Source organism: Manis pentadactyla, chromosome 15 (assembly GCF_030020395.1).
Source record: "Manis pentadactyla isolate mManPen7 chromosome 15, mManPen7.hap1, whole genome shotgun sequence".
NCBI lineage: Eukaryota > Metazoa > Chordata > Mammalia > Pholidota > Manidae > Manis > Manis pentadactyla.
In genome coordinates this window covers 32,688,274-32,749,221 of record NC_080033.1, presented here as the reverse complement: position 1 = coordinate 32,749,221, position 60,948 = coordinate 32,688,274, and the positions used below count along the sequence as shown (strand labels likewise).

The window sequence follows — 60,948 nt, the reverse complement described above, 5'->3', positions numbered from 1 at the left end:
GTGTGTTGTACTACTTATTTAACTTAAGGCTTCTTGGCCTAGCCTCATGGAGCTCCACACTGTGGCTCAGCATTCAGGATAGACTAGAGGGAAACCCTAAACAGATTTCTTGAACTCTTTTCCTGATCAGCTCTTTCTCCTGGTCCTCCTTTCTCAAAATTCCAGCCACCTCTGTTTCTTCAACTTAGTGAGATGCCAGGCTCTGTTTGAATCCCCCTCCCCTGCTCTACACTCTGGAAGCTCTCTTCAGGCAGAAAGCCAGGGTGATCACAAGGATCACAGTCCTGTAACATCTGTTGTTTGAGAACTATTGTTTCCTATATTTTGTGTAGTTTTCTAGTTGTTTATAGTGAGAAGTAAATTTAGTCCCAATTACTCATCATAGTGAGACAGGAACCACAGATGTAGTCAGAATAGAGTGAAAGCCTCCAGAGGGGGCAGGGCAGAATATTTGCAGTCAGAGCAATGTAACTACATGCAAGGAAAACCCCCACCCGCCCCCGACTAAAACTCTCTGTTAAACATTGAGCTCTAGAATCATTCTTCAGGGACATCAGTTAATGTTCCCCAGATAAAGTGAAAGGGCAAGCTCCCAGATTCTATTTCAGCCAATTGGGACCCAGATCCTACCTCAGCCAATCAGGACCTGGATCCTATTTCACCCAATCAGAGCTTGGTCTCTCTCCTCTCCAGTCAGCAAAGAGCTCACCCACCACCCTTAGACCCTGCCAATTGACCAGAGCCATGACCTATCACCCCACCAACTACCCCTAGATCCAGCCAATCAGCCAGAGCCACAACCATCACCCCACCAACTGCCCTAGAACCCCATAAAACCTTTGTGGTATTGAAACTCGCTCTCTTTCTCTGGCATCTTGCCACTGCGTTGGTGTAGATGAGAGATTGAGCTCGAGCTAGCTTGAATAAAGGCTCTTTGCTTTTGCATCGGTGTTGGCTCCTTGGTGGTCTTCTGGGATTCGCGACTTTGGGCACAACATTTGGGGGCTCATCTGGGATCCCAGAGACCCCCAGGACTCCCGACCTGGAGGGCCCTGTGCCAGCTGGTGAGTGCTCTCAGTTATCTGTCTGTCTTTGTCCGTCTGTTTCTCACTGTCTTTGTTCGCGCACAAGCCTGAAGCCTGTATAAGCCTGTAGGAGCTCCAATCTGTATCAGGGTCGGCATTGACTTAGGCGGACGCACTGGCAGGTCGTCGACCGGGGGTCTTGGGAGATGTCCCTTGCCCCCATCTGGAGGATGAGGTCCTCATCTGTGAGGAAAGTCAGCTGCCGCTGCAGTCCAACAGGCCCTCAACTTACTTTCAGTTTTGCCTCCGCGGTCGCGGCAGATTCTTCTCTGTAGGCGCCTGTTTGCTGTTTGTCATGTTTGTCTTCATCTTATTGATAGAAGAAATGGGACAGATGCAGATGACCCCCTTGTCTCTCATGACAGACCATTTTTCTCAGAAGTTAGGGAGAGAGCTCACACTCTGAGCACGGACGTCAGGGAAAATTTCGTGTTTTCTGCACCTCCAAGTGGCCGTCCTTTAACGTTGGCTGGCTGCCAGAGGGAACATTTAATCCAACCACTCTTACAACCTCAGTGTGGAAGTCCAGAAGGGTCGGTGGCAGACTTTTTGTTCTAGCGAGTAGCCAGTTTTCAATGTCGGATGGCTGCCAGAGGGAACCTTATCATTATGTCTCAGTCTGTATGTTTGTGTGTCTAAGTGTGTAAATGAAAATATCTTTCTACCTCTGGATGGTATTAATGAAATTGATTTAAAGACAAGCGCTTGTGAAAATTGGGCATTCTAAAACTTCCAGAAAATCTGATTAAAAAATTGTTAAGCATTAATGCTAATTTGGGTTTGCCTGAGGCGGGCATGTCCTTGTAGATATCAGCTGCCTAAGTTTACCTAAGGTCATTTAAGTTGATGTTATCTGCTAAATCTTTTAAGAATAAAATGCTTAAAGGCTTGGCTTTGTCTGATATTCAGTAAAGGTCTTGTAAGTAATCTAGCATAGTTGTTAGGAATGAGTGAACTAAATGAGTGTGGCAAGTGAACACCTCTTTAATTGTGTGTTATAGTGTGTATACCTACCTGCAGCCTGAGAATCTTTGTAGTAACCTAAAATCTTAAAGTTTTGCTAAGTTGATATACTTCATGTTTAGTGAGAGATTGTGCTGTAAAGCTCATAGTTACAGAAATTATAAAATGTTCATAAATTTGCCAATCTAAATGCTAGTGTAACAGTTTACAATAGCCTGCTTCTCAGTGTTTACTAGAAATTAAGGTACCTAATGGTTTTAAGTTCTAATTAAAACTACTTAAAGTAATAAGGAAAACATTTTTGCATGCTAAAGAACGTGTCTTTTGATAAAAGAAAGCAACTTTATTGTAAAGTACAGCTGTTTATTTAGAAAGAGAAATCTAAATATAAGAAGAAATTTGTAGAAAGCTTTTGAAGAATTTAATATAGTCATGCTATATAAAATTAAAGCAAATGAATCTCGGTATCAAGTACACAGCAAAATTAGAATTTTGTTTTCAGTTAAAAAGACAAAGTTTTCTTAAACTGTTAGTCTGCTCTTAATGTTGAAAGATTGCAAAAGGCTTTCTAATTGTTTTATCAAAGAAGTTTCTCATGCTTAAAGTCTCAATGAGTTGTCTGAGTATTTAAGAAAATGACATCTTAATATTAAAAAGACTAAAAGCTAAAGTTTGCTAACAACTGTGTAACCTTCTTTATTTGCCTTTGAGGTTTTTTGTTGTCATTCTGGTTAAATGGATAAGTATTGCTTCATGGCAACCTATAATCCTATTTAAGCAAGTGCCAAAAAAAAAATCAAATTCAAAAAGGTACTTTTACTTCTAGTTAATTCTGATATCTTCCAGAGGGACCCTGGAACATGTCAGAGGAATTCTTTTTTTTCTCATTGGAGAAAGTATTTGACTAATTTGGCTTATTTATCTGATATATATATATATATATATTTACCAGGAAAGCACTGTCAAAGAGAATGTTGCTAAACTTTGTTACTGAATGTTTTTTTGTCACAGAAATATCCGAATTTCCTTAAGTCAACTGCCTTGCAGTAATCTCTCATCAGATCTTTAACCATTGTCATTTGTAAGTCTTTTGTCATTTATAGCCACTGTTTTATTACTCCTAAGCTAGTAAAGAACTATATTTCAGCAGAACAAGTATTGCTTACATAGGATTAAGTAAACTAAGAGAGATGATCTTGTAGCTTTTTGTTTCAAATGTTGCTCATAAAGTGTTTAAAGCTTTTTTTCTCTTAAGCTGACAACAGTTTCATGAATGACAATACCTTTATAAGCAGAATTGAAACATTTATCTTTCTCTCTACCTGACCCCTCAAGAATTTAAAAGCTTTCAGTATTTTTATGTTTCATGGCAGTATGTTTTTATTTGCATAAGTTCAATAAGAACCTGCATTCCTTGTAAGAGGACCATTTAAAAACACTGGTTATACTACCAAGGCTTTGACTGGAATGTCATACCTGAGAGACACGTGCATAAACTCAGATATGGACAGCTTTAAGGAACTAAGGTTGACTTTATAAAGCTAACAAAGCCCCTTAGAAGAACTGGCCTGGTACCTTGCTTACAGAGTTCCCAGCAGCCTTACCAGATGAGTAAGGAAGGTCACTTCCTGGCAGGTGCAGGAACCTCAAGAAGAGAGGAATTCACCCAAATCTACAGATACTGCAGGCAAAACCTGATGGCAAGTCTGGCTTGGCTGTCTGGCCTCAAGAGGCCTTTAAAAGTTCAATCTGAAGTTCCTTACAAAAAGTTCCAGCAAAGCACGTTTAAAAGAGCCTATGTAATCAATTGCTCTTCTTGCTGCACTTATGCGAATAATCAAGCCAACTCTTAATTGTTTTCTTAATCTGGCTAATTCTAATAAAAATAAAGGTGATTTTAGAGAAAAGTGTTGTTTCAATAATGCTGTCTTATCTATACTAAATCCTAATATCCAGAATTCTAGTTTCCCCATAATACCTGACTATGATCCTCAATTAGAGTCTTCATATTTCTAGTTCTCATATTCAGCCATGCATTCTTAATCTCGTCAAGTTTGTCCTTCCAGAATAGAAAATCCAACTCCAGATGTTGCTACTTAACCTAATAACACAATTTGTTTTATCTTGCCTAGAAGCCACAAAACTGCAAATAGTAATAGAAATGAAACCCAGAATAGAAGCGCCAACCTTTCAAAGCCCTCTCAACTGACCAGTGATAGAGTGCTAGCTGCACCCTTTACTGCGCCCCCTTCTCAGCACGAAGCAGCCAGAGTGGTCATTGCCCCTTTTCCCTAGCAGCAGCTAGAGTCTCTATCTGTAGAGGGGAGAATGAGACAGCGACCATAGGCTTAGACAGAATAAAGTGAGAGCCTCTGAAGAAAGCAAGGCAGGATATTTGCAATCAGAGCAATGAAACTACATGCTGGAACCCACCCCCCTACTAAAACTATGTTGAACATTAAGCTCTAGAATCATTCTTCAGTGACATCAGTTAATGTTCCCCAGATAAAGAAGAGTAGCACATGTTTTATTATGCTAACCATTTGTAATTGTGTATAAGATTCACTTTAGCATACTAAAAGGCCCAGGCCTATGTGCTATCTTCCCTCCTTCAGATCTGACTAGGTAATTTTGCAAGCTGAGCAATTGACTTAGCATGCAGACCCAGCTGTAGACAGCATAGTAAAAAGCAGGTTTCTTTAGCAAATATACAATATCTCAGCCCACCTTAGAGGCTGGGCACGCAGTCTTTTGATGTGTGCCCGAACCAAGGTGCCAGTGTCCCAGAGAGAAATCAAGGCAAGAAATTATCTTTAATATTCAAGGACCCCTTTCATCCTACTCCTTTTACTAACCCTTGGGCCCTGTATCATCAACAGGCTGGTTCAGATTCTCAGAGACCACGTGGGGGCCATCCAACTGACAGCCCTCTGTGCTCAATACAAGCCCCTAGTAATCTTGTTACCTTTAGACCATGTATCCTCAATAAACTGATAACTTTTCCAGCTAATGGTGCTAAGAAAATATTATCAGCCTTTATCTCCTTACAACTGCAAAACCTGATTAGACCCATGATTGGGTCTCTTCTTAGGATCCAGAGAAAGGGGGGAATGAAAGGGCAAGCTCCCAGATTCTATTTCAGCCAATTGAGACCCGGATCCTACCTCAGCCAATCAGGACCTGGATCCTATTTCACCCAATCGGAGCTTGGTCTCTCTCCTCTCCAGTCAGCAAAGAGCTCACCCACCACCCTTAGACCCTGCCAATTGACCAGAGCCACGACCTATCACCCCACCAACTACCCCTAGATCCAGCCAATCAGCCAGAGCCATGACCATCACCCCACCAACTGCCCTAGAACCCCATAAAACCTTTGTGGTATTGAAACTCGCTCTCTTTCTCTGGCATCTTGCCACTGCATTGGTGTAGACGAGAGATTGAGCTTGAGCTAGCTTGAATAAAGGCTCTTTGCTTTTGCATTGGTGTTGACTCCTTGGTGGTCTTCTGGGATTGGCGACTTTGGGCACAACAAAAGAAGAGTAGCACATGTTTTAATATGCTAATCATTTGTAACCATGTGTAAGATTCACTTTAGCATGCTAAAAGGCCCAGGCCTATGTGCTGTCTTTCCTCCTTCAGATCTGATGAGGTGATTTTGCAAACTGAGCAACTAACTTAGCATGCGGACCCAACTGTAGATGACATGGTAAAAGGCAGGAAGAATTCCATCTTAAAGATAAAATTGCATTTTAACACCCAGGAAGTTCAAGAGGCAAGATTCTTTAGCAAGTAGACAATACCTTGGCCCACCTTGGGGGCTGGGCAGGCAGCCTTTTGATGTGCTCCCAGACCAAGGCGCCAGTGTCCCAGAGAGAAATCAAGGCAGGAAATTCCTTACAGTTAAGTTAATTTTTAATATTCAGGGATCACTTAACAAGTCCCCACCCCTAAGTTTTTTCATGTTCTCGAAAAATTCTCAACTGCCTATAAAACCCCCTAGACAACGCACCATTATGGACTCTCTTGTCCCCTCCTGGCGTGAGCCGGGAGCTCTGTCTTTTCACTTTATCTCTAAATAAAAGCCTGTACCTCGCTCTCCTACCTTGACTGTTTGTGAAGCTCATTCTTCGGCTCCGCAAACAAGAACCCCGGCATCAATAGCTGGAAGCAGATGTACTGACCTGTATTCTTAGAGTCAGCTAATATAAGCATAACCACTGGGCTGTGCAGGATGGGGGTGTCCAAGGGTTGCAGTGAGAAGGTGGGTGGGCAGCACTAGCTCTTGTCTACACTGTACCTTCTTAAGAATTTTCAATTTTATCCTGGACTGGTTCCCTAGACTACATATGTCCAGACATATGGAGAATTAAATGCCTGACCTGCTCTCTGCAGGGTTTTGAAGATGAGTTATGGGTATCAATTTTACTGTTATGTTAGACAAATACAACTAAATAAATAATAAAAATTAAAAATGTATGTATAAATATATTTATGCTTATCTACATATATCAAGCAAAATATATTTCAGCCATATGGTCAAAGTGAAAACTAAAAGAGTCCTGAACTGGAAGCCCAGCAGACTTTGATTAGAATCCAGATGTCCGCATTTATTAATCCCTCTGACTCTGGGTGACTCTCGAGAACCCACTGAACAAATTTACTGTAGGCAAACATCTCATAGTAAAGTTGGGAAAGGAAAAAGAAATGAGGCAGAGGTTAGGGAGCAAATGAAATCACTTTTGTAAATTGGAGAGCACTGTGCAAGTATTGGTTGTTCCTATCACTTTTATATAATCTGTGTGGGTAGGAGGCAGATGAAGATGATGCCGGGGTTCTTGTTTGCGGAGTTGAAGAATGAGCTTCACAAACAGTCAAGGTAGGAGAGTGAGGTACAGGCTTTTATTTAGAGATAAAGTGAAAGGACAGAGCTCCCGGCTCACGCCAGGAGGGGACAAGAGAGTCCATAATGGTGCGTTGTCTAGGGGGTTTTATAGGCAGTTGAGAATTTTTCGAGAACATGAAAAAACTTAGGGGTGGGGACTTGTTAAGTGATCCCTGAATATTAAAAATTAACTTAACTGTAAGGAATTTCCTGCCTTGATTTCTCTCTGGGACACTGGCGCCTTGGTCTGGGAGCACATCAAAAGGCTGCCTGCCCAGCCCCCAAGGTGGGCCAAGGTATTGTCTACTTGCTAAAGAATCTTGCCTCTTGAACTTCCTGGGTGTTAAAATGCAATTTTATCTTTAAGATGGAATTCTTCCTGCCTTTTACCATGTCATCTACAGTTGGGTCCGCATGCTAAGTTAGTTGCTCAGTTTGCAAAATCACCTCATCAGATCTGAAGGAGGAAAGACAGCACATAGGCCTGGGCCTTTTAGCATGCTAAAGTGAATCTTACATATGGTTACAAATGATTAGCATAATAAAACATGTGCTACTCTCCTTTATCTGGGGAACATTAACTGATGTCACTGAAGAATGATTCTAGAGCTCAATGTTTAACACAGAGTTTTAGTCGGTGGGGGAGGGGTTTCCTTGCATGTAGTTACATTGCTCTGACTGCAAATATTCTGCTCTGCCCCCTCCAGAGGCTCTCACCCTATTCTGACTACATCTATGGTCCCGGTCTCACACCCAAATGCCAAAGCCCCTTTGCAATGCATTTTTCCACATAGCATTCAGAATGCTTCTGCAGGAGCAGTGAAATCACCTCTTCTTCCTTGAAGCTTATCAGTAGCAATCTATTATGCATTGAATAAAATCCAAACTTTCTATGGAGGATGGCCCTTGAGGCCTTGTTACTTCAGCAGCTTCACCTTCTGCTGAAGTCTCAAAGACTCTTTTCTGTTTCTAGAACACACCAAACTCTCTCCTGCCTCAGGGCTTCTAGAATTAGGGCTCTCCTCTTTTTGATCACTTCACTCTCCAACTTGGCATGCCCTCCTTTCTCCCAAACCCCTTGCCACCTCCAACCAGTGCCTGCTGCTGTCTCATCCTGATTTAGCCCAACATTCTCTCCTCAGTGAGGTCTGCCCATAGCTTCGGATGCCAAGAGGGGCCCCATCTTGCACCTGGGATTCTCTTTCCTTGATGGTGATTAGTCCAGGCTCTGACTTGAATAGGTCTCTCCCTCAGGCAGTGAGCTCACGCAGGCAAGAGTGAGGCTGGTTTGTTCCCTTTTCAGCCCCAAAGTCCTGCACAGGGCCTGGAAGCTCAAGAGGAAACTTGAAGAAAGGACTCTCCAATGTTTTACCAAGTGCTGCAGACTTATTTTCTTTTGAATGCTTAAGCTGCCCTCTGGTGGAAAATGTAAGATGAAATTTAAGCCTGGCTTTTGTTCTTTGTTTTGTATTTGTTAATGGGAGCCCCAGACTCTCAAATCAGAGTAGCAGAGATCATCTCTTATCTCCCTTCAGTAGAGTGGGCATCATGAGCTACCTGCCTACCCTGGACACACATAGTGCTCCCTACAAGAGCAGACTCCAGTGGGACTCCTTCCAAGATCTGGGGCTCTCCTGACTTTTCTCTGATGTTCAGAATTTGTGCTGTCTGTCCTGGTCCATGTCTGCTTTCAGAGACTCATATGGATGGGCAGTCACGTTCTACAGCGGCATAGTGGGACTATCCTGAGACTGCCTCCAAGGGGGTCAGAGTCCTTAGCTGTATGATGAATCTCTACCTTAGAGATTGTTTCTGTCTTTGGAGAAGCTAGTGAGCTGGTTTGGGGGCAGAGAGACCCAAACACAGGCAGCCTTCACTGACCCTGACTTAGTAATAGCATCAAATGATGAATCAGTGGTTCTGGGAGGCCTCTGGGAAGCAGCTGCAGAAATGACCCAGACCCCTAGCCACTTGACTCTAAATATGAGCCTTTGGCTAGTGGCATTGTAATAGTACATTTGCTAAAAAGCAAAATTCAACTGAGTGAACTTTAAAGATTTTGTTGGCTTTATTCAGTGATTCATGCATTGGGCAGCATCTAGCAGATAGGAGCTCTGAAGAGATAAGTAAAATGGGAGACTTTTATAGTCAGAAGGAGATGGGGTCAAGGAAAGAGTACCTTATCATTTTGGGGGGATGGAAGAGGCCTATCAGGTGGATTACATCACTAGTGCTGACCAGGAAATTCTGGACTTACTGGTTTAAGATTACATTCTTGGAGAGGTTGAAACTGCAGTTAGGTCAGGTATTATATTGTCTTGGTTCGGTGATATGGATTTGGCACAAGTAACGCCATTTTGGGTTTTTTGTCTCTCTCTTTTTAAAAACACATTATATATGAAAGGAGCAGTATTAATTTAGTTTGTACCTTTACTAAGTGAAGTTTAGCAGTAGGTGCCAGCAATACAAAGATGAGTGTGACAAGGTACTTGCCTTCAAAGAACCCAGAGCCTCTGATGAAATGTTGAAAGTACACTAGGTCTCTGAAGTTGCAAGTGGTCTACAGATATGTTTTATTTGGCTGGCATAGCATTTAGAATTTTGAAATTTAGTTGCCATCCTTCCACTATGGAATATTTATAAAAATCTGGGTTTCTGGCTTCTCTTGGAAAACTGGTGTGGTAACACTGGGTCCATACTCACTGCTTCCCATGGGGCTTGCACCAGAGCCTACTTCTCTTTGAACCATTTTGTCATTTACATTTCAGACCCCTGTCCTAGGAGCAGCAAGAGGGGAGCATTGATTCTGGAAGCAGGTGAGACAGTGGGTGAAATCTTGTCAGATAGAGTAACTTTCCAGATGTCATCTTGAAAGCCTGAGTGGGAGATGGGGGTGGCCACAAGGGGCTGTGGAAGTGAGGGTGGGATGAGAGGAGAGGTATATAAGCTAGAGGACAGGCTACACTTGGGTTCGGCTAGCAGCACAGTGAATATGAATTGTGGGCAAGAATTCCAGGTCAAGTTTTCCAGCAAGAAGATGAGAACCCACCTGGCCTCAGAAGAGAAATCAGTTCTGAAGGCCTGTGTATCAGACATGAACTGGACACCTTGTTGAAACACAGATTTCAGTCAGCACATCTGCAGTTGGGAAGAGAGTCTGCATTTCTAACAAGCTCCTGGTCCCTGAAAAACCTGGACTGGATTGCTGACAAAAGAAACAAGTGGCACTCAGAGCTCTTGGAATGTTGAGGTTTTATTTTTATACCAGTGGGCTCGGAGGGGAGTAATCTCCCAAGGTCTGAGCCCCAAACAAAGGCAAGGAAAGTAATATATCTTTCTGTTTCCTTACCTGCAACGTTTCTACATGCACAGCAAGCAAGCAAGCAAACAAGCAAGGGGGAGTAAGTTTAGGGAGTGAGTGCCTGGCAGAGTGGGAAGTGAAGGGGAGGAGGAAAATGGGAATTTCTGCTGTCTTTGCTAACTAGAGAAGCAGAAGGGAGCCACCTGGACTAGACTGGTGTCCTTGTAAATTTTTCCCTATCAGTGAGACAGGAGGGATCATGGTAGACAGAGTAGAACAAGGGCCTCGGAAGCAGGATGTCTGTGCCAGACAAGGAGAGACAAGTTGTGCTGACACATGTACTTTCTTTTACCGACACATTTATCACTAAGTATTTAACTTTTAGATACCCTTAAGATGATAGGATAACCCGAGTTGTGCCTCAACTAGGAGCCAATAAAAAATAAACACTTCAGCCAACTATTGTATATAACCCCCAGATGCTATGTAAGCTTGGACTCTCTTGTCTCGATAAATGTGTCAGTAAAAGTTTCCAGTTTTATTGTATTATCTTTTAAAAATATTTTGGGAAGTTTTTTGGAGAGGGCAGTTTTGAACCTCTGTGTAGAGAGAGTATAAAGTTAAGAAAGTGAAGATATGAAAAACCCCAGGAATAATGGGTGCCACCCCACCTTAGGACAGATAGAAGGTCTGTGATGGTTCACAGATGGAGGAACTGAAAAGGAAGAAGGAAAAAAACCCTTTCCTTAGGATAAGGGGAAGGGGAGCAGGTAAAACAAATTCCCAAGACCTGTGTGCTCCTTAAAGGTCTCTGCTCAGATTAAAACTCTAAAAGCTTTTGATATGATCCAAGCAATGAATAGCATTGACATATGTTTGAAAATGAACACAGTATAATAAATTATTTGTCATTAATGGCCTTTGCAGCAGCATAGGTATTTTATCTCTGACTTTGTGGCCTCCTGTTCCTTTCTAAGATTTTCCAGAAGCACTGGTGTGGGTAATATCTTGATGGTTGATAAAATATTTGGTACTTGAACAAGAAGAGAGCCATGTTGTCTCTGGTGCTGAGAGAGATGGGTCAGGAGAAATCCTGCCACTTGTGGGGTTTGTGGCTGTGAGGGTTAAAGTGACAATTATGAGAAAGTTTGCTTAGTCCTCAAGGCTGGATGTTTCAATTTTATTGTTTTGTGTTTTCACCTCGTGGTGCTCAATATATATTTGCTCAGTGAGCATATAAGGTCAGAGGCTCTACACACAAGTCAAAGAATCTGGAACAGCTAGCTGAATTAAGTGCAGCTTTCCACAGTCGCCCCTCCCAGCTGCATTTCCTTTCAGCTGTAAGGCATTTGCCTTTAACCCAAGGCAGGAAGTGGAAATTTTTCCCTGGGTTAAGCCTACACAGCCTAACTGTTATGACTAGGTTCTTGGTCTGGTGTGGAATTCATTCAGCAGGTGTTCTGGCAGTCTCTGCTATTGCTGGCCCGTCTCAGCCTTGACTGGTCATGACCTGGCTGAAACGTTAAAGGGCGGCTGCTCTGTAATCCTGACTGTGTGGGGCTAAATCGGGCAAGTTACTTAACTCTTTGCTGACTCCATTTCCTCATCTGTAAAATGGGAATCATATCTTGTCTCACAGTGTTAACTGGGTGAAAGAAAGTGTGGCATCTCTATCTCCATATTGTATCTATCTCCTTCATGTCCTAACCTTTGGGTTAAATAGTTTCTGCTTGGCCCTGCATGTAGACATGTTAATCATCAGAGGAATTTTGCTTACAACTCATTTTTGCAGTTACTCCTTTTACCCAAAACTTATCTCCTCACCAAGGAGATAGGTAAATAGGTATAAAATAAAAACAATTGCCTTGTCAAAGATTTATAGGAACATTGTGAACAGACTTATGTCTATAAGTCAACTAACCGAACAAGGACCCTCACTGGTGCCCAGATGTCTGTAGCTGTCTGTCACCTCCTACCCTCAGCTCTCTCCTGCTCCCCCTTCTGCTTCCTTCATCCCTAGAAGAAAAGCTCGAAATCAATCCTGAGTTAGAATAGTTCTTAAGGACACTAGTCCACCACCTTCTCTGTTTGCTGGTTTTTTTGAATAAAGTTGCTTTTCCTTGCCCCAGCATCTTGTCTCTTGACTTATTGGCTTGAGCTTGGATTTGATAACAATAGAATGTTTTTTGAAGGTTGAATAAGATAATGCAGGTGTGTAATGTACAACATGATGACTATGGCTAACACTGCTCTAAGATATGTAGGAAAGTTAAGAGTAAATCCTGGGAGTTCTCATCACAAGAAGAAAAAATATTTTTTCCTTTCATCTTTTCTTTTTTTGTATCTGTAGGAGAAGATGGATGTTAACTGAAACTATTACCTATATTGTGTAGTCACTTCACAATATATGTAAATCAAGCCATCATGCTGTATGCCTTAAACTCATACAGTTATGACATCAATTATTTTTCAATGAAACTGGAAAAAAATGATATTGCAGGTAAAGCATGCAGGAGGGTATTTCGCACACAGTACACAATAAATGTTAGCTGATATTATTGGGGATTATAGCTGTCCTATTAATAAATATGGGTAAAACATACTTTCACTTACTAAATTTAATTTGACATTCTTTGAAAATATCGCGGGCGCCTGTGTATAGTAGTAATTGAAAACGAGAGAGAGAGAACGAAGGAAGGGGGAGAGATTGAGGCTGAATGTTAGTGGGGAAAGGTGAGGAGCCACAGGCCAATATACCATTACAACTGAAGATGATCTGATAGGGGATTTGCCCAAGGTAATTACCACTAGCAATGGCAGAAACAGTCTGAATACTGTTTTTCGATTCTCAATCCAGTGCCTTTTCCACTATACTCCATTTTCGGGCAAGGCTTATTGGTTTTTCAAAAATCATTCCAAATCATGTCCCAATTCAACTTTGTCCAAGTTCGTTCCAGTGAACAAGTTTCAAGGACAACGGCGGTCCGTTTGGCGCGCGTAGGCGGAGGCTGGAGAGGGCGGGGCTCGTGGGGAAACACCCAGGGGCCCCGCAAACTTTCCTTTAATTGGCCCAAGAGCCTCATTGCAGTATCCAGTCAGAAGCGCCTGCGTCATTGCATTACTGGACTCGGCGGGGCCCGCGTAAATTTGAAATGGCTGACGGGTCGCCGGCTGGTGGCTGGCTGGGGTGCGAGGCGATGGCGCCGGAGCCCAAGCGCACCAGCTGGGCTGTCGAGGATGAGCTGGCGTCCCTAGAGAAAGGTGAGCACCCGCCACGCCGGGCCGAGGAACCGCCTGCAGCCGCAGACCTTGTCCGCGCGGGCTTCGGGATCCGGGACCCTTCGAGGGCGCCTGGGTCTTAGGCCTTCCGGACCCTGCTGGGCAGCGGGGGTGGCGGAGCAAGGCCCCTAACTCGCTCTTAGGATGTCCAGGTCTGGAGGTGCCTCGGGCAACTCCCCTTCTGCCCGCCTGGGCTGGGACTGGCCTCAGCTTCCTCCAGACTGGAGGGAGTTGGTTGGGACCCTGGATGTCTGGAGGGGGTGGGGGGTGGATTCCGCGGTCTTTTTTTTTCTTTTTAAAAATTGTGCTAAAATACACATAACATAAAATTTAACATCTTAACCTTCTTAAGTGTGCAGGTTAGTGGTTATATTCACAATGTTGTGCAGCCATCACCAGCATCCATCCCTATAATTCTTTTCATCTTGTACACTGAGACTCCATACCTATTAAACACTAACTGTCCATTCTTCTTTCTACTTTGTGTCTTTATGATTTTAACTATTATTAAATACCTCACATCAGTGGGATCATACTGCATTTGTCTTTTTGTGACTCGTTTATTTCACTTAGCGTAATGTCCTTAAGGTTCATCCCTATTGCAGCTTATTACAGAATTTCCTTCCTTAAGGCTGAATAACATTGCATTGTATATATATATACCACATTTTGTTTTTTCATTCATCCATTCATCGATAGGCACTTGGGTTGCTTCCATGTTTCAGCTGTTGTGAATAATGCTGCTATGAATGTAAGTGTGCATTTGTCTTTTGGAAACCCTGCTTTCAATTCTTTTGGGTCTATACTCAGAAGTGGGATTGCTGGGTCATATGGCAATTCTAGTTTTGAGTTGTTGAGGGATCACCATACAGTTTTCCACAGTGGCTGTACCATTTTATATGACCCCTGACAATGCACAAGTGTTCCTGCTTCTCCGCATCCTCACCAATACTTGCTTTCTTGATAGTTTTTCCTGTTTTTTTGATATTAGCCATCCTAATGGATGTGAAGGCATTATTTCTTTAACAAACATTTGTGTATAGTATGTGATGGGTACTGTTGTAAGTGATCAACAAATTATTTAGGTATCTTAATGCAGTTGAAGTAGGCATACTATTTTCCTCTTATCTTTGTAGGTGAGGAAGCTGAGGCAAAGAGGGATTGTCACATAGCTCATAAGGTATTGGTGTCCTCTGAGACTCATTGTGCATTGTGCTTATGAACAGCAGATCTTTGAGTACATGCTGGCCCTCCATGGGTTCAAGTAATTTTGGCAGCCTTAAGAGGAGCAAAGAAATCGAGGGAGCAAAATATATGAGGTGGGGGAGACAAAGACTGCCGCTAATGGCAGCCTCAGATATCCTCCATGAAGCCACCTTTGGAAAGTAAATGCCACCCTCAGTATTGTTTATTTAGCAGAGTCTGTCCACTAAGAACATTATATCACACAGGATTAGATATGCCGCTGGCCGAATCCCGCCTTATGAAACATAATTACATACAGCCCAAATCTAATGTGATTAGCCTTTTCTAATCTTTCCCTTAGACATAGTCATTGAAATTAGTGAGGAGGAACCTAGTAGCTTTAGTGAAGTAAAACTTATGCATTATTAAGAATTCCATCCCTGTTTATTGAGGGGCCATTGAAAGACTGATATTTTAGAAAATAAAAGCAGGCTTCAAGTCATTTGAGAGAGAGTAGAGGAAATCAGTTTTTTATTTTAATGCAGCTTTACGGTATTGTTTTGGAGGAGAAAATGACTAAGATAGATGAACATTATGTTTTGCTAGCTATAGTAAGAATACACAGCTGCGTCCTTTGAAAGAGGTAACTTGGGAGATTTCCACTGAATTAAAAAATAACCCTCTTCCTCTACCTCCCTGAAAATACAGAACTACAGAAACCTAACCTATGAGATTTTAGGCCCTTATTGTTTTGAAGTAGAATTTGGGTTTTGTGATATTTTAAAGTTTGGGAAACTGGTTTCTTCTGACAATGACAGAGGTAGGTAAAGCATCATACCCAATCCCTGTTTATATTTTGTTTGGAATTTCTAAGCAAGGATATACAAATAGAAGCAGTTTATAAGTACCAGCAGCATCTGGGATGGTTTAGCCTGCTTATTTTTGTTGTTCTTTTAGTTTTGTTCCAAGATGAAGATTCCTGCAGTGACTGTAGCAATCAGGATACGCCAGGTTCTAGTTTACAAAGTTTTGTGCCAGAAGGAAAAACTCATTTCCCAGAAATGTTCCAAACAAGTCAACTTTTGTTCTATGAACGATTCAAAGCCTACCAGGATTACATTTTAGGTGAGTAGGTTCTCTTTTTTGCTTCTTTAATCTTTTAAGTTGACGAGTCGATTGTCTGTCTCCATCCCTCAGACTGCCAGTTGTTGGTTCTGAGAGAGTGCATTTAAGTGGATCTATTAACTTCTCTCTGCTTTATGCAGTCTCAATTCTGACTGTGTTTAATTTGTTTGTAGCGGACTGCAAGGCCTCTGAGGTAAGAGAATTCACAGCTGAGTTCTTGGAGAAGGTCCTTGAACCATCTGGATGGCGGGCAGTCTGGCACACTAATGTGTTCAAGGTGCTGGTTGAGGTAAATTTAATTCTGTTGTTAAGACATTTGTCTCTAGCTAAAAGCACTTTTCTTTAGACTGTTACAGCCAAAGTGCTTATTTTTAATTAAAGTTTATGAGCTGATTGAAAATAGCATGTTTTTTACATCTAATTGTCATGGTGTATGAAGTGTTCTGTAAATTTTAAGGGCAGCTAAGGAGGACCTACCAGGGGATAGAGGTGGTTTAAGTTTCTGTGTTCTTTGATAAGAGGAAATGGATTATAAACCTATGAAGTGCAGTAGGTATTTGAGACCATTTAAAAAGTAAAGAGGCCTAATTATGAAGTCAGCAGAGTTTCATTTAATTTTTTACCTTCCTAGTTGTAGCCTATTAAGTATCTTAAACCAAACAGGCATTTACAAACTGGCCTATTTTTTTGCCTAACAAATTTGTAGGTATGTGGTTTATCTCTTGGTAATGTGTCCCATTGCAGAAAGTAAAAACAATCTTATTTTTCAACTGAGTAGGCCTTTCCATTAAATTTGCACTCTAATTACAGCTGTGAATTTTTCTCAGTGTTTGTTAACTGGACCACAAAAAAACCCTGTTAAACTAAAATGTTAAACCAGGGAGTGTGACAAGCATGGCTGCAGCCCCTTTAGAAAGTGACATCACGTACTGTAGTGATTATGTGTGAGGCAGTGGTTGCAGCTGTTCCTTGAGATTTTTAAATTTTGGATTGTGCTTATATCTCTGGCTGCGGTTCAGGCTTATTCATTTGGTTATGAGAGTGTCATTATCATCCGTGTCCTCCCTCCTTCTGTCAATTCTCTAAAAGTAGTCAAAGGCATTGTTTTAAAGGAAGAATATGCTATTTCTCTGTTTAAAACCTCTAATGCAGTACCTTTACCAAAGGCCTGGTGTTGGCTTCATGACTTCTTATGGTGCTGGAGAAGACATAAAATCCAATCTCCTCTGATCCCCCTCATGTCCTGGTCTCCCTGACCCTCTCATCTCACCTCCTGCTGCCCCCCACAACCTGACACGCCATCTATTCCTTCCTTTGTTTCCAGCAAGAAATGCTGTCTTTCTGCTTCCCCAGCTGCCAGTCCTGTCTCTGCCACAAGGCCCTTTGCACCTTCCTGCGTTTCATGTGGCCGCTTCCTTTTTGCCCTTTCCATTACGGCCCAAATTTACCTCCCCTGACCATCCCAGCAAAACGCAACCACTTCCCCTGCTAGTTATCCTCTGTCATGTATTTGTCACCATTTTGTTTATCTGTCTCTCTGATTACAGTGTAAGCTCCGTGTGGTTAAGAGCCAGTCCATTCTTGCTCATCTTTTATGTTGTGGAAGAAGGCTCCCTGCTCCCATTTTATGTTTTAAAAACATCAGGCTATAGGTAGTGTTTTATACGTGTGTCTTAATTTTTATTTTTGTGTGTGAAGTCATATTATTTTAAATTTCAGGTCACAGATGTGGACTTTGCAGCCCTGAAGGCAGTGGTAAGGCTTGCTGACCCGTACCTCTGTGAATCTCAAGTGAGCACTTTTACCTTGGAGTGTATGAGAGAGCTCCTCAGTCTGAAGGAACATCGATTGCCTCTGCAGGAGCTGTGGGTGGTGTTTGATCATTCTGGAGTATTTGACCAGACAGCACTTGCAATTGAGCATGTCAGGTAGGAACAGAGTTGATAAAAATGAACTCATGGCCAGAAACTCTGGATGAAATGCTGTAATTCTGGTCTGTATTATCCCAGATTTAAAACTCAATCTGTAAACTTGGTGATTGCAGTATTATAAAACATTCAAAGACAGGGGAATCTTTTTTAAATGAAAAATATTCTAAAAATTATTTAAAGGTTTTCAGTTTGAGATCATTTTAGACTTACAGAAAAGATGAAAAAAAAAGTACAAAGAATTCCTGTATAGCTTTGACTCAGTGTCTCCAAATGTTACCAAAAGATTGGGGACTCTTAATTTAGTTTGTGTATATTTAGAAACTGTCTTAAAAGTTTTGGATGCTAAGGCTATGGTTAATATACTTGAACATAAAACAAAAGGAAAGAAAGTAGTATACCATGGCCTGTGCACTGATAAGACTGACACATTGTTTTCAAGGATGTGTCTGACCAAAGATGACATTTTTTCGGGCCACTTCCAGGACGCTTAAGAAATGTATTCTTGCCTTTCAACCTTTTCTGGCATGGTTGATTTCCACTTGCACAAGTGTACTCCTTGTCACTTTAGTGAGAAGGAAAACCCATAACTGGATTAATAGGTATGTTTTTTCAGTTTTTCAGATAAATCTTTTGTCAGATAGTTCCTGATACAAAGAGTTCTTTTGCATCTTCTGGGTATAAGTATATTCACTAAGAAATGCTTATTTTTGGCTATTTAAAAATAGAATTATATTCTTTCAGGAACTGGAAGATTGGATAATATAATAGTCATGTTAGTAATATTGCTTGGTGTTTTGTAGTTTAAAAAATACAATCCAGTTTCTGTACTATTAGTGAGTTAACCTGGTTTTGCCCAGCTTAATTTGAATACAAAGAAGCAGAGTGTCTTGGGCCCTTCTTACATCTTTTGGAAAATTTCTTTTTTTTTTTAGATAATTATTTTTTATTGAAGGGTAGTTGACGCACAGTATTACATTACATTAGTTTCGAGTGTACAACACAGTGATAAAACATTTATATACATAATTCTAGGTTCCAGCTATCACCCTACCAAGCTGTTACAATATCTTGACTATATTCCTTATGCTATACATTACATCCCGGTTACTTATTTATTTTACCATTGGAAGTCTGTCCTTTTTTTTTTTTTTTTTTGTGAGGGCATCTCTCATATTTATTGATCAAATGGTTGTTAACAACAATAAAATTCTGTATAGGGGAGTCAATGATCAATGCACAATCATTAATCCACCCCAAGCCTAATTTTCGTCAGTCTCCAATCTTCTGAGGCATAACAAACAAGTTCTTACATGGAGAACAAATTCTTACATAATGAATAAGTTACATAGTGAACAGTACAAGGGCAGTCATCACAGAAGCTTTCGGTTTTGTTCATGCATTATGAACTATACACAATCAGTTCAAATATGAATATTCATTTGATTTTTAAACCTGATTTATATGTGGATACCACATTTCTCTCTTTATTATTATTATTTTTAATAAAATGCTGAAGTGGTAGGTAGATACAAGATAAAGGTAGAAAACATAGTTTAGTGCTGTAAGAGAGCAAATGTAGATGATCAGGTGTGTGCCTGTAGACTATGTGTTAATGCAAGCTAGACAAGGGCAATAGAACATCCACGTATGCAGAAGATTTCTCTCAGAACGGGGGATGAGGTTCTAAGCCTCACCTCTGTTGATCGGAAAATTTCTAATTATATGCAAGAACATTTAACCCTAGATGTTCAATATTAGGCCAAGCAATATAAATCTAAAGAACTGGCTTCTGTCCAGAACCAAAATAGCTCCCTTATGTTTCTCTCACTTAAAAATTCTGTCATTTGAAGCATTTGAAGGTAAAGGGATCACTGATGAATTTAGGAAATTAGGAATTGTGGATATAAAAGTTGTTAGGAAAGACAAGTATCTGGAATTAGTAATGGTACTGTTTGAAGGAGAGCGTGGCTAAATTTATTCTTCATTTCGAGGGCTCAGGCTCTGGTCAGTGCCCAGGAAAGGTCAAATTATGAGGGTTTCATTTGTTTATTTAGTCAATAAATATTTGAGTGCTGGGTCCTGAGTTGAGGGTGCGATTTGACTGGTACATGAAACAGGCACAGTCACCATCACCAGGGAGCAGTCAGTGTAAAGGTGGGAGAGGACCCTGATGAAGGAATCACAGTGAGAGATGCACGTGGTTGGAAATGGCAGCGAGTGCTGGGAGCAGTTACAGAGTGTTCTAAGGACTAGGCCAGGTTGCTGTTACATGGTTTGTTCCTGAGGAAATGGCAGTTGGACTTGGGCAACTTTGTCCTTCAGAGGACTGGCTAGGTGGAAGGGATTTGGGGGCAGGGATTGCAGGGAACAGCTTCAGGAGCTCAGTGAGTTTAAGGAGCTGAAAGGCCAGTGTGGCTGGAACACAGACAGTAATGGGAGAGACTTAGGAAACCAGTGGAGAGCTTGTTGGGCAGAAGATGCAGGGCTTTGTCAGCCAAGCAATCATTTTTGTCTGTAAGAGCAGTGGGAAGCCACTGAAGGGTTTTTATTCAAGGTTGAATATAATGAACTTGTGTTTTAAAAGTTTCATTCTGGCTGCTGTTTGGAAAGTGAATGAGGGGATGGAATAGTGAGACCAGGTAAGAGGTGGGAGAGTAGACGAGAGCAGGGTGTGGAGAGCACAGGTGGGGGCCTACTGAGGGAGTCGGATGGCTAGGTCCTGTGGGCAGCGTGGCTATCGCGGATGAGGAGGTGTGAACGGATATGGGAGGAGTCAAGTTTGACTCCCAAGTTTCTGTCTTGAGAGAATAAAGATGGGAGGAGGTACACGTGTGAATTATATGTGAATGCCCTGTATGGTACTGGTGAAGATGATAGTGGAGCTGAGTCATGAAGCTTACCAGGTGGGGAAGGTAGAAGGCACTTTCGGCAGCCTGATGGGCATATCACATGGTGGTTTGAAAGAGCTTGAGAAACTGGGAGTTTGTGTGCAGGGGTCTGAGCCAAGAGAGAAGTTCTAGAGGCCGCATAATATCACTTTAGGAATTTGGACTTTATTCAAAGGGCAGCAAGGAGCTAGCAGAGGTTTTTCTTTTGATTGAGTGAAGACATGCTGAGGTTAACTTTTTTTTTTCTTTTTAAAGGTAGAATTTAGAGGGTGAAGATTCTAACATCCAGTATAGAAGAGTTAAGACATGGCTGCATTTCACTGCTCCTTTTCATAGCATGACTTCTTGACAGATAGAGTCAGAGCCTGTACTTCTGGAGGTCCAGTAACACCTCTGTCTCTACAGCACCACTGAAACTGTGCTTAAGGTCACTGGAGTCCTCTGTTCTTATATCCAGTCATCACTTCTCTAATCTCATCTTGCTTGACTTCTTGGTCACATTCTAGTTTCTAGTTACTTGATCATTTCCATCTTCTTAATTCACACCTCCTAGCTTCTGGACAGTGCCATTCTGGCAGTGTGTCACTGGCTTGTGTTCTTAGTGACTGTGGCCAGCTCTTCCTCTTACGATTCAACTTGAGAATGTTGGAGTTTCCCAGGGCCTAGTCCTAGGCTATTTTCTCTTCTCTAATCGGCCTTGGAAGCACATTAGAGTCACTTGGGAATTTTCTTTATGGGAGTATACCAACTAGTACAAGAAGAAAGAATGATAGAATCAGAATATCAGTATTTTGCAACCAGAAATAAAATGAATGTTCTAGGCAATGATCATAATGGCTGGTACAGTTGTTAATGAAAACCTGATGGGGAACGTTGTAGAAGATGGATCAAGCTGATAACAGCTGAATTCATTGATCATTCTTAACCTCATTAAAAGAGATGACCAGGTATCATGTGCTTTCTGATGGAACTACATTATATCTTGTCAAAAAATCTTTCCTAAAGCTTATCAAGTCTCTAGATCTTACTATCAGTTTACTAGAAATAAAGGAAATGGAGCATGCTAAATGACCCCTTGGGGATGCAATCAATAAAATTCAGAGTGTGGGAAACTATTAAATAAATTGCAAGGAGAAAGAGTGAGGGATAGTCTATAGAATAAAAATGATATAGTTAAGTGCAATGGCTGACTGACCCTTGTCTGGATCCTGATCTGAGCAAACCAACTGAAAAAACAGAGACAACAAGAAAAGGCTCAGAAAATTAAATAATGACTGGAATTAAGGAATAAAAACTTAATTTTGGCATAAAGATTTATTTTAGAGATACATACATACTAAAAAATTGTGAGTGATATGACCTGTCTAACATATGCTTTAAAATAATCCATTTTGGGGATGCTAGGGGGAGGGAGAGAGACCTGGACTGGGCAGAGATGAAATAAGTTTGTCTATGAGTTGATAATTGTTAAAGCTGGATAATGAATACCTGGTGTTCATGAAACGATTTGCTTTTGTATATGTTTGAAATTTCCCATTAAAAATTTTTGTTAAATTGCTTGGGGAGCCTTAAAAAGTATGGACCCTGCTCCCTGCTCCCTCCCACAGGGGGGCACCCTAAGAGATTCTGACTCATTGGCCTGGAGTAGGGATGGGAATCAATTTTTAAAAGCTTCCCAGGGAACTGTAATGTGCAGCCAGGATTGAGAACTACTGCTTTATATTATGTCCCTAGATGATCTCATCTATTGCTTTAATGCCATCAACATGCTGACAACTCCCAGATTTACGTCTCTGGTCCTGACCTTTGCCTTGAGCTCTGGGCTTATAAATTCATCTGCACTCTTCATCCAGCTGGAGGCTAGATAGGCATTTCAACCTGACTATGGTGAAAACAGATCTCTTTATGTTCAACCCAAACCTGTTTCTTTCCCGGTGTTTTCTGTCTTTAAAAATGGCACTGCCATGCATCTAGGTACAGATGGTCAATGAATAGTTCTGATAAAAAGATTCTAATGGAACCAGCGTTGTATAAAAACTTTAGCCAATCAAGAAGTTCTTGTGTGATGCATGACTATCAAATATAGAAAAGATGCAGCATCTTCTTTCATAGTTGCTAGACTTGTTTTGAGTTGCTCTTCAGCTCTTAGCCCTACAAAACCCTAACATTTAGAGCCGACTGAATTTGAATGATAGTAATTTCCTTTCCAGGTTTTTCTACCAAAACATATGGAGGAATTGGGATGAAGAAGAGGAGGACGAGTATGATTATTTTGTCAGATGTGTTGAACCTCGATTGAGATTGTAAGTATTTATTAGTGGCCTTGTACATGTTGGAAAAATAGCTATGCTTTGTTTAATTTTTGGCCCACAAACTGAAATAAACTGATGTACAAATAGTATAACCCACTGACAAGTTATTAAATGAAGCTTATTCTAGTGCGGAGAACTTTGGTATTTAAGAACAGTCTAAAAGTAGAGAGTTTAATTAAGAACATCTAAGTTAACAGCTCACTATTTTTTAAATCTGAGTAAAACTCAATTGACCTAATGTTTTAAAACTCTTTGTTAAATTCAAAGATGATTGAAAAACAGTGAAATTAATTGAATTATAGAGACTCTTTTTACTTTAATTTTTTTTGAAGGGTGCTTTTAAAGATGTATGACTTATATTCTAAGTTCTACAGTGAAACCCACTAGGCTAAACTAGTGTTTTGGCTGAACTCGAGATGTTTTGTCAAGTTTCCCTTAAATCTTATTGGACAAATAGATGAAAATACTAAATAGTTAATATTGGTGGTGAATACAAAATTATAAAATATCTAAACACATTTGCCTTCTAACTTATCACATTTGGTAGGGAAAAACCTTCCCATTATAAGAATATCCCAAATTAACCACACACCCAAATAATTGTTCTGCACCAACTTTGTTAAATGTGAGATTTAGCCTTCCACTAGATGGTACTCTAAGACCAGGTAACTTTTTTGAATTCCGGAGTGGTAGTTGGAAAGGCAGCACTGCAGTAAGAATAAAATTAGAACTTGCACTCCCAGACCAACTGTAGTGGTAATTTTTTTCCTTCATACAGAAAGATTATTTGGTTATGTAAGGTAAAGCCTTTACATTTTTGTGGAATCCAATTTGATTAAGTAAATTTCTCTTGGTAAAATAGTAAATAATAGAAAAACGTGAAAAGTCTGGTTAATGGTTCTACCTGATTTAGAACTATGTATGTTTGATTTCAGCTCTTTATATATTTGCTGTGATTTCTATTTAGCCTTTCCAATTTTTCTATTGAGCATTTCCTAATTTCCCATAATTTTTGTTTTTTTTGCTTCACAAAAGTGCTTTAATACTAAATGCACAAATATACATATATATATATTTTAAATTTCTTATTAAGGTGGTCTTGATATACACTTTTATGAGGGTTTCACATGAAAAAACAATATGGTTACTACATTTACCCATATTATCAAATCCCCACCCATACCCAATTGCAGTCACTGTCCATCAGTGTAGTAAGATGCCACAGAGTCACTATTTGTCCTCTCTGTACTACACTGTTTTCCCTGTGACCCTTCACACCATGTGCACTAAACATAATACCCCTCAATCCCCATCTCCCTCCCTCCCCACCCACCCTTCCACACCCCTCCCCTTTGGTAACCGCTAGTCCGTTGGAGTCTCTGAGTCTGCTGCTTCAGTTTTGTTCCTTTAGTTTTGCTTCATTGTTATACTCCACAAATGAGGGAAATCATTTGGCACTTATCTTTCTCCACCTGGCTTATTTCACTGAGCATAATATTCTCCAGCTCCATCAGTGTTGTTGCAAATGGTAGGATTTGTTTCTTATGGCTGGACAGCTACATGCAAGATGTGTATATGTACCACATCTTCTTTATCCATTCATCTACTGATGGACACTTAGGTTGCTTCCATGTCTTGGCTATTGTAAATAGTGCTGTGATAAACATAGGGGTACATATGTCTTTTTGAATCTGAGAACTTGCATTCTTCGGGTAAATTCCAAGGAGTAGGATTCCTGGGTCAAATGGTATTTCTATTTTGAGTTTTTTGAGGAACCTCCATATTGCTTTCCACAATGGTAGAACTAGCTTACATTCCCACCAGCAGTGTAGGAGGGTTCCCCTTTCTCTTTATCCTTACCAGCATTTGTTGTTCTTAGTCTTTTCAATGCTGGCCATCCTTACTGGTGTGAGGTGACATCTCATTGTGGTTTTAATTTGCATTTCCCTGATGATTAGTGATGTGGAGCATCTTTTCATGTGCCTGTTGGCCATCGGAATTTCTTTGGAGAAGTCTCTTCATATCCTCTGCCCATTTTTTAATCAGGTTATTTGCTTTTTGGGTGTTGAGACGTGTGAGTTCTTTATATATTTTGGATGTTAACCTCTTGTCGGATATGTTGTTTACAAATATATTCTCCCATACTGTAGGATGCCTTTTTGTTTTGTTGATGGTGTCCTTTGCCATACAGAAGCTTTTTAGTTTGGTGTAGTCCTGTGTGTTCATTTTTGCTTTTGTTTCCCTTGCTGGAAGAGATGCATTCAAGAAAAACTTACTCATGTCTATATTCAGGAGATTTTTGCTTATGTTATCTTTTAAGAGTTTTATGGTTTCATGACTTACATTCAGATCTTTGATCCATTTTGAGTTTACTTTTGTGTATGGGGTTAAACAATAATCCAGCTTCATTCTCTTGCATGTAGCTGTCCAGTTTCGCCAACACCAGTTGTTGAAGAGGCTGTCGTTTCCCCATTGTATGTCCATGGCTCCTTTATCATATATTAATTGACCATATATGGTTGGGTATATATCTGGGCTCTGTAGTCTGTTCCATTGGTCTATGGTTCTGTTCTTGTGCCAGTACCAAATTTTCTTGATTACTGTGGCTTTGTAGTAGAGCTTGAAGTTGGGGAGTGTAATCCCCCCAGCTTTATTCTTCCTGCTCAGGATTGCTTTGGCTATTCAGGGTCTTTTGTGGTTCCATATGAATTTTAGAACGATTTGCTCTAGTTTATTGAAGAATGCTGTTGGTATTTTGATAGGAATTGCATTGAATCTGTAGATTGCTTTAGGCAGGATGGCCATTTTGACAATATTAATTCTTCCTATCCATGAGCACAGGATGTGTTTCCATTTATTGGTATCTTCTTTAATTTCTCTCATGAGTGTCTTGTAGTTTTCAAAGTATAGGTCTTTCATTTCCTTGGTTAGGTTTATTCCTAGGTATTTTATTCTTTTTGATGCAGTTGTGAATGGAATTGTTTTCCTGATTGGTCTTTCTGCTAGTTCATGGTTAGTGTATAGGAATGTGACAGATTTATGTGTATTAATTTTGTATCCTGCAACTTTGCTGAATTCAGATATTAAATCTAGTAGTTTTGGTGTGGATTCTTTAGGGATTTTTATGTACAATGTCATGTCATCTGCAAACAGGGACAGTTTAACTTCTTGCTTGCCAATCTGGATGCCTTTTATTTCTTTGTGTTGTCTGATTGCTGTGGCTAGGACCTCCAGAACTATGTTGAATGAAAGTGGATAGAATGGGCATCCTTGTTTTGTTTCCAGTCTTAAAGGAAAGGCTTTTAGCTTCTTGCTGTTAAGTATGATGTTAGCTGTGGGTCTGTCATATAAGGCCTTTATTTTGTTGAGGTACTTGCTCTCTATTCCCATTTTGTTGAGAGTTTTTATCATGAGTGGATGTTGAATTTTGTCGAATGCAATGCTTTTTTGGCATCTATGGAGATGATCATGTGGTTTTTGTCCTTCTTCTTCTTGATGTGGATGATGTTGATGGATTTTCTAATATTGTACCATCCTCACATCCCTGGAATAAATCCTGCTTGATCATGATGGATGACTTTTTGATGTATTTTGAATTCAGTTTGGTAATATTTTGTTGAGTATTTTTGCATCTATGTTCATCAGGGATATTGGTCTGTAGTTTTCTTTTTTTGTGGTGTCTTTGCCTGGTTTTGGTATTTGGCCTCGTAGAATGAGTTTGTAAGTATTCCCTGCTCTTCTACTTTTTGGAAAACTTTAAGGAGAATGGGTGTTAGGTCTTCACCAAATGTTTGATGAAATTCAGCGGTGAAGGCATCTGGTCCAGGGCTTTGTGCTTAGGTAGTTTTTTTTATTACCAATTCAATTTCATTGGTAGCAATTAGTCTGTTTAGATTTTGTGTTTCTTTCTGGGTCAGCCTTGAAAGTTTGTATTTTTCTAGAAAGTTGTGCATTTCTTTCAGGTTATCCAGTTTGTTGGCATATAATTTTTCATAGTATTCTATAATAATTCTTTATATTTCTGTGGTGTCCTTAGTAATTTTTTCTTTCTCATTTCTGATTCTGTTTATGTGTGTATACTCTCTTTTTTACTTGATAAGTCTGGCTAGGCTAGGGGTTTATCTATTTTGTTTATTTTCTTGAAGAACCAGCTCTTGCTTTCACTGATTCTTTCTTTTGCTTTATTCTTCTTGATTTTATTTATTTCTGCTTTAATCTTTATTATGTTTCTCCTTCTACTGACTTTCAGCCTCATTTGCTCTTCTTTTTCTAGTTTCGTTAATTGTGAGTTTAGTGTGTTCATATGGGATTGTTCTTTCCTGAGGTAGGCCTGTATTGCAATATAGTTTCCTCTTAGCATGGCCTTCACTGCATCCCACAAATTTTGTAGTGTTGAATTATTGTAGTCATTTGTGTCCACATACTGCTTGATCCCTGTTTTTATTTGGTCATTGATCCATTGGTTATTCAGGAGTATGTTGTGAAGCCTCCATGTTTTTGTGAGATTTTTTATTATCTGTGTGTAATTTATTTCTAGTTTCATACCTTTGTGGTCTGAGAAACTGGTTGGTACAATTTAGGTCTTTTTGAATTTACCGAGGCTCTTTTTGTGGCCTAGTATATGACGTATTCTTGAAAATGTTCCATTTATGCTCAGAATGTGTATTCTGCTTTTGGGTGGAGAGTTCTATAGATGTCTGTCAGGTCCAGCTATTCTAATGTGTTGTTCAGTACCTCTGCCTTTTTACCTATTTATTGTCTGGTTGATCTGTCCTTTGGAGTGAGTGGAGTGTTGAAGTCTCTTAGAAAGAATGCATTGCATTCTATTTTCCCTTTTAATTCTGTCACTATTTGTTTCACATATGTAGGTGCTCCTGTGTTGGGCGCATAGATATTTATAATGGTTATATCTTCTGGCTGGTTTGACCACTTTATCATTATGTAATGTCCTCCTTTGTCTCTTGTGACTTTCTTTGTTTTGAAGTCTATTTTGTCTGATACAAGTACTGCAACTCCTGCTTTTTTCTCCCTGTTAGTTGCATGAAATAATCTTTTTCCATCCCTTCACTTTTAGTCTGTGTATGTCTTTGGGTTTGAAGTAAGTCTTTTGTAGGCCATATATAGTTGGGTCTTGTTTTTTTTATCCATTCAGTGACTCTGTGTCTTTTGATGGGCGCATTCAGACCATTTACATTCAGGGTGATTATCAATAGGTATGTACTTATTGCCATTGCAGGCTTTAGATTCGTGGTTACCAAAGGTTCAAGGTTAACTTCCTTACCTAAGAGTCTAACTTAACTCAGTATGCTATTACAAATACAATCTAAAGGTTCTGTTTCTCTCCTTATTTTTCTTCCTCCTCCATTCTTTATATATTAGGTATCATATTCTGTACTCTTTGTCTATCCCTTGATTGACTTACAGGATAGTTGATTTAATTCTGCATTTGCTTAGTAATTAACTGTTCTACTTTCTTTGCTGTGGTTTTATTACCTCTGGTGACAGCTATTATACCTTAGGAACACTTCCATCTATAGCGGTCCTTCCAAAATACACTGTAGAGACAGTTTGTGGGAGGTAAATTCTCTCAGCTTTTGCTTATCTGGTGATTGTTTAATCCTTCCTTAAAATTTAAATGATAATCTTGCCAGATAAAGTAGTCTTGGTTTGAGGCCCTTCTGCTTCATTGCATTAAATACATCATGTCACTCCCTTATGGCCTGCAAGGTTTCTGCTGAGAAGTCTGATGATAGCCTGTTGGGCTTTCCTTGGTATGTGATCTTATTTCTCTCTCTGGCTGCTTTTAATAGTGTGTCCTTATCCTTGATCTTTGCCATTTTAATTACTATATGTCTTGGTGTTGTCTTCCTTGGGTCCCTGTGTTAGGAGGTGTGTGCCCCTCCATGGCCTGTGAGACTATCTCCTTCCCCAGATTGGGGAAGTTTTCAGCAATTATCTCCTCAAAGACACTTTCTTTCTCTTTTTCTCTCTCTTCTTCTTCTGGTATCCCTATAATGTGAATATTGTTCTGTTCGGATTGGTCACACAGTTTTCTCAATATTCTTTCATTCTTAGATATCCTTTTTTCTCTCTTTGCCTCAGCTTCTTTGTATTCCTCTTCTCTAATTTCTATTTCATTTATCATCTCCTCTACCCTGTCTAATCTGCTTTTAATATCTCCCATTGTATGTTTCATTTCTGATACTATGTTCCATAATGATTGGATCTCCGACTGGAATTCATTCCTGAGTCCCTGAATACTCAGCCCCTGGAGTGATGTCTGTGGTCGCAGGGGACTGATGTTGCTGCCTCGGGGGATGAAAGATCTGTTTCCTGCTTCCCAGCTGCTATGCCTTTTTCCACTGTCAGAATCAGTGGGCCGAGCACACAGATATAAGCCTCTATGCTTTGCATTTTTAGCTGCTGTAGGCAGGTCTTCCCTCTGGCTAGCCTACCGCCAGGGTAGGGTTTGCCAGTTTGCAAGCCAGGTGTGGCTGGCGGGGAGGAAAGCACAGTAAGCTGTGTGTCATGGAGGGGGTCCCTGGAACTGCGTAGCCAGCCAGGGGGCTGAAGCACCTCAAGATGGTGGAAGTTCCCAACCTGCTGGGTAGAGTGCACCTGGACAATTTTGTCTACCTGTCCTTTCTCCTTAGCAGTAAGGTCTGTGCAATCCTTGCCCCGTTAGCAGCCCTCTTGATGTTAGGAAGTCTCTCAGACTGCCTGCCTTTCTTTTGTCCCAGAGCAGCCGGATATGGATCCCTGCTTTCCACAAGTGGCTGAAATCTCAGTCTCTCCAGGTATTCTGCCTATCTTAGCTTTCTAACCCCCGTAATCATGAGAGCACCATGAAATGTAGGTTTGTGCTCCCAGAGCAGATCTCCAGAGCTAGGTGTTCAGCAGTCCCAAGCCTCCACTCCCTCCCTTCTCCATTTCTCTTCCTCCTGCCAGTGAGCTGGGTGGGGAGGGCTTGTGTCCCGCTGGACCACAGCTTTCATACATTATCCTGTTCCATGAGGTTTATTCTTTTCTCCAGGTGTATGCAGTCTGGCGCAGCCCTCTTTCCTGTTGCTCTTTCAGTATTAGTTGTATTAATTATGTTTTCATATTACATGTGGTTTTAGGAGGAAGCCTCTGTCTCACCTCTTATGCTGCCATTTCTCCCAGGCCTGGCTCTTAGACAGGACGGCACTGCTGTTACTCTTGCCTTTGCCATACATGCTTGTCTTTCCCATAGTTTTTTAAATAAAATGCCAGAATTTCAATAAGCTTGCAAATTTTTTAGTTTTGATATACTTGCTGTTAAAGAGCAATGATTGGTTTTAATTGAAGTGAAATGTAATGGTAGGTGAATATTGTGTATCTGGTAAATTAGATCTTTACTTGTTAAAAACTATTCTGAATGACAACTTTACATGTTCTAACAACAAGAAATATCTTACATACATATCTTGGGCATCACTTGCAGATGGGTAAGCATAAGGAAGGAATTGTTTTCAGTTATGGAGAAGAAACTATGGTACTTGATGGGAAAAGTGGAATGTTACCAAATCTACGTAGACTCTTAAAAATGGTGCCTGGTTTAAGATAGTTGTAGAGTTAACGACAGAAAATATTTAAAAGGAATCAAATCGTATTGTCTTGGTTTTACACAGTGAAGCAAATGTTCTTCCTTTCTAATTCAAAACACTGCTTCAAAGCTTATGGGTCTGAGACACAGATATTCGTTCATTGCTTCCAGTCTGTGAAGTCTCATATTAATGAGAAGAAGTTCACTGATTGGCATGGATATTGGAAATTTGAGTTTTAATCTTCATAACTTAATAGACTTGATCAAGCAGTCAGTGGATTGGTCCCCAATTTCTTATTTGCCAAGTGGATTTCTAGAGAATCTTAAATGAGTATGAATTAACCAAAGCAGACAAAATCCTTGTTTTCTAAGCTTCACCTAATTCATTTACTTGAAAAGTAGAAAAAAATTTATTTCTTATTCATTTTGGGTACTGTTTGGATGTTCACTATAATTTGGTGTAAATTTGTTTAAGATGTGGTTCTGTTCTTTCCCCCCCCATCTTATTTAGAGCATGACTAAGTTAAACAACATCTAAGACAACAATTCTCAACCTTGGCTGCACATTAGAATCCCCAAGGAACTTTTTAAAAAAACCTCTTTCTGGAGACTAATTTAATTTGTCTGGATGGGGACCTGAGCATCTGTATTTTTAAAAGCTCCCCAGAAATTCTAATAAGCAGCCAAGGTTGAAAAGTTCTGGCCTAAGGCATAGCTAGTCAATATACTTTTGAATGAGAAATTAGGCAATTATTTTAAAACTACAGTTAGGAGAGTAATATTGCAGTTTACTTTCAAATTCATTAATTTAAAATCTGTTAATTTGATTGTACATTCACAAGTTATTTCATCTAGAAATACTTTTTGCTTTGACTATGTATTTGAGAAGGTTACTTTATTTTAATCACTTGTTTTGAAATGACAGCTTTATTTTTTTTATCAGAATCTGAAAGGCTTATGTTTTTGAAGTAATCTAATTATCTTCTGGAGGGAATATTCAGCATACTTTCATGCCACGGTGCTTTAAATGCAAGGAAGCACTAGGTGATTTGAATCACTTAAAAAATTTTGATCCTGTAAATATAGTAATCTTAAATATTGTTATGAAACTATTTGGGATACTTTTCCTCTCCACTTCTTCCCTGAGATACCCTCTGCCACCCACTTTAATAAGATTTAGAATCTAATATATAAGAAAATCATTTCTTATTAAATAATAATTCCAAATTGTGCAACATGAACTTTCAGTGTTTCTAAAGTACAAATTCTTGGATCTAAGGGAAAAAAATAGCAACTCCTCCAAAGAAGAAAAATTAGTGATCTTAATGAAATGTTCCTAGAAACTTTCAGTAGCTTCCACTTATACTGGAGTGCTATTCAGAAAGGCTTAACATGTACCTGAGTTATGTACTATCAAAGACTTTTTTTACTGAGCCTTTGAGGACTAAATGGGCTGTCTTAGTGATAGGAAAATGTGTCCGAAAGACAATGGATTTGAATTTGCTTTTAAACTTTCAGGCATTATGACATTCTTGAAGACCGAGTTCCTTCAGGACTTATTGTTGATTACCGCAATCTGTTGTCTCAATGTGAGGAGAGTTACAGGAAATTTTTAAATCTGAGAAGCTGTTTGTCAACTTGTAACTCTGATTCTGAGCAGGAAAACATCTCTATGGTGGAAGGGTTAAAATTGTATTCAGAAATTGAACAATTGAAACAAAAGCTGAAACTCATTGAGAATCCTTTGTTGAGGTACGTGTGTCTTTGTTATCCTTTGTATCTTTTCTAACCAGCTATCTTACTGAGAACTAACAGGTCTGTTTGATTTCTTTAAGATATGTGTTTGGTTATCAGAAGAATTCTAATATCCAAGCAAAGGGCATCCGTCCAGATGGTCAGAAGGTCACCCATGTAGTCTCCTCCACCATGATGACTGGTCTCCTGCAATCCCTGCTCAGGGACAGGCTTTGTCAGGAGCCTTGTAAGGAAGAAGTAGAAATTCAGGTAAAAAAGAGTTTCTTGCTCCATGTGGCTTTTTTCCCCTTCCCATTCACCCCAGGTTTTCCTGAATTCTACAAAGTATTTATTGGGTCTTCCCAGAGCTGGTTTTCTGTGAAATGAGGAGTGCAAAGAGTACTATTGCCTTTTATCAGCATGTTTTGGCCTCAGTGCAGTAGCAAAGGAGTTTCTTAAGTATGCAGTTTTGGCTCACTTTTCAAAGTGAAACATGAAGACACTTGAAGTAATACTCAGGTTGCTTTGGGGGTATATTTGCAATATGCTGTTGTTTTCTAGTTTCACAGTGATCCATTGTCTGCTATAAATGCCTGCTATGAAGGTGACACCGTTATCATTTGTCCTGGCCATTATGTGGTGAATGGCACATTCTCCATTTCTGACTCCGTTGAATTGGAAGGTGAGTATGGAAACCAAACTCTCATGCATGATATGCTAAGAAAACAGTAAATCACTGCATCTTGTTGAAGCTCCAGAAATACGATTTCAACCCATTTGATTCCTGATGAGTTGCCTTGAAACATTAAGGGTATTTACAGGTGTACAGGGGATTGACTCTGTGTTTGAGCAATATATGATATGGTTCTTTGTGGCGTTATATGTATTGGGAAGATAAGTACATAGAGAAGAAAGACCACTAAGAAGAAGCATAGTCTACAGATTATGGTTGGTTTATGGAAAGGAAATCTCATTTCTAGAATAAAAAAATATTCCCAGGAATATTTTTTGTAAGTTTATCATTTTTTAAATTTGTTGTTTACTGTTTCTTTTTTGTTATGGACATATTGTTGCATGGTTTTTTATTTTAAATTTAGCTTATTTTTGTGAGAGGTACAGGTCCAACTTGAAACTGGACCAGAAATCTTTATCTTAATTCTTTAAAAGCTTGCTGAATGTCACAAATTCTGCACTTTGTATCTTGACCAAAGTACTCTTGAAAACGTTAATGTTGAAAGATTCTATTAAATATAACTTTTTGGCAGTTATAATTTTATTGTACCTTTAGAGTGATTCCTAAATTAAGGTTACTTTATAGTCATTCATCTTAGTCCTCTGTATTTCTATAACATGTCAAATTTAGATGCTCCTGTTCAACTATTTACCAAAAGAGCTTCAAGTTAGCAATAAAGCTTGTAATGCAAAAAAATCGTATATCATTTTGGGACTTGTGCAGCTGTTCACAAACTGCTTAAGCTATGTTCTTTATCGTGTCAAAACTTCTTAATGGGAGCAAGGCTGGGAGCTTACTTTCCTGCTGTTCACTAGTACATCACCTCACCCTCTTTTTTGTTTTATGTGTGTAATTTCTTCTTTCTCCTTTCCAATATTTGATGTATAATAGATGTGTGTATAAATAACACATCTGCAGGATAAATCACTAAATAAAAACATTTTATTTTTTGGCCTAGTGAAAATAGCATTGATATTATAGATTTTATGGTGGGTAAGAATTTTTCCTGGATTGGTGAGGAAATTATAATGAAATTGCCAAAATGTCATAAATAACTATGTAGAATTCTGATCGTTAAGTGTAAAAATGACCAAGTTTACTAACAGAGGGCATTTCTGAGAATTTGGGGAATCAGATGGTATATCTAGTGTGAATATATGGAATACTTGTTCATAAGTAAGATTAAAGCTTATCTGATAACTGATCTATAACACTTATAGCAAGAGTTAGTACCTACTATGTGCAGAGTCTTAACAGTGTTTACAGTAGGGCTTTTTCTTAGTTTAGAACATCCATTCACTTAGGTGATGGTTTAATGTCTCAAACTGCCAAGAACACATAGCCTGTTTATGTAATAATCTTAGTTTTTTTCCTCTCAATATGGCAATTCTTTTTATATTTTTAATTTTTATGATGCTAAAAGAACAATGGTTATTGTAGAAAATGTGCAAAGTGCATGCAGAGACATAGAAAGAAACAAAAAAATTACTCATCATCCAGTTGTCTGGAGTCCACCACTGGTAGCATTCCTGTGTGTGGAGTCCTCTTGAATTCTCTGGTGCCCTGAAGGCTTGTCTGTACTCTTCAGGGATAGAAAATTCCAGTGGCTTCATCTGTTTAATGTAGTTAATCTTTCATTTACTCAAGCACAGATTCATCTTCAGATGGAGTTATTTCTTGCAATTTTATGTCTGTGTGGTTCTGTTTTTTGATAGAAGTCAGACAATTTCTTTAGTTTTCTGATACTCAAGTTTTTTGTAAGTCCATTCAGAGGTCTGGCCTGCACTGTTTGATTAAGATTTGTAGAGATCCAATGCTTTCTATTGGTTAGTAAGCAAGACCAATTTTTCCAATAGCTAAAACTGTTTTAAGTCAGTTTGCCAGATTTTAAGTCAATCTGTTTAAGAGATTATTAAAATCAGAATCCTAAGAAATGCTAGACTTTTCCAAACCTAATTTATATGAGAGTAGTAGAGTCTTCTAAGGGCTTAATGCTTTAAAAAACCCTTTGACTCAGCTATGAATACTTAGGATGATTTATTTCCTTATAGCAGTTTTATAAGTGAATTTATTGCTGAGCTGGTCTGAGATGGATGATAGGGTGGGTAGTCTTTCCGATACGGTGGCAAGTTGAGGAGTTGTTATTAAAAATTGTATACCCTAGTTTAAACAAGATATGTGAGAGATAGGTTTTATTTAAATGTAACTTGATTGACTAGTCTCAAATATCATTTGGGCTCATTTGAAATACAGGAATCTGTCATAGCAATTTTCTGTTTAGACATTTCCCCTCAGCCATATTAAATTTTCTTGCTCTTTCATTAGGATATGGTCTACCAGATGACATTGTGATAGAAAAGAGGGGCAAAGGAGACACTTTTGTGGATTGTACGGGTGTGGATATTAAAATTTCAAGCATAAAATTTGTTCAGCATGATGCTGTAGAAGGAATCTTAAGTAAGTATTTGAGTATTTCATGTATATTTGTTTAGGCTTTGAAGAAAAGTTTTACTTTCCCAGAAGATACAATTTAGTAAAATATCACTCTGTAGTTTATGGAAGGCTGATCATTTATGTACATAACATGATGACTTAGGAAGCTTACTCTAAAGTAAAAAATAGTTCAGCTTATTCTTAAAAATTTGTTAATTTAATCTTGGTTTTTACGTGATCATTTTTTTTTATTTTAAAACATCCTATCTTGTGGTCTGTGTTCCTTGTAATCAGTTTAGCCCTAACTCAAACCAGCTATCTCACGTGCCACTATTTGTTTCCTAGGGTCTGTATCCCCTTTTTTGAATTGGGCCTCCTTTTCTTCTTCCTTCCAAGATACTCTTAAAGTTAGTTTCTGATACTTTTTTTGTAATGAAAAGTGCTGTTTAACTTGCTTTTGTATTTATGAGGTCATTTTTTTTTCTAAGAATGCTACTTTTAGATTTTAGAAAATCATTCAAAATAGTCACTGTTTTAAAATTACGAACTTTTAATTCTAGTAACAAAGTTTAAGTGGTACCTATTGAGAAATATTTAGACTATCTAATGTCAGCCCTAGGCCATTTCTAATATTTGAAAGACACATTACCTCTTAAAGCTTTTGATTGCATGTTTTTATCATAGTCATTCACCGCGGCAAGACTACATTGGAAAACTGTGTACTGCAGTGTGAAACTACAGGGGTCACAGTACGAACATCAGCAGAATTCTTAATGAAGAACTCAGACTTATATGGGGCCAAGGTATGATAATCTCATCCTTTTGAAAAGTAATTTAGGTTTAAGATCTAAATAAGTAGATAAAATGTTGGACCAAGGTGTAAGTGCATATTCCTGTTCTCTTTCCTCAAAAGAAGTTCAAACACTCATATGTACTAAGTCAGTGAGAGTCAGTTGTATGAGATTCTTCTACTTTAACATTTTAAAACAGAGATTAGGAAGAAAAATAGTAAGTCTCACAGTTTCTCTATGATAACTTTGAGAGAGACTTAGACCCTTTAAGTTATAACTTTGTAAACAATTTTGTGGCAATTGAAGCTTGGTTGCTTTTTTTTAAAAATTAAACTTCATTTTGAGATAATTGTAGATTCATATGCTGTTGTAAGAAATAATACAGAGATACCTGTATGTATACCCTTTACCAGTTTTCCCTAGTTGTAACATTTTTCTAAATTATAATATTGCGACCAGGATGACATGGAGTCAGTCAAGTTGAATGTCTCCGTCACTACAGGGATCCCTCCTGCTGCCCTTTTACCACATCCACTACCTCGTGTTCCGACCTCCTCCTTGATCATTAACGAACCCTAATCTGTTCTCCATTTTTGTTATTTCATCATTTCAAGAATATTTTATAAGTGAAATCATGCAGTATATAACCTTTTGGGATTGGCTTTTTTTTACTCAGCGTAGTTCTCTGGAACTTCATCCCTGTTGCGTGTACTAATTGTTTCTTCCTTTTTGTTGCTGAGTAGTATTCCAGGGTTTGGTTGTTCTATAGTTTGTTTAACTGTTTACCTCTTGAAGGATGTCTAGATTGTTTCCAGTTTCTGGCTATTGTAAATAAAGGTATAAAATCGTTTGTCTGCAGGTTATTGTGTGGACAGTTTTCTTTTCTCTGTGGTAAGTGCCCAAGAGTGCAGTTGTTGGTCATAATGGTAGTTGCATGTTAAATTCTTTTTAAGAAACTGCCAAATGTTTTCCAGAGAAGTTGTACCATTTTATATGCCTGCCAGCAATATTTGAGTGATGCAATTTCACTGTATCCCCACCAGCATTTGGTATTTTCACTGTTTTTAATTTTAGCCATTCTGATAGGTATGTGTTTTTTTTATATATATAACCTAGATACTAGTTCTCAGTTGGGTATATAGGTTTACAGATATTCTATTCTGATCTGTAGCTTATCTTTTCATCTTCTTTCATGGAGTCCATTTAATCAATTTTTCCATTTTCAGGTTGTGCTTTTGGTGTTAGGTCTACAAACTCTTTGCCCAGCCCTAGGTCTCAAAGATTTTTCTCATATTTTTTTCTAAAAACTTTATAGTTTACATTTTACATTTAGGTCATGATCCATTTTTTAAGTTAACTTTGGTATAAAATGTGAGTTTTGTTACATTTATTTGCCTTTGGATGTCCAATTATAAATGCAGCATTTCTTGAAAAGACTGCTTCTTTCAATAAATTGGTTTTGCACCTTTGTCAAAAATCATCTGGGTATATTCGCTTGGGCCTATTTCTGGGTTCTCTGTTCTGTTACACTGATGTGTGATTTGTGTTTGTCTTAGATCCTGGATCTTGCTGGATCTGGGAGAGTTTCTGTAGATTCCTTGGGATTTTCTATGTAGATAATCATCTGCAAATAGGGAAAATTGATTTCTTCCATACTAATCTGTATGCCTTTGTTTCCTTATGGCCCTGGGTAGAACTTCCAGCATTATGTTGAATAAGAGTAGTGAGGGTAGACATTCTTACCTTATTTTGGTTATTAGGGGGAATGTATTCAGTATTGCACCACTGAGTATAAGGTTAACTGTAGATTTTTCTTTTTTTTTGGTATCATTAATCTACAATTACATGAGGGACATTATGTTTACTAGGCTCCCCACTTCACCAAGTCCCCCCCATAAACCCATTACAGTCACTGTCCATCAGCGTAGTAAGATGCTGTAGAATCACTACTTGTCTTGGGTTGCAAATCCCTCCCCGTGCCTCCCCCAACATACATGATCATCGTAATACCCTCTTTCTTCCCCACCCCCATCTCTCCCTTCCCACCCATCCTCCCCACTCCCTTTCCTTTTGGTAACTGTTAGTCCATTCTTGGGTTTTATGATTCTGCTGCTGTTTTGTTCCTTCAATTTTTTCTTTGTTCTTATACTCCACATATGAGCAAAATCATTTGGTACTTGTCTTTCTTTGCCTGGCTTATTTCACTGAGCATAATACCCTCTAGCTCCATCCATGTTCTTGCAATAAATATCTTCTCATGGTACACTACTACTGTTAGAAAAATAACTCAACTTACATGCAGTAGATGTGCTATAAATGGTTAATAGCAACTCTTCATCTTCAATATTGTGTATTAAATTATTCCAAAAATGGTTTAAAGAGGCTTGAGTGAATTATTTTTACTTCCCAAGTGCCTAGCATAGCATCAGGAAATAAATTATTCCTGTTACTGTTATACTTTTTTTGGGACCATTGGGTGCCCAGGGAACAGTATGAGAGAATTGGGCTGTGCATGGACCTTTCTGGTTACTTTCTGTAAGTGAGACAGTTGAATTGGCTGCTAATTTTAACATGTGTATAGTAGTAGAGGTCATTAATTAACTCATAGAAGTGGTTTTAAATTAGGCGGGGATATCACTTCATCTTTTGGGGATTACAACAACATATATAGCTGGGTGGCCCACTACACACCAAGCTAACTCTCTGTAGAGAGATAAAAAGATCTGCTAATTGGGACCTCAAGTAAAAGATTTTCAGTTTGGGGTAATGTACCAAATAAGATTTAGGATGATATTAAAAATACATATACAACAAAATATGCTGGTCCTTAGATCCTGAGGTCTCTAGCTGGTCTGTCTTCTTCTCTCCACTTCTCAGCCTTATGTTTGTTCTATATATAATCTCCATGGTTTTCACTTGTATCTAACATGAGAAATAGGGACATCTACTCCATCATCCCAGAAGTTGCAGTCTCTTAAATTTCTTTTTAGTTACCGAGTATCTGTTAAGTTTCATAGCATATTTTAAACATGATTGTCTTATTTGCTAGGTGGCTGCTGGCTTACGTTATTCTCCTTTTTAAGTTTTACATAATTCCTGAGAATTTGACATTTAATTTTAACTATTTTAAAACTGGTGTATTTAAAAAAATATAGGGTCTTATTTCTGTCCTCAAATCAGTATTTTACTAGACTCAAATACTTTTCTCCAAGTAATTGAATATCTTTGAGAGGATATTTGTTTTGAATAAGGGCATCTTTAAACAAAATTGTTAAATGTCTTGTTTTTGTTTTTGCTTTTCTAGGGGCACAATCAAAAAACTGATTTGTCCAGAATGAAAAAGAGTAGAGTAGTAATCAAGTGTTGATATTCTTAGCTAGTGTTTTGTGCGTGTGTATGTGTATGTATGAGTGTGTGTGCTTTTTGAAAGTGATAAATGAGAGACAACATGCTAGAAATGGAACAAGTAGAAACGTTGATTAGAAATACCAAATAAAACTATAGAACACTTTATATTTGCACTGTGTTTAAGTCTACAAGGTGACTAATAAAGCTTCTATTACAGTCCTGCCTTTATTTGTTTATTTATCTATTTATTTTATTAATTTACTTTATTAAGGTATTGATATACATTCTTATGAAGGTTTCACATGAAAAAACAATGTGGTTACGACGTTCACTCCTGTTATTGTGTCCCCCCCATACCCCATTGTAGTCACTGCCCATCAGTTTAGTAAGATGCCACAGACTCACTATTTGCCTTCTCTGCTACACTGTCTTCTCCCTGATCACCCCAACACCATGTGTGCCAATCATAATACCCCTCAGTCCCCTTCTCCCTCCCTCCCCACCCTCCCTCCCCCACCCTTCCCCTTTGGAAACCGCTAGTCCCTTCTTGGAGTCTGTGAGTCTATTGCTGTTTTGTTCCTTCAGTTTTGCTTCATTGTTATACTTCACAAATGAGGGGAATCATTTAGTACTTGTCTTTCTCTGCCTGGCTTATTTCACTCAGCATAATATCCTCCAGCTCCATCCAGGTTGTTGTAAATTGTAGAATTTGTTTCTTCCTTATGGCTGAGTAGTATTCCATTATGTATAAGTACCACATCTTCTTTATCCATTCATCTACTGATGGACACTTAGGTAGCTTCCATAACTTAGCTATTGTAAAGAGTGCTGCAATAAACATAGGGGTGCATATGTCTTTTTGAATCTGAGAAACTATATTCTTTGGGTAAATTCCTAGGAGTGGAATTCCCAGGTCAAATGGTATTTCTATTTTTCATTTTTTGAGGAACTTCCATATGCTTTCCACAATGGTTGAATTAGCTTACATTCCCACCAGCAATGTAGGAGGGTTCTCCTTTCTCCACATCCTCACCAGCATTTGTTGTTCTTAGTCTTTTGGATACTGGCTATCCTAAGTGATGTGAGGTGATATCTCATTGTGGTTTTAATTTGCATTTCCCTGATGATTATTAGTGATATGGAGCATCTTTTCATATGCCTGTTGGCCATCTGAATTTCTTCTTTGGAGAAGTGTCTGTTCATACCCTTTACCCATTTTTTAATCAGGTTATTTGCTTTTTGGGTGTTGAGGTGTGTGAGTTCTTTACATATTTTTGATGTTAGCCCCTTGTTGGATATGTCATTTACAAATATATTTTCCCATACTGTGGGATGTTTTTTTGTTCTGTTGATGGTGTCCTTTGCTGTACACAAGCTTTATGTAGTCCCATGTGTTCATTTTTGCTTTTGTTTTCCTTGCTCAAGGAGATGCATTCAGAAAGAAGTTGCTCATGTTTATATTCAGGAGATTTTTGCCTATGTTGTCTTCTAAGAGTTTTATGGTTTCATGACTTACATTCAGGTCTTTGATCCATTTCAAGTTTACTTTTGTGTATGGGGATAGACAATAATCCAGTTTTATTCTCTTGCATGTAGTTGTCCAGTTTTACCAACACCAACTGTTGAATAGACTGTCATTTCCCCATTGTATATCCATGGCTCTTTATCGTATATTAATTGACCATATATACTTGGGTTTATATCAGGGCTCTCTAGTCTGTTCCATTGGTCTATGGTTCTGTTCTTGTGCCAGTACCAAATTGTCTTGATTACTGTGGCTTTGTAGTAGAGCTTGAAGTCGGATAGCATAATGCCCCCAACTTTCTTTCTTTTCAGGATTGCTTTGGCTATTCAAGGACTTTTGTGGTTCCATATGAATTTTAGAATTATTTTCTCTAGTTCGTTGAAGCATGTTATTGGTATTTTGGTAAGGATTGCATTGAATCTGTAGATTGCTTTAGGCAGGATGGCCATTTTGACAATATTAATTCTTCCGATCCATGAGCATGGGATGTGTTTCCATTTATTGGTATCTTCTTTAATTTCTCTTGTAGTTTTCATTTTATAGGTGTTTCACTTCCTTTGGTTTATTCCTAGGTATTTTAGTCTTTTTGATGCAATTGTGAATGCAGTTGTTTTCCTGGTTTCTCTTTTTGTTCATTCATCATTAGTGTGTACGAGTGCAACAGATTTCTGAGTATTTGTATCCTGCAATGTTGCTGAATTTAGGTATTATATGATCTAGTAGTTTTGGAGTGGGTTCTTTAGGGTTTTTTATGTACAGTATCATGTCATCTGCAAACAGTGACAGTTTAACTTCTTTACCAATCTGGATGCCTTTTATTTCTTTGTGTTTGATTGCTGTGGCGAGGACCTCCAGAACTATGTTAAATGAAAGTGGAGAGAGTGGGCATCCTTGTCTTGTTCCTGATCTTAAAGGAAAGGCTTTCAGCTTCTTGCTGTTAAGTATGATGTTGGCTGTAGGTTTGTCATACATGGCCTTTATTATGTTGACCTACTTGCCCTCTATACCTATTTTATTGAGAGTTTTTATCATGAATGGATGTTGAATTTTGTCATGCTTTTTTGGCATCTATGGAGATGATCATGTGGTTTTTGTCCTTTTTGTTGAAGTGGTGGATGATAGTGATTGATTTTTCGAATGTTGTACCATCCTTGCATCCCTGGAATAAATCCTACTTGATCATGATGGATAATCTGTTTGATATATTTTTGAATTTGGTTTGCTAATATTTTGTTGAGTATTTTTGCATTTATGTTCATCAGGGATATTGGTCTGTAATTTTCTTTTTTTGTGGTGTCTTTGCCTGGTACTCATATTTGGGTGATGCTGAGTTCGGTAGTATTCCTTCCTCTTCTACTTTTTGGAAAACTTTAAGGTGGATGGATATTCGATCTTCACTAAATGTTTGATAAAACTCAGCAGTTAAGCCATCTGCTCCAGGGGTTTTGTTCTTAGGTAGTTTTTTGAGTACCAGTTCAATTTCTTTGCTAGTAACTGGTCTGTTCAGATTTTCTGTTTCTCTCTGGGTTAGCCTTGGGAGGTTGTATTTTTATAGAAAGTTGTCCATTTCTTCTAGGTTTTCCAGTTTGTTAGCATATAATTTTTCATAGTATTCTCTAATAATTCTTTGTATTTCTGTGGTGTCCATAGCGATTTTTCCTTTCTCATTTCTGATTCTGTTTATGTGTGTATACCCTCTTTTTTTCTTGATAAGTCTGGCTAGGGGTTTATCTATTTTGTTTATTTTCTCAAAGAACCAGGTCTTGCTTACATTGATTCTTTCTATTGTTTTATTCCTCTTGGTTTTATTTATTCCCAATCTAATCTTTATTATGTCCCTCCTTCTACTGACTTTGGGCATTTGTTCTTCTTTTTCTAGTTTCGTTAATTGTGAGTTTAGACTGTTCATATGGATTGTTCTTCTTTCCTGAGGTACCTGTATTGCAGTGTACTTCCCTCTTAGCATGCCCTTCGCTGCATCCCACAGATTTTGTGGTGTTGAGTTATTGTTGTCATTTGTCTCCATATATTGCTTGAACTCTGTTTTTATTTGGTCATTCATCCATTGTTTATTCAGGAGCATGTTGTTAAGCCTCCATGTGTTTGTAGGCTTTTTCATTTTCTTTGTGCAGTTTATTTCTAGTTTCATACCCTTGTTTTCTGAGAAGCTGGTTGGTACAACTTCAATCTTTTTGAATTTATTGAGGCTCTTTTTGTGGCCCAGTCTATGATCTATTCTTGAAAATGTTCCATGTACACTTAAGAAGAATGTGTACTCTGCTTCTTTGGGTGTAGAGTTCTGTAGATGTTTGTTAGGTCCATCTGTTCTAATGTGTTGTTCAGTGCCTGTGTCTCCTTATTTTCAGTCTGGTTGATCTGTCCTTTGTAGTGAGTGGAGTGTTGAAGTGTTCTAGAATGAATGCATTGCATTCTATTTCCCCTTTTAATTCTTTTATTATTTGTCTCACATATGGAGGTGCTCCTCTGTTGGGTTCATAGATATTTATAATGGTTATATCCTCTTGTTGGATTGACCCCTTTATCATTATGTAATGTCAGTCTTTGTCTCTTGTGACTTTCTTTGTTTTGAAGCCTATTTTGTCTGACACAAGTACTGCAATATGTGCTTTTTTTCTCCCTATTAGTTGCATGAAATAACTTTTTCCATCCCTTCACTTTTAGTCTGTGTATGTCTTTGGGTTTGAAGTAAGCCTCTTGTAAGCAGGGTATAGTTGGGTCTTGTTTTTTTATCCATTCAGTGACTCTATATCTTTTGAGTGGTGCATTCAGACCATTTGCATTTAGGTTGATTATTGATATGTATGTACTTATTGCCATTGCAGGCTTCAAATTCATGATCACCAAAGGTTCAAGGTTAACTTCCTTATTATCTAAGAGTCTAACTTAACTCACTTAGTATTCTATTACAAACACAATCTAAAGGTTTTTTTTCCCTTCCTGTTTTTTCTCCTCCATTCTTTATATATTAGGTATAATATTCTATACTCTTTGTCTATCCCCTTTTATTAACTCTGGTGACAGCTATTTAACCTTAGGAGCATTTCCATCTATAGCAGTCCCTCCAAAATACACTGTAGAGATGGTTTGTGGAAACTAAATTCTCTCAGCTGTTGTTTATCTGGAAATTGTTTAATCCCTCCTTCAAATTTAAATGATAATCTTGCTGGATAAAGTATTCTTGGTTTGAGGCCCTTCTGCTTCATTGCATTAAATATATCATGCCATTCCCTTCTGGCCTGTAAGGTTTCTGCTGAGAAGTCGGATGATAGCCTGATGGGCTTTCCTTTGTATGTGATCTTGTTTCTCTCTCTGGTTGCTTTTAATAGTCTATTCTTATCCTTGATCTTTGCCTTTTTAATTATTATATGTCTTGGTGTTGTCCTCCTTGTGTCCCTTGTGTTGGGAGGTCTGTGTACCTCTATGGCCTGGGGGACTATATCCTTCCCAGATTGGTGAAGTTTTCAGCACTTACTTCCTCTAAGACACTTTCTATCTCTTTGTCTCTCTTATTCTGGTTCCCCTATAATAAGAATATTGTTCTATTTGGATTGGTCACACTATTGTCTCAGTATTCTTTCATTCTTAGAGATCCTTTTTTCTCTCTGTGCCTCAGCTTCTTTGTAATTCTCTTCCCTAATTTCTATTTCATTTATCGTCTCCTCCACCATATCGAATCTGCTTTTAATACCCTCCATTGTTTTCTTCAATGATGGATCTCCATCCTAAATTTATTCCTGAGTTCTTGAATATTTTTCTATACCTCCATGAGAATGTTGATGACTTTTTTTGTTTAAATCTCTTTCAGGAAGACTTATTAATTCAGTCTCACTCAGTCCTTTGTCTGGTATTGAGATTTTGCTTTGAACCAGGTTCCTTTGATATTTCATATTTTTTTGTCGCGCTCTCTAGTGCTCAGACGCTCTACTCTCTGGAGCTGATCTGCTGCTGGAGTGATGACGGGGGTCGCAGTGGAGTGGTGCTGGTGCCTGGGGTGAGGAAAGAGCTGTTTCTTGTGTCCCGACTGTTATGCCTGTCCCCACTTCCAGAACTAGTGGGCCAAGCACACAGGTGTAAGCCTCTGTTCTATGTGTTTGTAGCTGCCGTAGACAGGGCTGCCCTCTGGCATGACTGACACCAGGGCAGAGACTGCTGGTTTGTGATTCAGGTGCGGGCTAGCCGGGAAAAAGTCACAGGAGGCTGTGTATCACGGTGGGGGCATTGGAGCTGCATAGCCAGCCAGGGGCATGGAGCGCCTGAAGATCGTTTAAGTTCCCAACCTGCTGAGCAGCTTGCACTCAGACAATTTTTTCTACCCTTCCTTTCTCCTGAGCAGTAAGCTCTGTGCAATCCTTGCCCCTTTAGCAGCTCTCTTGCTGTTAGGATATGAATTCCTGTTTTTGACAAGCAGCTAGAATCTGTGTCTCTCCAGGTATTCTGCCTGTCTTAGCTTCCCAACCCCTGTAATCATGAGAGCACCATGCAATGTAGGTTCATGCTCCCAGAACAGATCTCCAGGGCTAGGTGTTCAGCAGTCCTAGGCCTCCACTCTCTCCCCACTCTGTTTATCTTCCTCCCGCTGGTGAGCTGGGGTGGGGGAAGGGCTTGAGTCCTGTTTGGTCACAGCTTTGGTATGTTACCCTGTTCCTAGAGGTCTGCTCTTTCTCCAGGTGTATGCAGTCTGGTGCAGCCTTCTTTCCTGTTGATCTTTCAGGATTAGTTGTATTAATTATATTTTCATATTATATGTGGTTTTAGGAGGAGGTCTCTGTCTCACCTCACACTGCCATGTTTAATCTGAATAATGTTATCAAAATACAGTCCTGCCTTTTAAAAACTGATTGTCATTACTTTAAAATATAACTTGTAGGGTGCTGGCATAGAAATATATCCTGGAAGTAAATGCACCCTCAGTGACAATGGGATCCATCACTGCAAGGAAGGGATACTCATTAAGGTGAGCACCTGCTGAAATACCCTCTTTCCAAAGATTGGAATGGTTTCACCTAAGAAATAATTACATTTTATTAAGTTTCCATGTTGGGTTTTATTCTCTGGTTTTGAAAAGATATAAGCAATATATAAATTTTAATAATCAATAGTTGGTGATTGAAAGCTTCTTATGAAAATACTTTGCTGTCTATAGATCTGCAGAAATGACGGGAATACTGTGTCACTCAGAGTTCAGACTGTGCTACCATATTAATAAGCATAGCTTTCTACTTCATTTTTAGAATAGCCTGAAAAAAGTGAGATTTTTAAAGCAGGCAGTGTTGAATGTGACAGTTCCTTAAAACATTTGTTTTCAATGTCACAGGACTTCTTAGATGAGCATTATGACATTCCCAAAATATCCATGGTGAATAATGTCATACATAATAATGAAGGTTATGGTGTTGTCTTGGTGAAACCTACAATTTTCTCTGACCTGCAAGAAAATGCCCAAGATGTAAATGAAGGTATGTTGTCTTTAGTAATTTTTAAAAAAATAACCAGATATAATGTACTTTATTTCAGCATTACACTCTGATTAAGGATCTGAGTCTTCCTGTTCTTAGAAAAGATAACTGGCATATGCTTGGGCATGGACATAGGAAAGCTTGTAAGCTGTAACATAGACTCTCAGGGAGAAAAAACTTTCAAAGTCAACTATTCATTCAAAATCTTGATGTGTGGTTTCTGTGGTCCTTCAGTTCCCTTATCATGCTTGACCTTATATAAATGTATAGAATAAGGATCGGCATATGATAGCAGTGGTGGTTTCTGCTGGCATTTGTTAAGGATGGAGGCAGAAAAATGATTGTGCCAGGTTGAAAGCTGCATTTAACTGCATTTACTGGAGGGGAGTATGGAGTTTGCCTCTATTTTTTATTGGAAGAAGTAAATGCCTCCCTGTCAACTGTCTTTCTTTGCAGCAAAGCTGAGCTAACTCATTAGGATATTTGTGACTTTCAAGTCAGATCACTATGAAATCTCAGTCATAGAGAAGGATTAAACATTGTCATTGGTGGGGAAAGTTTAATTTAAAAAGTTCTAATAGTGAATAATGAATGACTGGATCCATTCCAGTTCTTTTTCTCTTCACAGTTCTGTAGGTCACAAGTCCAGGTGGGCTTGGCTGGCTTATCTGTCTCTCAAGGGCAAAACTGAGGTGTCAGCTGGGAAAGGCTGTTACTTTCAAGTTCTTAGAGAATCTACATCTGAACTCACTCATATTGTTGGCAGAATCCATCTCTTTGGGGTGGCAGGACTGAGTATACATTTTTTTTTTTTTCTGCTGGGGGTTGGGGATTGCTCTCAGCTCCTAGAGATTGCTCTCAGGCTCTAGCTCATGACCCTCTCCCATCTCAGCAACAGAACCTCCCTCAAGGAAAATCTCTCTCATGCTTTGACTTCTTCATGCTTTCCTCTTCTTCATCCATCCAGAGAAAACCTTGTTTTTAAATGGCTCATATGATTAGATTAGATGCACCCGAACTATCTTAAGATCAACTGATTAGTAACCTTAATTACATCTGCAAAATCCTTTTGCCATTTAATAATCATGAAAGTAACACCAGGGTGTGGGCATCATGGGGCCATCTAGAATTCTGACTATCGTAGCACTCATTTGTAATACGGGAATTAGCTGTTAGATTGGGAGTTGCTTTAGGAAAAGTAGCGCTGTCTTATTAATCTTTGCATTGAGCTCCTAACAGTGCTTAGTATGTCAGTATCCAGGAAAGGTCTGTTGAGTGAGTGAGATTCTAGGTTAATAAAAGAAAAGAATTTAAACTTGGTAATCCTTTCTGAGGTCTAGGAAACTTTGGTATGAAGAATAAGACAACTGCTTGTTGAGATGCTTATGGCAAAATGTTTTTAAAATCCAGTCAGATGACAGGACTCCTTGGTAGAAAAAAGTTGAAAACTCTAATAGACTGTAAAAACACATGTTTTAGTTGCATTAGTTTGGTTTGTTAACTTTGTTATAATTTGTGTCTTTCCAGAAAGTACAACACCTAAAAATCAGACAAGTGGAGAGGCAGATACAGCTGAAAGAGTGGATCTAGAAGACCTGATTGAATGTGCAACTGGTAAAATGGAGCTTTTTGCACGATCCGACCTTTCTGAGCAAGTTGAAGGCAATTTTGAAATTGTTAATGAACTAGTTGCTGCCTCCACACAAAAAGGCCAGATAAAGAAGAAACGGTTGAGTGAACTGGGCATCACACAAGCTGATGACAACATAATGTCACAAGAGATGTTTGTTTCAATTCTGGGGAACCAGTTCAAGTGGAATGGGAAAGGGAGTTTTGGCACATTTCTTTTCTGACCACTGTGATGTAAATAGATAGCAAAATACTGGATTTTGCACATGCTGCCCCAAGAATCACTGCTGCTGTCATAGCTCTCTTCATGTCTGTATTTTATATTTGATATATTCAACTGGGTTTGAGTGAAATGTAGATTTATTTCTGTCTGCAGGTGTTGCACATAAAACACTCTCCATTTTTATAAGAAAGATCATAACATAAAACAGAAAATTTTAAGATATTTCTTATCTAGAAAGTCTTGCTTTTTCAAATATAGTTCTCTCCTGTAAAACCCATTAGTAACTTTCTAGTGTAAATACACTTTAATTTAGCACTTCAAGGAGGAGGAAGAAAGGTAGAATGCAGGGTGAGTGCACAAAAATGCAATATGTGTCAAATATGCAGTGTTCTCATAGTTGTCCTTTTATCCCAGTTACAGTGAGTCTGATTTCCATATTGTATTTGCATAATACTTGTCTTAAAATAAAAGCTTTTATGATTGGGAGGTTATCTACCTAATCAGACTTATTATTGAGAATCTAAGTGGGATGCATTTTTATGTTGAGCTATGTAACCATCAAAGGAGTAATGGATAGCATAGCAGGTTTGAAGCAGAAATGAAATGTGTTATTCAAAGCTAATGTGTATGTAGAGCATTTTCACTATTGCTGAGTATGAATGATTAAAAAGAAAGAGCTGCTCTTTCATCATAACAGTATTCTGACCAAATATCTTACACAGTCAAAATGGTTTTCTATACAACCTTTATCAGTTCTGTGTTCTTGATATCATATTGTAAAACACAACTTTTAAAAATATATTAAGAAAATATATGTGACATTAATATGCCTACTGATTAAAATTATAATGATGAAATAATAAAATGAATCTTGTTATCTTTTTCCAAATGCACTATGGGCCATATATGATCCTTTGAAGTATACACAATATTTTGATATCTTTTTAGTATTCAGCAAGAGTATTACATTTTTTTCCTCAGGGTGATTGTTTCTTAAATTTGAATAAATCATAATTCTTATTTTTCAGAAGCAACTACATGTGGAAGGACTTTTGTTGGATTTTTTGACCATTGAAGTCATTTTCCTTTACCCCTTTTAAATCCTGTTTATGCTAATTAATTTTGCATCAATTTGAGCTAAATATTGATTTAAAAACCATTTATTCAACTTAAATAAATCAAATTGACTTTTCAGTTTACTTTCCACTTTATCTTGGAGTTTAGATTTTACATATTCTCTTGTAGCTTGCCAGTGTCAAGAGAATGACAAGTAGCTAGGTAAGTAGAGTTACTACTTTCTTCGTTCCCTTTTATAACATAGTAGTTTTCCAGATTTCATTTCTATCTTAGTTTAAATCTAAGCTTATATTAATTTTTATTCACGTGATAAGTTATTAGTTAATAGGCATAATGTATTCTTATTTAAGTTACATAGAGTGCATTTTTCCTTAATTGTGAAGAATTGAGCATCTCAGCTGGCATAGTATAGGGAATATAGAGAGAGCTCTGTAAGAATGTGGATTTGACAATTGTGGTGAAAACACTGGCATGGAAAAAGGACTGTCTTCTGTGTTGATTGAATTACCATATGTCCTGTCCTTATGATCTACCCTTAGTGTGACCTTGAATTTATGGCAGATAAAGGTAGCAAAGTAGTACCTTGATTTGAGTATTTTCTTTATTTAAGATTCCCTAGAAGTACCTCTCTGTTTCTTATTCTCACTTTGCCACAGATACATATATGAATTTATTTTAATTCATTTAGGTAGAGGTCATTTGATCTCAAGTGTATATACTCACTTTTCTAGAACTTCTATAACATCTAGTTGTAGAAGGATGGCGAGTATCTGCTTTCCAGATTTGGTTCTTCAGAGGGAGATTGGAGAAGAAACTTTTATATAAAGCTCTGATTATTTCCTACAAGCAATCTCACTTGTGTTTCTTTATAATTCGATTCACTGTTATTCTATTCCTTTATAGAAAAAATGTTCCACAGTCTTTGGAAATTAAGATAGGATAAAATTGATGATAAGCCAAGTTTATACATAGCATTTAATTTTATAACATTTAATTTTATTCTGTGATTTAAAAAATTACATATATACAAAAATTTTAAAGTCTTTTTTTTTTTTTTTTAAATAATTATTTTTTATTGAAGGGTAGTTGACACACAGTATTACATTACATGAGTTTCAAGTGTACAACACAGTGGTAGAACATTTATATACATAATTCTAGGTTCCAGCTATCACCCTACCAAGCTGTTACAATATCTTGACTATATTCCTTATGCTATACATTACATCCCGGTTACTAATTTATTTTACCATTGGAAGTCTGTCCTTTTTTTTTTGTGAGGGCATCTCTCATATTTATTGATCAAATGGTTGTTAACGACAATAAAATTCTGTTTAAAGTCTTTTATGTGGTAAAATGAACATCTCTGTTCTTAGTTATCAGTCTTAGTAGAAAAGGATATATCCTTTAAGAACAGTGAAATGCATAGTATGATAATGCTCTGAAAATTACTTTTGCTATTTTCTCTAAACATATTGTAGAAGTCTATATACATAAAGTTTGACTTCATTCTTTTGGTGATTCTTTTATACTCCATTATCAGAATTCTTTCATTTGCAAGTGGTTAAAAACCCAACTCATGCTTGTGAGGGTTGGTTTTTGGAACAAGGAGGTCTGAAGTCCAGAGCTGGTTTGAGGTGTGGCTGGGGGCCCGTCCTTCCAGTCCTGCCTTTCCTGGTGTTGGTTTCATCTTCAGGTTGGCTTTTTCTGGATGGTGATAAAAATGTTCCCTCAACAACCCCAGTCTTTATGGCCCCAGAAAGAAGAGAGACCTAGCATCAGGTGAGATCTGCCTGTATTGTATGCTTGTCCTTTGACCAGTCACTATAAAACCTGAGAAATGGTATCATCTGTTCTCATTGGATCACATTTTCCCTCTTACGGAAAAGGGTGGAATCGTGATTGACTCATTCTCCAGGTGGTGGAAGAGCGGTTTCTAGACGAAAAAGGTGGGTTCTTTTGCTGGAAGATGGCAGGGCTGCTTTACATGCAAAAATAAAGATGTCTGCTACAGATGGATGAGTCATAACTTAACCTATTACTGTATTAATGGGAATTCGGGTCACCAGGTTTTCATTATTACGTACAGGTATACATCAAAGAATGTTCAATACAACACTTGTGACTTCTCTAAGATTTTCTATGGTTAGATTATTGGATAAAGACTTTTTGGGTTGAGGGTTGTGGATTTAAATTTTGACAGCTATTGACAGATTGTTTTCTAAGAAAGGAGCTCTGGTTTATACTTCTACCAACAGTTCATGGGGAGTGATGGTTTAGCATATTCTGGTAACATCAAATATTGTTAATTTAGAAAGATGCTCGTGAAGAATAAAAAAATAATTTTGATTTGTGTTCTTACGATTACTATGATGATATTTTATCATTAACTGTATTTTCATATTTCCATGCTTTGAAAATTGCCTGTTCATACATTTGCCTGTTCTATTCGGTAGGTGTTACTGATTTATAGGAGGTTTATATACTGTGGTTTTTAATCCTTTAATATTACAAGTGTGTGTATTAAATATAGGTATACTTATGTTTATATATAATACATATATAAAATATTCTTGAGCTGTCTCATTTGTTTATGGTATTTAGTTTTAAGTTTTAAATTTTAATTGTCAAATCTGCTTTTCTGGGTCTTGTGGCTTATTTACATAGGGCTTGTCAATCATAAGATTATAAAAATATATTCTAATACTTTTACAATCTTATTTAAGTTTACATTTCTTTTTTTTATATTTTTTAAATTTTTTTTAAGGTATTATTGATATACAGTCTTATAAAGGATTCACATGAAAAAACAATGTGGTTGCTACATTTACCCATATTACCAAGTCCCCACCCATACCTCAGGTGTAGTCACTGTCCATCAGTGTAGTAAGGTGCCACAGATACACTGTTTGCCTTCCCTGTGCTACACTGTTTTCCCTGTGATCCACCACACCGTATGTACTAAACATAATACCCTTCAATCCCCTTCTCCCTCCCTTCCTACACACCCTTCCATACCCTTCCCCTTTGGTAACCACTACTCCCTTCTTGGACTCTGTTGAGTCTGCTGCTGTTTTGTTCCTTCAGTTTTGCTTCATTGTTATACTCCAGAAATGAGGGAAATCATTTGGCACTTGTCTTTCTCCACTTGGCTTATTTAACTGAGCATAGTATCCTCTAGCTCCATCCATGTTTTTGCAAGGGGTAGGATTTGTTTCTTTCTTATGGCTGGATAGTATTCCATTGTGTATATGTACCACATCTTTATCCATTCATCTACCGATGGACACTCAGGTTGCTTCCATATCTTGGCTATTGTAAATAGTGCTGCGATAAACATAGGGGTGCATATGTCTTTTTGAATCTAAGAAGTTGTATTCTTTGGGTAAATTCCAAGGAGTGGGATTCCCGGGTCAAATGGTATTTCTATTTTTAGTTTTTTGAGGAACCTCCATATTGCTTTCCACAATGGTTGAACTAGCTTACATTCCCACCAGCAGGGTAGGAGGGTTCTCCTTTCTCTTCATCCTCGCCAGCATTTGTTGTTCTTAGTCTTTTCGATGCTGGCCATCCTTACTGGTGTGAGGGGATATCTCATTGTGGTTTTAATTTGCATTTCCCTGATGATTAGTGATGTGGAGCATATTTTCATGTGCCTGTTGACCATCTGAATTTCTTTGGAGAATTGTTTCTTCATATCCTCTGCCCATTTTTTAAACAGGTTATTTGCTTTTTGTGTGTTGAGGCATGTGAGTTCTTTATATATTTTCAATGTTAACCCTTGTCGGATATGTCATTTACAAATATATTCTCCCCTACTGTAGGATGCCTTTTTGTTCTCTTGATGGTGTCCTTTGCTGTACAGAAGCTTTTTAGTTTGATATAGCCCCACTTGTTCAATTTTGCTTTTGTTTCCCTTGCTCAAGGAGACACGTTCAGGAAAAAGTTGCTCATGCTTATATTCAGGAGATTTTTGCCTATGTTGTCTTCTAAGGGTTTTATGGTTTCATGACTTACATTCAGGTCTTTGATCCATTTTGAGTTTACTTTTGTGTATGGGGTTAAACGATAATCCAGTTTCATTCTCTTGCATGTAGCTGTCCAGTTTTGCCAACACCAGCTGTTGAAAATGCTGTCATTTCCCCAATGTATGTCCATGGCTCCTTCATACCATATTAATTGTCCATATATGGTTGGGTTTATATCAGGGCTCTCTGTCTGTTCCATTGATCTATGGTTCTGTTCTTGTGCCAGTACCAAATTGTCTTGATTACTGTGGCTTTGTAGTAGAGCTTGAAGTTGGGGAGCATAATCCCCCCAGCTTTATTCTTCCTTCTCAGGGTTGCTTTGGCTATTCGGGGTCTTTTGTGGTTCCATATGACTTTTAGAATGATCTGCTCTAGTTCATTGAAGAATGCTCTTGGTATTTTGATAGGAATTGCATTGAATCTGTAGATTGCTTTAGGCAGGATGGCCATTTTGGCAGTATTAATTCTTCCTATCCATGAGCACAGGATGTGTTTCCATTTATTGGTATCTTCTTTTTTTTTTTTAAATAATTATTTTTTATTGAAGGGTAGTTGACGCACAGTATTACATTACATTAGTTTCAAGTGTACAACACAGTGGTAGAACATTTATATACATAATTCTAGGTTCCAGGTATCACCCTACCAAGCTGTTACAATATCTTGACTATATTCCTTATGCTATACATTACATCCCGGTTACTTATTTATTTTACTATTGGAAGTCTGTCTTTTTTTTTTTTTTTTTTTTTTGGTGAGGGCATCTCATTTATTGATCAAATGGTTGTTAACGACAATAAAATTCTGTATAGGGGAGTCAATGCTCAATGCACATGGTATCTTCTTTAATTTATCTCATGAGTGTCTTGTAGTTTTCAAAGTATAGGTCTTTCACTTCCTTGGTTAGGTTTATTTCTAGGTATTTTATTCTTTTTGATGCAATTGTGAATGGAATTGTTTTCCTGATTGGTCTTCCTGCTCGTTCATGGTTAGTGTATAGGAATGCGACAGATTTCTGTGTATTAACTTTGTATCCTGCAACTTTGCTGAATTCAGATGTTAGATCTAGTAGTTTTGAAGTGTGGATTCTTTAGGGTTTTTAATGTACAATATCATGTCATATGCAAACAGGGACAGTTTAACTTCTTCCTTGCCAATCTGGATGCTTTTTATTTCTGTGTGTTGTTTGATTGCTGTGGCTAGGACCTCCAGTATGTTGAATAGAAGTGTGGAAAGTGGGCATCCTTGTCTTGTTCCCGATCTTAGAGGAAAAGCGTTCAGCTTCTCACTGTTAAGTATGATGTAGGTTGTGGGTTTGTCATATATTGTCCTTTATTATGTTGAGGTACTTGCTCTCTATACCCATCTTGTTGAGAGTTTTTATGAATGGATGTTCAATTTTGTCAAATACTTTTTCTGCATCTATGGAGATGATTATGTGTTTTTTGTCCTTCTTTTTGTTGATGTGGTGGATGCTGTTGATGGATTTTTGAATGTTGTACCATCCTTGTATCCCTGGAATAAAAATCCTACTTGATCATAATGGATGATCTTTTTGATGTATTTTTGAATTCGGTTTGCTAATATTTTGTTGAGTATTTTTGCATCTATGTTCATCAGGGATATTGGTCTGTAATTTTCTTTTTTTGTGGTGTCTTTGCCGGGATTTGGTATTAGAGTGATGCTGTCTTCATAGAGTGAGGTTGTAAGTATTCCCTCCTCTTCTATTTTTTGGAAAACTTTAAGGAGAATGGGTATTAGGTCTTCTCTAAATGTCTGTTAAAATTCGGTGAAATTTGCAACAGCATGGATGGAGCTAGAGGGTATTAAGCTCAGTGAAATAAGCCAGGAGGAGAAAGACAAGTACCAAATGATTTCACTCATATGTCGAGTATAAGAACAAAGAAAAACTGAAGGAACAAAACAGCAGCAGAATCACAGAACCCAAGAATGGACTAACAGTTACCAAAGGAAAGGGACTGGGGAGGATGGGTGTGAAGGGAGGGGTAAGGGCGGGGAAAAAGAAAGGAAGCATTACGATTAACATGTATAATGTGTGTGTGTGTGGCACAGGGAGGGCCGTACAACACAGAGAACACAAATAGTGATTCTACAGCATCTTACCATGCTGATGGATAGTGACTTTAAGGGGGTTTGTGGGGGGACTTAGTGAAGGGGGGAGCCTAGTAAACATAATGTTCTTCATGTAATTGTAGATTAATGATACCAGAAAAAATGTGATCTGCAATAAAGATGAGCTCAAAGATTAAAAAAAAATTCAGTGGTGAATCCATCTGGTCTGGGGTTTTTTTCTTGGGTAGTTATTTGATTAGCGATTCAATTTCATTGCTGGTAATTGATCTGTTTAGATTCTGTGTTTCTTCCTGAGCCAGTGTTGGAAGGTTGTAGTTTTCTAGAAAGTTGTCCATTTCTTCTATGTTATCCACTTTGTTAGCATATAGATTTTCATAGTATTCTCTAATAATTCTTTGTATTTCTGTGGTGTCTGTCATGATTTTTCCTTTGTCATTTCTGATTCTGTTTGTTTAGACTCTCTTTTTTTCTTAATAACTCTGTATAGGGGTTTATTTATTTTGTTTATTTTCTCAAAGTACTAGCTCTTGGTTTCTTTAGTTCCTATTGTTTTATTCTTCTCAATTTTATTTATTTCTTCTCTGATCTTTATTATGTCCCTCCTTCTGCTCACTTTGGGTCTCATTTGTTCTTCTTTTTCCAGTTTCAATAATTGTGACTTTAGACTCTTCATTTGGGATTGTTCTTTCTTCTTTAAATAGTCCTGGATTGTTATATACTTTCCTCTTAGAACTGCCTTCGGTGCATCCCACAGATTTTGCAGTGTTGAAATATTGTTGTCATTTGTCTCCATATATTGCTTGATCTCTGTTTTTATTTGGTCATTGATCCATTGGTTATTTAGAAACATGTTGTGAAGCCTCCATGTGTTTGTGGGATTTTTCATTTTCTTTGTGTTTCTAGTTTCATACCTTTGTGGTCTGAGAAACTGGTTGGTATAGTTTCAGTCTTTTGAATTTACTGGGACTCTTTGTGGCCTAGTATATGATGTATTCTTGAAAATGTTCCATGTGAACTTGAGAAGAATGTGTATTCTGCTACTTTTCGGTGTAGAGTTCTGTAGATGTCTGTGAGGTCCATCTGTTCTAATGTGTTGTTCAGTGCTTCTGTCTCCTTACTTATTTTCTGTCAGGTTGATCTGTCCTTTGGAGTGACTGGTGTGTTGAAGTGTCCTAGAATGAATGCATTGCATTCTATTTCCCCTTTTAATTCTGGTAGTATTTTTTCACATATGTAGATGCTCCTATTTTGGGTGCACAGATATTTATAATGGTTATATCTTCTTGTTGGATTGACCCCTTTATCATTATATAATGTCCTTCTTTGTCTCATAACTTTCTTTGTTTTGAAGTCTATTTTGTCTTTTACAAGCACTGCAATTCCTGCTTTTTTCTCCTTATTAGTAGTATGAAATATCTTTTTCCATCCCTTCACTTTTAGTCTGTGTATGTCTTTGGGTTTAAAGTGAGTCTCTTGTAGGCAGTATATAGTTGGGTCTTGTTTTTTTTTCCATTCTATTACTCTGTGTCTTTTGATTGGTCCATTCAGACCATTTACATTCAGGGTGATTATCAATAGGTATGTACTTATTGCCATTGCAGGCTTTAGATTTGTGATTACCAAAGGTTCAAAGTTAACTTCCTTACTATCTAAGAGTCTAACTTAACTCACTTAGTATGCTAGTACAAACACAATCTAAAGGTTCTCTTCCTCTCCTCCTTTCTCTTCTTCCTCCATTCTTTATATATTAGGTATCATATTCTGTACTCTTTGTCTATCCCTTGACTGACTTTGGAGGTTATTGATTTAATTTTGCATTTGCTTAGTAATTAATTGTTCTACTTTCTTTATTGTGGTTTTGTTACCTCTGGTGACAGCTATTAAACCTTAGGAACACTTCCACCTATAGCATTCCCTCCAAAATACACTGTATAGACTGCTTGTGGGAGGTAAATTCTCTCATTTTTTGCTTATCTGGAAATTGTTTAGTCCCTCCTTCAAATTTAAATGATGATCTTGCTGGATAAAGTATTCTTGGTTCCAGGCCCTTCTGCTTCATTGCATTAAATATATTGTGCCACTCCCTTCTGGCTTGTAAAGTGTCTGATGAGAAGTCTGTTGGTAGCCTGATGGGTTTTCCTTTGTATGTGATCTTAATTCTCTGTGCCCACTTTTAAGAGTCTGTCTTTTTCCTTGATCTTTGTCATTTTAATTATTATAGGTCTTGGTGTTGTCTTCCTTGGGTCACTTGTGTTGGGAGGTCTGTGCACCTCCATGGCCTGCGATACTATTTCCTTACTCAGATTGGGGACGTTTTCAACAATTACCTCCTCAAAGATACTTTCTATCCCCTTTTCTCTCTCTTCTTCTTCTGGTACCCCTATAATGTGAATATTATTCTGTTTGGATTGGTCACACAGTTTTCTCAATATTCTTTCATTCTTCAAGATCCTTTTTTCTCTCTGTGCCTCAGCTGCCTTGTGTTCCTCTTCTCTAATTTCTATTTCATTTATCATCTCCTCCACCATATCTAATCTGCTTTTAAAACCTTCCATTTTATGTTTCATTTCTGATACTGTGTTCTATAATGATTAGGTCTCTGACCGAAATTCATTCCTGAGTACTTGAATATTTTTCTACACCTCCATGAACATGTTTATGATTTTTATTTTGAAATCTCCTTCAGGAAGATTCATTTGGTCAATTTCATTTGACTCTTTCTTTGATTTATTTATAATTTTGCTTTGAACAAGGTTCCTTTGATGCTTCATATTTGTATATGGCGCCCTCTAGTGCCCAGAGCCTCTCCTCTCTGGAGCTGCTCAGCCCCTGGAGCAATGGCAGGGTTCACAGGGGATCAGTGTTGGTGCCTCCGGGGAGGAAAGAGCTGTTTCCTGCTTCCCAGCTGCTATCCCTGTCTCCACTGCCTGAACCAGTGGCGCTGAACACACAGGTATAAGCCTCTATGCTTTGTGTTTTTTGCTGCTGTAGGCCTGGCTTTCCTCTTGCTGGCCTGACGCCAGGGCAGGGATTGCCGTTTTGTCAGCCAGGTACGGGTTGTCTGGGAGGAAGGTGCAGCAGGCTGCATATCACAGAGGGGGTCCTTGGAGATGCATAGCCAGCCAGGGGCATGGAGCGCCTGAGGATCGTGAAAGTTCCCAACCTGGGCCAAGTGCACCTGGATAATTTTTTCTACCCTTCCTTTCTCCTGAGCAGTAAGCTCTGTGCAATCCTTTCCCCTTTAGCAGTCCTCTCGCTGTTAGGAAGTCTCTCAGACTGACCACCCAGGACAGCTGGATATGGATCCCTGTTTTACACAAGCGGCTATAATCTTAGTCTCTCCATGTATTCTGCCTGTCTTAGCTTTCCAACCCCCCTAATCACAAGAGCACCATGTAATGTAGGTTTGTGCTCCCAGAGGAGATCTCTGGAGCTAGATGTTCTGCAGTCCCAGACCTCCACTCCCTCCCCACTCCATTATTCTTCCTCCTGCTGGTGAGCTGCGGTGGGGGAAGGGCTTGGGTGCAGCTGGGCCACGGCTTTTGTATGTTACCTGTTCCGTGAGGTTTATTCTTTTCTCTAGGAGTTTGCAGTCTGGCACAGCCTGCTTTCCTGTTATTCTTTCAGGATTAGTTATATTAATTACATATTTGCATTCTATGCAGTTTTAGGATGAAACCTGTGACTTACCTCTCATGCCGCCATCTTTAATCCAAATTTACATTTCTGATCCATCCACCATTGCTTTTGTATATAGTATGAGGTAGAAGTCTTTCTTCAGATGGTTAGCAAGTTCTCTCAATACTATTGATCATTCATTTTTTCCACCCTTACTTTCAATCATACTAAATTCCTTTATTTGCCTACTGTTTACCCGCTGGCTAATAATCTCCATCTAAGTCTATATTGTGTTACAAGGATCACTAGCACTCAATCAAATTTGACCAGACCTATTTCCTAGTCACCCTACATGTAGCAAGCTGTTTTTCCTGGTAAAATGACTTGAGGAAAATACAGTCTCACTCCCACTCCATTCTTATTTTTTGAATCCTTCGTTATTGAGCATTTTTTTTCCTTAATTAGCTTTTGTCAGTTTTTTGATAGAGTCACAATAATCAATTTCAAGTATACAGTTCTCTGAGTCTTAACAAATAATATCAAGTGTATAACAACAACAATAATCACAATACTGAATGTTTCCATCATCTCTAAAAGTTCCCTCATTTCCTTTGCAGTTAGGCCTCTTCCCCGACCCTTGGGCCCTGGCAACCATTGCTCTGCTGTCACCATTTTTGCCTTTTCTAGAATTACATATAAAAATAATGACTCAGTCTTTTGTGTCCATCTTAAGTTAGCATAAAAATATGTATCAGTTGTTTCATGTGCAGTAACTTATTTCTTTTTATTGCTGAGTAGTTTTCCACTGTGTGGATATTTAGTATTTTCTATTCATTCACCAGTTGTGGCCACTGGGTTGTTTGCAGCATTTGCTTATTATGGATAAAGTTGCTAATAATATTTGGGTAAAAATATTTGTCTGACCATATGTTTTCATTCCTCTGGGGGTAAATACCTGTGAGTGGGGTTGCTGGGCTGTATAGGAAGTGCACATGTTACTTTATTTGAAATCTCCAAATTGTTTTCCAAAGTGACTACCATTAGTGCATGAGAGTTTTAGTTGCTCTGTGTCCTTGCCAATACATGATATTGTCAATTTAAAAATTTTAAGTGTTTTAGTGGATATGCAGTGACAGCTCATTGTGGTTTTAATTCACATTTCTGTTACGATTAATAAGTTTAGCATCTCTTCATGTGCTAATTAACTATTTCTGTATCTTTAGTGAAGTGTTTATTCAAATCTTTTGCCTATTCCCCCACCAAACCACCCCCTCCCAAATCAGGTTGTTTGTCTTCTTGAGTTGTAAGGTATGTTTATTCTTAATTCTGGATACAAGATTTAAATCAAATATATGTTCTGAAAATATTTTCTTTCTGTCTGTGGCTTGGATTTTCATTTTCTTAATAGCATCATTTGAACAGTAGAAATTTAAATTTTATTTGTCTGGTTTACCAATATTTTATTTCATGGTTCATTATTTTTTTGTCTTATCTGAAAAATCTTTTTCTTCTGTCTTCTTTTGGATTGAGGGTTAAAATTTTTTTTTTACTGGATCCATTTTGTCTCTAGTGTTGGCCTCTTTCTTACCTATACTTTTTTTTTTTAAGTTGTGATTTAGGGCAATAGTTCTCAACTAGAGGTAAGTTTGGTATCCTAACCCCACCCAAAAGGGCACTTGCCAATATCTGGAGACATTTTTGGCTGTCTCAACATGGATGG

The 60,948-nt window shown here is 38.3% G+C and overlaps 1 protein-coding gene and 1 long non-coding RNA gene across 2 annotated transcripts; both read left to right on the top strand.

Moving 5' to 3' along the window:
* Positions 1-972: 972 nt before the first annotated feature.
* Positions 973-4,201, top strand: LOC130681048 (uncharacterized). The gene is made up of 3 exons (XR_008994091.1): positions 973-1,064; positions 3,060-3,094; positions 4,181-4,201. It is a non-coding gene; the product is annotated as an uncharacterized LOC130681048 (long non-coding RNA).
* Positions 4,202-13,363: 9,162 nt separating this feature from the next.
* SHCBP1 (SHC binding and spindle associated 1) lies at positions 13,364-48,609 on the top strand. Its single transcript, XM_036905716.2, has 13 exons — positions 13,364-13,492; positions 15,653-15,820; positions 15,994-16,109; positions 17,540-17,748; positions 22,850-22,942; positions 32,037-32,270; positions 32,354-32,522; positions 32,814-32,934; positions 35,311-35,442; positions 36,103-36,221; positions 45,971-46,057; positions 46,418-46,559; positions 48,087-48,609. The coding sequence occupies exons 1-13, from the start codon at positions 13,384-13,386 to the stop codon at positions 48,410-48,412; spliced, it is 2,025 nt and encodes a 674-aa protein (XP_036761611.2). The 5' UTR covers positions 13,364-13,383; the 3' UTR covers positions 48,413-48,609.
* Positions 48,610-60,948: the final 12,339 nt, after the last annotated feature.

Bases quoted from the DNA above. Each gene is read 5' to 3' on its own strand.
- SHCBP1 (XM_036905716.2), top strand. From the start codon at position 13,384: ATGGCTGACGGGTCGCCGGCTGGTGGCTGGCTGGGGTGCGAGGCGATG. The intron at 13,493-15,652 runs GTGAGCACCCGC...TTGTTCTTTTAG, and splicing joins GCTGGCGTCCCTAGAGAAAG to TTTTGTTCCAAGATGAAGAT. The intron at 17,749-22,849 runs GTAGGAACAGAG...TTTCCTTTCCAG, and splicing joins CTTGCAATTGAGCATGTCAG to GTTTTTCTACCAAAACATAT.